Source organism: Dysidea avara, chromosome 7 (assembly GCF_963678975.1).
Source record: "Dysidea avara chromosome 7, odDysAvar1.4, whole genome shotgun sequence".
In the NCBI taxonomy this organism is placed as follows: domain Eukaryota; kingdom Metazoa; phylum Porifera; class Demospongiae; order Dictyoceratida; family Dysideidae; genus Dysidea; species Dysidea avara.
This window is the reverse complement of record NC_089278.1, coordinates 26143634-26209510: the sequence shown is the minus strand read 5'-3', so window position 1 is coordinate 26209510 and position 65877 is coordinate 26143634. Positions and strand designations below refer to the sequence as shown.

General features: G+C 38.3%; 6 protein-coding genes across 6 annotated transcripts in view; 2 read left to right on the top strand and 4 right to left on the bottom strand.

Annotated features, from left to right (window-relative positions):
• Positions 1-9268: 9268 nt before the first annotated feature.
• On the bottom strand, positions 9269-28041 carry LOC136261517 (uncharacterized). Its single transcript, XM_066055526.1, has 2 exons — positions 26898-28041; positions 9269-10626 (listed from the first exon to the last, which is right to left on the bottom strand). Exons 1-2 carry the CDS (start codon positions 27954-27956, stop codon positions 9526-9528), a joined length of 2160 nt encoding a protein of 719 aa, XP_065911598.1. The 5' UTR covers positions 27957-28041; the 3' UTR covers positions 9269-9525.
• Positions 28042-28132: 91 nt separating this feature from the next.
• Positions 28133-32148, top strand: LOC136261516 (uncharacterized). The gene is made up of 2 exons (XM_066055525.1): positions 28133-29310; positions 30595-32148. Exons 1-2 carry the CDS (start codon positions 28198-28200, stop codon positions 31726-31728), a joined length of 2247 nt encoding a protein of 748 aa, XP_065911597.1. The 5' UTR covers positions 28133-28197; the 3' UTR covers positions 31729-32148.
• A 2242-nt stretch (positions 32149-34390) lies between these two features.
• On the bottom strand, positions 34391-46540 carry LOC136261925 (uncharacterized). Its single transcript, XM_066056018.1, has 2 exons — positions 45488-46540; positions 34391-35794 (listed from the first exon to the last, which is right to left on the bottom strand). Exons 1-2 carry the CDS (start codon positions 46391-46393, stop codon positions 34694-34696), a joined length of 2007 nt encoding a protein of 668 aa, XP_065912090.1. The 5' UTR covers positions 46394-46540; the 3' UTR covers positions 34391-34693.
• A 2014-nt stretch (positions 46541-48554) lies between these two features.
• Positions 48555-53687, bottom strand: LOC136261127 (uncharacterized). The gene is made up of 4 exons (XM_066055097.1): positions 53282-53687; positions 52742-53238; positions 52292-52350; positions 48555-49801 (listed from the first exon to the last, which is right to left on the bottom strand). Exons 1-4 carry the CDS (start codon positions 53685-53687, stop codon positions 49564-49566), a joined length of 1200 nt encoding a protein of 399 aa, XP_065911169.1. The 3' UTR covers positions 48555-49563.
• Positions 53688-56061: 2374 nt separating this feature from the next.
• On the bottom strand, positions 56062-58276 carry LOC136260807 (troponin I-like). The gene is made up of 2 exons (XM_066054677.1): positions 57373-58276; positions 56062-56400 (listed from the first exon to the last, which is right to left on the bottom strand). Exons 1-2 carry the CDS (start codon positions 57844-57846, stop codon positions 56323-56325), a joined length of 552 nt encoding a protein of 183 aa, XP_065910749.1. The 5' UTR covers positions 57847-58276; the 3' UTR covers positions 56062-56322.
• A 7514-nt stretch (positions 58277-65790) lies between these two features.
• Positions 65791-65877, top strand: part of LOC136262017 (52 kDa repressor of the inhibitor of the protein kinase-like) — a 3707-nt gene continuing 3620 nt past the window's right edge. Inside the window, exon 1 of the mRNA XM_066056146.1 lies at positions 65791-65877. This exon is cut by the window's right edge and continues 3620 nt beyond it. The gene's annotated coding sequence lies outside the window, so the exon portion shown is untranslated.

Genomic DNA, 65877 nt, shown 5'->3' with positions numbered 1-65877 from the left:
CAATAGAAGTCTACTCCTATTAAAAGTGAAATTGCAAACTCACTGTCTGAACTGAGGGGATGAGCCAGCTGTAGGCCTTGAAGGTGAGGAAGTTCTGAAAAATCAAGGCTGGTGCAGTTCTGAAGTGGCGTTGCAATGAATGGCACTACAAGGACAGACAATTCTAATTCTTCTCCACTTCTAGTGAGCAATGTGACCCTGCTAACATTAAGATGGCGACTCACTGGGTGCTTGGTCCCAAATGATGAAATAGTGAGGAGTTCCTTAGAGTAAGGTTGGAGATCTAGAGTGCTAGCTAGTTCTTCAGTGACGAATGACCTTTGAGACCCTTCGTCCAGCAAAATGTAGGCTTCTACACATCTGTTTCAACTTGTAACTCTCGCTACAGCCGTCTTGAGTAGGCAAGCATTGCTATGCTGGGGAGGGAGGGTCACAGATTATGTTCCAGTAGGTTGAGCAGTTGGCTGAAGCTGAGTAGTGAGTAGTAGGTTGGAGCTGAGAAACCGGTTGATGTTGAGCAGAGCTTGTAGGACGTACACCAGGGGACTGAGATGGAGTAGAAGTCACAGAATGTACACCAGCAGGTTGAAGTTGAACAGGCTGAGTTGTACTGTTGTTCTGCTGCTGTACAGTGTTGATTGGAGTGCTAGGTGAATTAACTGTGTAGTTACTCTGGTCTCCAGAGAGCAAAGGCTCGTATGATGTTTACGGTGACAGTGGTGACAACGGTGTTTCGAGTTACAACTGGAGATCTTATGGTGTCCTAAACAGTTGAAACACAATCTGTCCTGGCGTATGACTGACTAGGAGTGGGAAGATTAATGAGAGCTTGCATATGTGCATCAATCTGCTTGTATGATTGGCCAAAGCGTTCTTGTAATAGAGCTACTGATGAGTGTAGTTAGCTTTGGTAAGTTGAAAACTGGCAATAACTTTGGATGCGTCCCCCTTGAGTTGAGCCCAAAGGTAACTCAGTTTCTGGACTCCAGTCAGAGCTGTGTTGCTGTGTACGGCAGCCTCAAAGCTGTCACAAAACGCTTGCCAGAAGAGTGGGTTACCTGAAAAGTGGGGCAAGTCCAATTTAGGGAGACGGGTGAGTGAGACAGGTTCTCTAATGGGGCGTTCTGGAGGAGCAGGAGGGGAGTGGGTTGCTGGAAGTGTCTCTTCATGTCAAGCTGCTGCTGCTTCTGCACTAGTGGGAGTAAAGCAGTGTGTAATCTTGGCCTTAGCAGTGGATATCAGTGACGTAATCTCTTCTGTTTGTACTATTTCAGCCTCTATTTCTTCATCATTTTCCAGAGCTTCAAGAATCTTCGTATCCAGTGCAGCTATGAGACTGTCCTTACAGCTAAGTTGCTCGTGCAGGTCCCTCAGAGTCGCTATTTGATCTGTGGTGAGGGCGACGTAATAGTAGAAAGACACTCTCCTACACTCTGCAAAAGTTTCTTCAAGTGTGTGCGATACCCTCTTCGAGAACTTATGGCTCGCTTGACTTCTGCCATGATTCGTTAGTTGAAGTCCACAGCACCAAAAATGTAGCGGCGGTTGTGTTATAGCGTTCAGCGTACCTGTGGGTCACAGCACCAAAAATGATGTGTGACTAAATGTAGAAACGTCAGGTTCTCCTCAGGATCAGCGAGCAGTAGAGGGATTCAAGTCGAGCACACGCACATGTACAACCCACAATAGAATCTCTAATGGCACGTGATCATACGTACAGTATTATTACTAAATGAGTTAATTAGCTACATAGTTCAATGTTCCGGCATCACGACACTACCCTTTTGAAAAGAAAATAAATAAAAACACAATCAGGCTTAATGCACTTACAGCTGTAAGTAATTAGAAGATGAGGTTGAACAACTCCGTGAAAAAAGAACAAAACTATCCACATATGGTCGCTACCAAATTCTTTAAAGGAAGCAGCTACCATTGAAGGAAATTAACACTGCAGATGTCGTACACTGACAACCTGGAAAACTAAGAGATCTGAAAAGAAACTGTACATCTGAAGAGATAATATACAAAATCATAAGAGCACATATCAAAACATATGTATGGGATTTGTCAAATCAAGCATTTTCAGGTGGTCAACATTAAAAGTTTTCAAACACTGGGTTAAACCTTTACAAATTAAGAATTATGCATTAAATAAATCTAATATCTGTTTAATATCCTTTTTGAAACCTCAACTTGGTAAAACAGGCTGATCATAAAATCTCATCATTCCTTGTCATTTTTTGTCCAATACAAATACATGTATTTTATACTACACGCAAAAACACTAATTTACAACCTTTAACTCACAAAATTTCTACAGCACACCATACAATAAAAGAAAGCCCTTGAATGTCTCTATCCAATTCCGACCGTACAAATGGGAAAATGTTGCCATAGCGACAGTTATTTACTGCTGATGATGACATAATACACGCTCCATACATTAACCTATTGGAAAATTAAATTATCTCGCCAGGAAAATCCCAATTTACAAGTTGTTATCCTCAACCAAATTCGCTAAATTTGGTATCATTCTACGCAGCGAAGGGTGCTTAATAAGACTCCGACCGTACAAATTGTTAAACAGATTAGGTTATAGAAATATGTTTAAAAACAAGTGTTTTTACGGGAATTCTGAAAACGTAAATTTTGCGGTACAAGGTTCCTTTCTAGCTTCCCCTTCGTTACTACACAAAGAACTTACACATGAATCGAATCGCCTTTCAACAAGGAATCTAATAAACCAAACTTCGTGTCCATCAACCAAAGTACGCGGAAGTTATGGCGCCTTGTTTAGAGGACGGTGTTATTTTATATGAAACGGGCGTAACCCATTCGGAAATCCGGAATATCTTACACAAGTTTTGATATTAGACCATGCATAGTCTTACCATTGATGGCTGATGAACTGTGTCCACTCGTCTTTCACCATAAGCTGAGATAACAGGTTATAAAACATGTAATACGTACACGGCAACACCCGAAAGTCGAATCATTTGCAGCTAGGCCATTGTCATACAATACACAATATACGGCTAAAACTATCGTACAAGCTATCATTTTAGTCTAATACTTACTCATCTAGAGATGTTTTTGATCACTGCCATCATAGGAATTGTCCACCATGCCGCCACTTCACCCAGCAGGGATGTACAGTTGTGGTCCATAACTATCACCGTGCGGAGCATGGCTCATTGGACGATGGCGCTGATCGCGCACACTCTCCGCGAGATACACCGTCATTATCACTCATATTTACAACTTCTGATACAACAATAGCAACAAAGATGGCGACTTAATTGCATCTGATACGCATGAGCACACCACTGACCAATTCAATTTTAAAACAAGCATTACTACGAACTTTTGCAGGTGTGTTAACTGTGCAAGAAAATCTGGATTTGTATGACTCTTAGAAAGAATTGATTGAATAATTAATTTTCTGGTATTATATGCTTTACCATATGAAAATGTGTGTGCATGGAATTATCACAACAAAGCTAGCTAGCTATATCAAGACACACGATAGTGTGTCGTGCGGCCCAAGAAGCCGGCGCGCCACACCGTGAGTATATTAACAGGAAGAAAGAAAACGTCATTTTCACACTTTTGTATCTCGGTGATGGCTTATCCGATTAAAACCAAATTTGCTGCAGAGTTGCCCGCCAGCTAGAGGAGTCTACACTCCAAATTTGAAGGAAATCACTCAAGCCATTTCCGAGATATGAGCGGCCAAAGTTTCGTTTTTTTCTTCGTTTTTTTCTTCTTCGTCTTTTCGCACACTTGCAAAAATTGCTATAAAACGCAACCTCATGCTCCGATCGCCTTGAAATTTGGCACACAGAAAGGGAGTCCAAAGGCGCATCCTAGCATCAAATTTAGTGCAAATCCGATGAATGGTTCAGGCGTTATGACCGATTATTCGCGTAAAACAAGATCAATTTGTTGTCACACCTACAGGGTAAACCGCTTCATGGAATGAGCTGAAAATTGCTATGTAGATGGAGTAACCATCGTAGGAGTGCCTTTTGGTAGTTTGAAAGGAATCGAGATTAAGACCACGGAGATATGACACAAAATCCAACCTGTGTCACAATTACGCAATCGATTTTTAGTAATAAAAAAGTATTAGTTTTTACGCCTGCTAGGCAAACCGCTAAGAGCAATGAGCTGCAAATCGGTGTATAGCTGGAATAATCTTCATAGAAAGTCCTTGCAGTAGTATAGAAGAATTGGATTACAAACCACTGAGTTATGATTCGAAAGCCAACTCTGTGTAGCAAATGCGAGATCGAGATACTCTAATAGAACAGTCACCCTAATAGAGCATTCAGCTAATTTATTTACTCCATTATAGAATTCTATTACATTACAAGTTATTCTGTAGGGACTTCAGCTGCAAACAGTTAATCTTATAGACAGTTAAGCAAGAAGCAATTCACCCTGTGGAGAATTAAGCTACAATTATATCACTGTAGAGATTCAGAACATTACAAGTCACACTAAAGAGAGTTCAGCTATAAACAAGTCATGCACTCTGTAGAGAGTTCACCTACAATTAAATCACTCTCTAGAGAATTCAGCTACACACAAATCACTGTGCAGAGAGTTCAGCTACAAACAAATTATCCTGTAGAGAAATCAGCTACAAACAAAATACTTTGCAGAGAGTTCAGCTACAAACAAATCAATCTTTAGAGTGATCAGCAACAAACAAATCAACTTGTAGAGAGATCAGCTAGAAACAAATCAACCTGCAGAGAGATCAGCTACAAACAAATCAGCTTGTAGAGAGATCAGTTACACACAAATCAACCTGTAGAGAGATAAGCTAGAAAAAAATCACCCTGTAGAGAGTTCAGCTAAAACAAACCAACCTGCAGAGAGATCAGCTACAAACAAATCACCTTATAGACAGTTCAGCTACAAACAAATTACCCTGTAGAGAGATCGACTACAAACAAATCAACTTGTAGAGAGATCAGCTAGAAACAAATCACCTTGTAGAGAGTTCAGCTACAAACAAATCAATGTGCAGAGAGATCAACTACAAACAAATCACCCTGTAGAGAGATCATCTAGGAACTAGACACAATGTAAGGAGTTCAGCTACAAGCAAATCACCCTTTAGAGAGTTCAGCTACAAACAAATCAACCTGCAGAGAGATCAAATCACCTTATAGAGAGTTCAGCTACAAACAAATTGCCCTGTAGAGAGATCAGTTACAAACAAATCAACCTGCAGAGAGATCAGCTACACACAAATCAACTTGTAGAGAGATCAGCTACAAACAAATCACACTGTGGAGATCAGCTAGAAACTAGACACAATGTAAGAAGTTCAGCTACAAGCAAATCACCCTGTAGAGATTTCAGCTGCAAACAAATCACCCTGTAGAGAGATCAGGTAGAAACTAGACACCATGTAAAGAGTTCAGCTATAGAAGAGGTCACCTTATAGAGAGTTCAGCTGCAAAGAAACCATCATGTAGAGAGTTCAGCTGCAAACAAATTACTCTGTATATAGTTCAGCTAGAAAAAGTCACCTTGTAGAGAGTTCAGCTACAAAGAAACTGCCATGTAGAGAGTTCAGCCTCAAACAAATTACCGTGTAGAGAATTCAACAACAAGCAAATTGCCCTGTAGAGGGATCAGCTAGAAGAAGTTACCTTGTAGAGAGTTCAGCTACAAAGAAACCATCATGTAGAGAGTTCAGCTACAAAGAAAGCACCATGTAGAGAGTTTAGCTGCAAACAAATCACGCTATAGAGAGATCAGCTAGAAGAGGTCACCTTGGAGAGAGTTCAGCTACAAAGAAATCACCACCTAAAGAGTTCAGCTACAAAGAAATCACCCTGTAGAGAGTTTAGCTGCAAACAAATCACCTGTAGAGAGTTCAGCTAGAAACAAATCACCCTGTAGAGAGATCAGTTAGAAGAGGTCACCTTGTAGAGAGTTCAGCTACAAAGAAATCACCACCTAAAGAGTTCAGCTGCAAACAAATCACCCTGTAGGGATCAGCTAAAAGAAGTCACCTTGTAGAGAGTTCAGCTACAAAGAAACCGTTATGTAGAGAGTTCAGCTACAAAGAAAGCACCATGTACAGAGTTTAGCTGCAAACAAATCACCTGTAGAGAGTTCAGCTAGAAGAAGTCACCTTGTAGAGAGTTCAGCTACAAAGAAACCGTCATGTAGAGAGTTCAGCTACAAAGAAAGCACCATGTAGAGAGTTTAGCTGCAAACAAATCACCTGTAGAGAGTTCAGCTAGAAACAAATCACCCTGTAGAGAGATCAGCTAGAAGAGGTCACCTTGTAGAGAGTTCAGCTACAAAGAAACCATCAGGTGGAGAGTTCAGCTACAAAGAAATCACCCTGTAGAGAGTTCAGCTAGAAGAAGTCACCTTGTAGAGAGTTCAGCTACAAAGAAACCATCATGTAGAGAGTTCAGCTACAAAGAAACCACCATGGATGTAGAAAGTTTAGCTGCAAACAAATTACCTGTAGAGAGTTCAGCTAGAAACAAATCACCCTGTAGAGAAGTCAGCTAGAAGAATTTATCTTGTAGAGAGTTCAGCTACAAAGAAACCATCCTGTATATAGTTCAGCTATATTTTAAGTCACCCAGTAGAGAGATCAGCTGCTAAAAAATATACTGTGGGGAATAATGGGCATGTAATAAATATATGTATATAATTTGTATAATTACTAATAAAATCAAAAATAATTGAAGTATTAAAAATCTTCTATAAGTTCTTATCTTCTTCCTGTGGTAAATAAAAAAACACATGGGTTAAAAAAGCCCCAAAGCCAGCCATAGGCTGGCTTTGCAGTATACAAATACAAAAAGAAGTGATATCCAATCAAAAACAGCCAAGCTGTAAAAAAAGGTGCGGCCCCTAAAAAGGCCATGGTGAAAAAGATGTGAAATCCAAGGTGGTGGCCAAGAAATGGCTGTGATGGTAGGTTAATGGTAAAAAAATTAATAACGACAATTCAGGTGAATTTTGTGCCACTTGGTCTTGGCATCAAATTCACCTGAATTGTCGTTATTAAAATTTTTACCATTAAACTACCATCACAGCCATTTCTTGGCCGCCACCTTGGATTTCACATCTTTTTTCACCATGGCCTTTTTGGGGGCCGCACCTTTTTTTACAGCTTGGCTGTTTTTGATTAGATAGTGATTAACAGGAGTGCACTTATTGTAAAATCATCATGACTTTGTTTGATATAGTAAAAAAAATCTTAAGGCCATATGCTGTCTGTAAACAAAAGTATAAGATAGTTAGTATAATGCAAGACTATACTGACATTATTTGTATAGTTAAAGCCATTAGATATACCATCTCTTTTTTCACAGTGAGAGGCTACCACAGTTGCCAACAAGCTTGTTGATGAAGTGTTCATGCGATTCTCCATTCCAGACCAGCTCCATTCAGACCAGGGGCGGCAGTTTGAATCACAATTAATGTTTGAAGTCTGTAAATTACTGAGCATCAATAAAAGCCGAACTACCCCATACCACCCACATGCAGTGTGATGGTATGGCGGAGCGGTTTAACAGAACACTGTTGAGTATGCTAGCCGCTCACTGTAAAGAACACCCCTGAGATTGGGAGCATTTACGTAAAGTTTGTATTGCATACAATATAAGTGTTCATGCATCCACTGATTTTTCACCATCATATTTAATGTACGGTCACCAGGCTAGACTACCAGTAGATGCTATGTATGGTACTACCAGACCTGTTGCCCACCAGTCAGCAGTCACCCAATGAGTATGCTGCTAGTTTGCACAAACAGTTGAAATCTGCCTTTGAACTACCCCATAAAACTGCTGGGGTACAATGCAAATGTCAGAAACATCAGAAAGTTCACGGCAATTCATATAATCCAGGTGATCTCATGTGGTTGTTAAATCCAACAGTACCAAAGAACAGCAGTAAAAAGCTTTTCCACCCTTGGACTGGAGGTACTGAAACAATTGTCTGAATGCACATACAGAGTGCAGAAACTGGAGGGGAAGAGACGTAGACAAGTGGTCCATTTTAATCATTTAAAGCCACGTCCAAAAGATATTAGATTGAACAGTGATGGTCAACCTGTACAGACGATGTCTCCTGAGAAGCGTGCTACAGAGGAGATCATGAATATGGGACATATTCTTAAGAGGGGGAGTAGTGTAACAGAGGTTATTATATTATTATTTTGTAATAGCTACAGATTATCATATTTTTATAATTGTCACACTTAGGTAGATAATTAACATATGCCAATTTTCATCCCCACACATTGGTGTTTATGGCAGATTTTGCAAAGTGTGTGAAATAAAGAAGAAATAATGCTACTTCTAAAAACCTAAAAGGTGTAGCAGTCCAAAACCAGTAAAATTCTTAAAAGTTGTAAATAAAAGAGTACATCTATATTGTAGGGTTGTTTTGTAAAGTGAGCCAGAGTTAGTGGACTTGGAAAAGAAGATAGTTTGTTGTTTTACTGAATGAAGGTCACAGGTTAGTTTATATTGTGATTGACTCTAGTCACATGGCGCGATGTCCACATAATCATATACAATATTATATAGAACCTTGCATGGGGGATCAACCAAACAATGGTTCTATAAAAGCCATACAGAAAGCAAACTGTTTTGTACTGTACAGTTATGGAACACTTTGATAGACCTATACAGTTCTACATCAGGTAATTATAGCATGCTAGGTCTATTTGCAGGCTAATAGCCTGCTTTGAGTGATTATATATATTATCACTCATTCTGGCCAGTACAACCAATCAACCAAGCCAAATAGCCTGTACTGCCTGGCTGACCAGTCAACCCAATCAGTAAGGACAGAACCACTGGATGTAATTTATAGACATACTTGAAGATTTTGATGATAATTGCTATACGGACAAGTCCTAGAGAATATGCTTATTAAGTACCACAATCAAAAACTTTTAGTTGATGAGAAGATGGACTAGATGGATCCTCACATTCATTCTAGTCTAATGCAGGTGAGGCACAGGCACAGTGTCTATTCTACCAATGATAAGACTACTCTGTGAGTTTCTAATTGTTTCATGTGTCTTGTGTACCTCAAGTTGACAGTTCTCTATACCAGTTAAAACACTGCATAGGCTTGTGCTATACGTCAAATATAGCACTCATAGTGTGGTTTCAAGACGAAATATAGCACTCAGCTTTTCCTCATGCTATATTTGTCTCTTGCCCACTCTTTTACATGTTCTATTTGATCAAGAGTTCCTCTCAATTATTAACTCTTGATTTGATGTATAGCACTCACAGCAGTGTACATACGTATATAAAAGTAATCCATTCAATGAACAGTACATAGTTTTTACATAAAAGTATGTATCAGATAATGTCAATGTAAAAGATGCCATTGCACAAATACACAGCCTGTACTTACCTAAATTATAACCTATAGCATTTAAGTACACAAAATTTACTCCTGTAATACAACATCTATATCACATGTACATACGTACATGCTACATACACCTTGCAATCACATGTTTGAATATGCCATATTTATTTTCTGCACACAACAGCTATCGATTGTTTCATCATGAAATATAACCAAAATGACGTTTGGAGTATTTTGAATAAGTGAAGCTGATATCACTTTTATGGTAGATGAAAATTGATATTGATAAATTGGAAAGGAATTTGGATAATGCATCACCTCCATAACTGTTTGACTAGTAGGTAAATTTTTAAAAGTAACTACAACCACCATTTCATTTTGTACAGAAAGGAAACAGTTGTTCAATAAAGGATCTTCAAGAAACCAACATTTTTCAGATAAAATATTCTGTTCAACTTTATTAATTTTCTCAGCATCTTCATTCAGTGGAATCCAACTGATTTTATCTAGATTAATAGTGTGAACAAATGCTCCTCTTTTTTCCAGTACACTGCTGCAGTAAATTTGATTTGAAACAATTACACATGATTGAATCTGGTACTTAATACTGATAAGTTTTTGTTCTTGAGGCCACTTTAGTTTTATCCACCTCCAATATCTTCCATGTAATTTTGAGGGCGAAAACAAATATATCACAATGGAACATGTTGGCATCTTTATGACAGCCTGGTTTAAAATACTGACAAGTATTACCTCCTCATTTTCTTTTACAACAGCCACTGAATTTTTGAGATGCAAAAAAGCAGCATCAAATTTTGATGCTGACAGTGTAAATAATTCCCATAAATAAGCTTCCATTTTATTACTACTAGCTGTTATTTGGTGCTTTTTATCTGTTGTTAATTGGTACAAGCCCAACTTAAATGCTTTAGTGGCTCTATCAAACTGTCCACCAAGTATTGTGATTTTCTTTGAATAAACAAACATTGTAGGGCATACATCTTCTTTTTGGTTAAGAATGCATCGTACACTTTCTTCTTGCCCTTTCAGTAAATTATAACACTTAATAGTATACTCTGGCTGTTTATCAGCCAGTTTACTTCTAGCGTGATCATTTCTTGGCATACAATGTATGTGCAATTTACCTCCCTGAACAAAAGGTAAAAAGTATGAACGTTGGCAAGAACAATGAATTTTAAATGCATCATCAATTGACTGTGAGCTTCCATTCCTGGAAAAATTCTAAAAGAGCATTCAAGAGTATACAGTATTTAGACTACAAAGCTTCATAAGAGTATAAGTAATACTAGCCGAACTGCAAAAAAGTGCAACTGTCTAGAGTAATGACAAAAAAATGAATGTAATTGACATTGGTTAGTAGCTACCCTTTGATACCATATTCGTTCCTACTTTCTGTTGGTCACATCTTCACAGTTTGGCTCTTGTAGACTAGTTACACATACATGTATTGTAAACCACACCACATATGCAATATGATTCCCTTGGCATTGAAATTCTTGGTAACAGGGGCGGAGGAAGTAGTTGATATAAGGGGGGGCTGGGCTGACCCAGACTTAGTCTCTGGTTTGGTATGGTGAGACCAAAAAAAAGAAAGGTTGCAACCAGCTGACAATAGCTGCCCACCTCACCAGCTACGCATTCATAGCTGATAAACAACATAAAAATCCTTACATAGCTCGCTAAACACTGCTCTAATACTATGACTGCCTTATTAGAGTGACTGCTCTATTAAAGTATCTCGATCTTTATCACAGTTTTCAGCCCCACCAAGAAGGATAACTTCAGCATGGTAGGGGGGCTAAGCCCCCTAGTCCCCCCCCCCCCCCTTCCACTACCTATGCTTGGTAATAATATATACTGAAAATATTAAAAGTAGGGATCCAAGTGATAAAGCTATTGAAACAGGAGATATGGATGATGGTATTACAACATAGCCCTGTTGCAAGCATCACCATGTAACTTTTTTTTCATTGTTCATCAGGGCTTTGTTGTAATACCATCATCATTCATACTGTATATCTTTTTCAATAGTTATTATTGCTTGAATCCTCATTTTAAAATCAACTAAACATATGCCAACAGCATTGTGGGGTGAGCCTGAGAAATTACAGAGATAATTCATTGGTATGTGAATGGATTACCATGTGCAATGTTGTATATATTTGAGTATTTCTATTATTTCTATAGTCTGTAGTTCATTGACCAGGTGGTCTCTTCTGTGGTGTGCATAGCCTCAATCCTGATGTACCTCTCTTCACTGGTTTCTATGGCCATTTGTTGCTTTGTACAGATATGCATAGTCTCTGATCTGACCTCATGCTACTGATCCATTCCTTGTTCTAACCAACAACAAGCATGCCTAGCTCTGTCTCTTCATTTCCTCAACTTCTCTTCTCCTTGTTCAGGTGTTGTACTGTTTGCATACTTGAAAGGCAAATCCATGTCATTTTATCGTTTACAGCTGTGACACTTACGGACACATACATACACACACATTAGCTGCACCGTACTTATCATCTATGTGGGGCTCATTCAGACTTGCCCCAATATTTAAATACATTAGTTTGTTTAGTGTTTTTGTTATAGCATATAGCTATGATACACATGTGTAACTGTTTTATTAGAATATGAGCATAGCTATTGTCTTCAGATGACTGCTTTATTAAAGTATTTCGAGTGGGCCTCAGATGACTGACCATACCCCTAGTAGCACGAATAATGATTGAGTACCATGACACATCCCTCAATCATCTAACCATACCTGTTGTGATTAGTCATATTGACCATGCCTCTTGCTGTTAACAAAATGAAAAGAAGGTATGGAAAGAAAATATTGCATAGGATTGCGGCCCAAGAAGCCGGCTCGCAACACCCGTGAGTATAATGACAGGAAGAATGAAAATGCAATTTTCGCACCTCCGTAGCTCTGTGCTTCCTTGATGAAATGACGATTTTTGCTGTGGACATGCCCTCCAACTTCAGCACTCCACATTCCAAATTTGAGCGAAATCACTTCCAGCGTTTCCAAGATATGTGACTTCAAAAATTGGCTTAGTTTCTTCATTTTTCTTCTTATTTTTCTTCCTCTTTTCGCACACTTACAAAACCTGCTATAAAACGTGAATGCCATATCTGATTGCCTTGAAATTTGGCACACAGAAGGGGGTATAAAGGTGCATCTCGGTACCAACTTTGTCTGGAATACGATAAACAGACAAAGAGTTATGAGCGATTATTCACGAAAAATAACGCCAATATGTTGTCACGCCTACAGGGTAAACCGCGTATGGGAAGAAGCTGAAAATCGGTGGGTGAATAGGTTAACTATTGAACCTCAAACCTTTTGTGGTTTGAAAGAAATCGAGCTAAAAACCAGGAAGATACAATGAAAAAATCAACAGTGTGTAACAATTACAGGGGTGGATCCAGGGGGGGAAAGCCCCCCCCCTTCACTTTTAGGCTTTACTTGATCAATATGCTGAGTATTATATTGAAATTTTGTCTTAGCATAATTATATGATCACTAATAATACAAATATTCATAAAACCACCTTATAAGCATCTTTTCAAGGTATTATCAGTGGATTTATGCTAAAGTTTATGCAACAAGGACCCGGATCAGCATTGGAGGTGTACAAGATCAAGATACTCTAATAGAGCAGTCAGCTAACTACTCTAATAGAACATTCACTGGAAGCATATAGTTGGTCCTGTTATGGAATTTTTCCAAATCCTCCTGCACCTATACATACAATGAAGAGCATTGGTCTGTTTAAAGGGCTTCATTCGTCTACTTATGTAGTTAATATGTATGGCAATGCTTAATTCAGGTACACAATTTTCATTGAAAATGCTCTCAGATTCAATCTTGTATTGTTCAAATTTCAAAATTTTCCACTTTCAACATTATTGTTCTAACATGCACCTATTCAGTGTTGTGCAATTGTGAGAGGGTGCATCATGTACTTGGTTGTCAGTATCTACCCAAACTTTTCCATTAACAAAATGCTTCAGAGAGTCATACATATAATCTAAAGGCAGTATATAAAATATTTACAGGCAGAAAATATTATGAATTTTATGTGGAAATGTCTTCAAATTGCAGTATTTTAGCATCTATTTTTCAAAAATTTCCTGGGGGGGGGCATGCCCCCAGACCCCCCTAGTTCCAGCATGCTTTGCATGCTGGGAAGTGTGCTTTGCACATCTCTACCCAAGAGATTAGTACCTTGAGTTAGCCCCCCCCCCTCTTATAAATCCTAGATCCGCCCCTGAATTACGCAATCGAGATTAGCAAATAAAAAACGACTGCTTGCCACGCCTACCAGATAACCCGCTTGAGGTAATGCTTTGAAAATCTTTGTACAGATGGAGTAATCATCTTAGAAAGGCTCATCAATGGTGTAGAAGAATCAGACTTAAAGCCACAGAGTTATAACACAAAATCCAACTTGGTGCAGCGAGATCGAGATACTCTAATAGAGCAGTCATCCTTATATAGCAGTCACCCTGAAGAGAATTCAAGAGATCAGCTAGAAACAAGTAACCTGTATAGAGATCAGCTACAAACAAGTCACCCTGTAGAGAGATCAGCTACAAACAATTCACCCTGTAGAGAGATCAGCTACAAACAATTCACCCTGTAGAGAGATCAGCTAGAAGAAGTTACCTTGTAGGGAGTTCATGCAACTATGGAAAGAGATAGTTCAGCTAGAAGAAATCACCTTGTAGAGTTCAGCTACAAAGAAACCACCATGTAGAGAGTTCAGCTACAAACAAATCGCCCTGTAGAGAGATCAATAGAAGAAGTTACCTTGCAGAGAGTTCAGCTACAAAGAAACCATCATGTAGAGAGTTCAGCTACAAACAAATCTCCCTGTAGAGAGATCAGCTAGAAGAAGTTACCTTGCAGCGAGTTCAGCTGCAAACAAATCACCTGTAGAGAGTTCAGCTACACACAAATCTTCCTGTAGAGAGATCAGCTTGAAGAAGTTTCCTTGCAGAGAGTTCAGTTACGAGGAAACCACCATGTAGAGAGCTCAGCTACAAACTAGTGACCTTGTAGAGACATCAGCTAGAAGAAGTTACCTTGTAGAGAGTTCACCTACAAAGAAACCATTCTGTAAAGAGCTCAGCTGCAAACAAATCACCTGTACAGAATTCAGCTACAAACAAATCACCCTGTAGAAAGATCAGCTAGAAGAAGTTACCTTGTAGAGAGTTCAGCTACAAAGAAACCACCATGTAGAGAATTCAGCTACAAACTATATAGTGACCCTGTAGAGACATCAGCTAGAAGAAGTTACCTAGTAGAGAGTTCAGCTACAAACAAATCACCTGTAGAGAGTTCAGCTACAAACAAATCTCCCTGTAGAGAGATCAGCTAGAAGAAGTTATCTTGTAGATAGTTCAGCTACAAAGAAACCACCATGTAGAGAGTTCAGCTGCAAAGAAATCACCTGTAGAAAATTCAGCCACAAACAAATTGCCCTGTAGAAAGATCAGTTAGAAGAAGTTACCTTGTAGAGAGTTCAGCTACAAAGAAACCATTCTGTAAAGAGCTCAGCTGCAAACAAATCACCTGTACAGAATTCAGCTACAAACAAATCATCCTGTAGAGAGATCAGCTAGAAGAAGTTACCTTGTAGATCGTTCAGCTACAAACAATTCACCCTGTAGAGAGAGCATCTAGAAGAAGTCACCTTGTAGAGTGTTCAGTTAAAAAGAAACCACCATGGAGATTTCTGTAATAAATATATGTATTATATATATATAACTTGTGCATTTACTGATGAAATATTTAAAGTACATCTACTTCATCTCTTCTTCTTCCTGTGGTAAAGAAAAAAAAATAGGTTAATAAAGTCCCAAAGCCGGCCATAGGGTATACAAATGCAAAAAGAAATGAAATCTAATCCAAGCTGTAAAAAAAGTGTGCGGCCCTCAAAAAGGCTATGGTGAAATAAAGATGTGAAATCCAAGGTGGCGGCCAAGAAATGGCTGTGATGGTAGGTTAATGGTAAAAATTTTAATAACGACAATCCAGGTGAATTTTTGTGCCACTTGGTCTTGGCACAAAATTCACTTGAATTGTCATTATTAAAATTTTTACCATTAACCTACCATCACAGCCATTTCTTGGCCGCCACCTTGGATTTCACATCTTTTTTTCACCATAGCCTTTTTGAGGGCTGCACACTTTTTACAGCTTGGCTGTTTTGGATTAGATAGTCTTATCATGTAGCTACAATTACCATATAGTAGAAAAACAATGGGTACATAATATTATCTATGTGAGTATGGTGTCCATGCAGCAGCCCGAGCACTTTAATTTCGTGGCATCTAAATGTATACAGAAAATCAACACCTCAATATGGTTCATGAAGGAGACAACCAGCATGGTTGAAGATAAAAGGGATGCAGAGGACAAACACTCATTGGAACCCCAAGAGCCACTGGAAAGTTTGTTATTGTGGCATGATGTAGTGGTCATATGATGCATCGTTTAGTCTCTAGCTTTGTGACTGTGGTCAGGCAGGCAGACTAAATTCAACCGGTTTGGGTGGTTTATTTTTAAATTCAGTATTAAATTTTTGTTCTTTTCTAAGGCTAAATCTGGCAATAGTAACACTAAGACTATAGTATGTTCACGTTGAGCTGAATCCTGAAAAACAGCTAATAATTTTAAGTGGATTTTTTCTCAACAGAGGTAACATTTCAGCCAACCAGATGAACAGCAAAGGTGTCAACAACAGACATGTACGGTTTGGCTCCACTACAAGTTCAAGAAAGGGCTGTAAATTACACTGTACTTATATTGCTTTCCCATAGGAAATGTATTGTGAAAATTTTGATTGGCCGTAAATATTATGTCAAACATTTGAACAAAAAGATTTTGAAATACTTTTAGCGGGTCAAGCAGTACTACAAATAAGCCAAATTTCAAGATCGTGTGTAATTGCATCCATGAGTTATCAAATGTTTTTGAGGATCCAACTCAACGTGAACATACTATATTCTGTAAAAATGCTTTTCGTCATGTAAGATATTTCTATAATGCCATTGGCAATTTGGAGAGTGTGCATCACTTTGGAGAGGATCCCTACTATGCAGTTTTCCATACTGTATGATATCATCACATACATACAACACTTATTGCTGCAAAGATTTCATACTGAGTGTCACTGGTACCAATTCCTCAGATTCCACAGGTAATTTGGAAGGCATCGTAAAATACCAGAGTGGGTTATTTTCTGGGATAATTTCAAAGTACAAGAGACAAAATCTAATTTTTAATGTTTTAAACTCTTTGATGAGTGCATATTTCAATATCCTGGTGAATATTTAATTAATGGTTATTAAAAAAATTTGACTTACTGATGGAATGTTCACTTCTTATCATTTCGCAGTAATTGTACATTACACACTACTTCAGTCCGGCTTGTTTTGGTGCCTTTATTAGGGTGTTACATCGTCTCTGCTCTAACTAATACTTAGTTATGCATAAAGTTTTTGGTACATTCATGACCAAAAAGTGCATGACCCTTGCATATAAGGGATTTTCCCACCGAGTTACGATAATTCATCTCCTGTTTTGCTACTTTTTATTGCTTGGATCCCTACTTCATAATATTTAAATTAATAATTTCTAATATACTAGTTTGTTTGGTGGTTTTGTTATAGCATACAGCTACACACGTGTAACTGTAGGAGCTTATGAGCTGCCGAGACGGCGAAGGAGCAGGAAACTGAGTTCCATGACAATTCATATTACATAACAGCGTTGGAAATGAACTACTTACGTCACGTGCAAACGGTTACATAATTGACATGTGTGATTCAATGTGTAACAATGGATGCTCCAGCTGCACTAAATTCACTGCCATAACAAAAGAGAAGGACCTCAAGGAAGACTCAGCCAACTTAACCACCATCATGCGTCACCGCCAGCTACCTTCCTTGGCTTCTTCTATGACACCTTGGGGTCTCTTCATTGTCTAACCACACATGATTTGGCACTGGTCCGTTCAATGTACATCTCCTTGTACACCATACAAAGCTCGAAACTTAAGTGGGAACACTGCCATCACCTTGTAATGTCATCACACACCATTCCATATATAGCTTCAAATAACAAGATTGTGCTATCTTTATATGGAAAATGATCAGCGATTGATTTGGATTGTGATGGCACCCGGCAGGCAGTGTAAGTTTCATACTCCTTCGCCTCCTTTGGCAGCTCATAAGCTCCTGGTAACTGTTATATTAACTTAGAGTATCTCGAGTGAAATCACCTACCAGGGGTATGTCACTATTTCATGCTTTTATTGTGCTAGCATTCTTGAGCCAACAATAATGGGGTGTGTCGTTGTGATAGATTCTTAAGAAGCAGTACTCAATTGTTATTAGTCAACCTAGATCGTGTTAATAGGCGTGGCATGAACCTATCATGAAGTTACAGGTATCTATGAGCGTAAGTGCTTAAATGTGACCATATTTTGGAAAACCATACATTTGGGCACATGCAAAATTTGTGGGAATCCTCAATTGAAAATTTCAGTGATTTATATTTAAATTAACTTTTTTGCATATTCTGATAAAGTAATTATTAACCCTTAAAGCCGCATAAAACTTTACAAAACGCATGCACGGCATCCACATAAGCCACTATAGTGGCTATTGATATTTATCAATCAATAACTCATATACGGAAGGTCACACAGATTTGGAATTAAGATTTTCGGAATGCTGACATCACAAAGAATAAAATGGTGTCCAAGATTTACTGATTCTGATGCTCCTTTGCCATGTTATGACAGTTTAAACACAGGAGTGTAAATTCACGTAATGTTTTAGAAAAGAAGATATTTTTGAGGTTTGTAAACACTGTGAACTCTAGTCGTGTGGAAGGTGTTTCTGTCGATCTACACGTTGATATGGTCCACTGTGGCACAGTTCAAGCAGCGTCGCTTTCAGCAAGTCCCTCAAGATTAGTCATCTTATTTTCAACTCCATGAGCGAAGTGTTCGAGTGAGCTGATGGCGATTATTGCCGATTAAGGACAGATTTTCAACTGAAACCACATGAAGAAGACCGTGAAACACAAGGAGAAATAGTGCTAACTGTTTTATTATTGATATCTGTAAGTATATAACACTTTCTGTTATGAAGCAGTTGTTGGTTAACCATCATGCGTTTTCCGTGCATTTTTTTATATTGCCACTATAGTGGCTTATGCGCCTTTAAGGGTTAAGCCTTCTTGCTGTGAAATTTCACACCCATAGCTTCTTTATTCTAGGAGATATACTCAATTACATCAAGCCATGTAGTAGTTTCACAATGCATGGGACAGCAATTATCATACAAATTGGGTAATTTGTTCATTCCCAAAACCAAACATTGTCTTGTCTTTAGACAATTATACAAGTGATTTAATTGAGGAAAAGCACAAAGAACACATGATTAAACTCTAAAGGATCTCTCTTTATCCATTTTAGATTGTGAGAAAGGGGATCTTTGTCAACAAAGTGATTTGTCATCAATTTGTCACACCTGATCACTATACACTTCTATAAACTGACAAGTACACAGGAAAATTTCCTAGAGTAGGGACCATAGCACATCGATAAAAAGTACTGAAACAAGTTGGAGTAGCGCATGATATTAACTCACAGTAAAACAATAAGAAGTGTTATATCCCTACTGTACTCATGATACCATAATGGAAATGCACAGTAGGGATATAACACTTCTTATTGTTTTACTGTGATTTAATATCGTGCACTACTCCAGTACTTTTTATCGATGTGCTATGGTCCCTATTCTAGTTGAAATTTTCAAATTTTTCTGTGTACTTGTTTGTTAACTTTTTTGTAAATAATTATATGGACTGGTGAACCCACACATCTGAAATGGCACCATGTGCCCCAATTATCATCTGAAAAGTGAAGTATCCATTATGCTTCGTTGTCAGCTTTGTTCAACCAGTTACGCAGCATTTCGAATCAAGAACTGTTCGAAAAGCACTTCTGCAATCCACACATACCAAAAGAAATGGTACCACACACCCCAGTTATATCAATTATCATCTGAAAAGTGAAGTATCCATTATGCTTCGTTGTCAGCTTTGTTCAACCAGTTACGCAGCATTTCGAATCAAGAACTGTTCGAAAAGCACCTCTGCAATCCACACATACCAAAAGAAATGGTACCACACACCCCAGTTATATCAATTATCATCTGAAAAGTGAAGTATCCATTACACTTCGTTTTCAGCTATGTTCAACCCGTTACACAGCAGTACGAATCAATCACGTGCTATCGCCAAATTGACATTTTTCACTGTCAGTAAAGATGAATGGGACACAAAGGAGGACACTGGTAAGTCCATGAAGAATGCATTGTACGCACTGCAGTATGCCAAAAGGCACCTGTCGGGCTGAAGCGATGTCAAACAGTGAAAAAATCAAGCCCGTAGCCTTAACCGTTATCAAGTTACACTTGTCTGAAGGCATCAGTCAGTCAGTTACTTACTTACTCAGTGAGTAGAAAATTCTGTTAAATAAATTATTATTAAAATTCCGTAACAACTTGTTGAAAGCGTTTCGGGTCAATCTGAAAGCTTGTTTGGGCTTATTTCTACCTAACCAATACTGCCTCATCTTCATCAGGGGAAATTGAGGCTGTTTTTTGGGTAATATTATTTTGTGGCCATGCCTACTCCTTTGTGGACTCTACTATACAGTTACTATGGGCAATTGGAAACAGTGAAAATGGAAACTGGAAACGGAAAGTGGAAATGGAAAACGGTCAAATTGTCATATAAATGTACCCAAAGTAAAACCCTTGTTTAGTGGCCACCTCTTAAAGACCACCTTTTTACAAGGACCACACAAAGACCACATTGCAATTACATCTCAAAATTGCTAAAATATACTTAATGACTAGACCACTTCATGGTCACCTTTTATAAAGACCACCCTCTGTACAAAGACCACCCCTTCACATTGTAATAATAGTTAAGTTCTAAACATCAATTTCATGACTTGATCAAAACAGCTAGGTCAGCTAAAAATACTAGACTCTTAAGGTCATCATCTCCTTATGAGACCTTATTTTTTACTTGCATGGATCGACTATATTTTTGTGTGACACATTCTGGTACAAACTAATTATAAGCAAAACAGATAGCCAGATCACTTGAGTGAAGTGTGTACCAAAGTATGGAAGATGACATTGACCCCTTTGTATGGGTCATGAAATACATGTTTGGAGCTTATCAATATCACCATTTGCAGAGGTGGTCTTTTAAATAGATGTTCCTTATAAAAGGTGACCATGAAGTGGTCTAATCAATTAGACCATCAAGTATGCCTTAGCTGTCTTTAGAACTTAATTATATGTGGTCTTTGTACAGAGATGGTCTTTGCAAAATGTGAAGAAGCTACCTCCAAGTGTGGGTTTTACTCTAGGATTCACATTTTGACAAAGCCATAGATGTTTGGAACTTAGTTATTATTACAATGTAAAGAAGTGGTCTTTGTAAAGAGGGTGGTCTTTATAAAAGGTGACCATGAAGTGGTCTGGTCATTAAGTATGTTTTAGCAATTTTGAGATGTAATTACACAATGTGGTCTTTGTATGGAGGTGGTCTTTGTAAAAAGGTGGCCACTAAATAAGGGTTTTACCGGCTCTGGGTACATTTATATGACGATTTGACCTTTCCATTTCCACTTTCCATTTCCACTGTTTCCAATCACCCAGTTACTATCGTACTGTATGATAATGAAAAGTTAGTTTGTTATGTATTAGATAGTAAATTAGCCATATCTTTGGAATGCTTAAAAGTATCATCATAAAATTTTCACACAATGTAGATAAGCACTCAGTGCTTCATTGCAGCTATAAAAAAGAAAATTGGTCCATGTGCCCAAATGTATGGTTTTCCAAAATAGTATCACAAATAAGTTTGCAGCATCTGAATATGCTGTGCTCAAGGAAAGTGTTGACAGAGAAAATTAATGCCTCAATATGGTTTCATTGTATCATACAGTATCATACAGTATGATAGTACTGTATAGTAGGGACCACAAAGGAGTAGGCATGGCCCACAACATAACATCAGCCAAAAACCAGCCTCAATTTTTCCTGACGACGATGAGGCAGTATTGGTTAGGCCCAAACAAGCTTTCAGATCGACCCGACACACTTTCAACAAGTTGCTATGGAATTTTTAAATATATATATATATTTAATGGAATTTTCTACTGACTGACTGCCTGACTGCCTTCAGACATGTGTAACTCGATAATGGCTAAGGCTACGAGCTTGACATGCACTATGCAAAGCAAGTTAAGATTTTACGTTCCATTTCATTGTTTGAATATTATATAACTTTTAATGCATTATTTCTCCTGCTCAATTTGTTGAATGCTCTAATTAGAGCTTATGACTGTCCTTTTAGGGTATGCACTTGCTATACACATACGCTTGACTTCATATTATAACTTACTCTCTGATCGTTCATTAGATTAAAATTCTGTTTTACTAGCTATAGGTACAGTAACTATTGGCTCCATTTCATCTTAGGATACTTTACAGCTGTTTTCTACTAGGGTTTCCTAGACTTGATAATCACCTCATACAGGCTCTATCTTCTGTTTAGACTACAGAAAGGTGAAATATTCAAATTTCATTGGCTACTCACAGGTATCTGTAGATCCCTTGTTTATATCTCAATAGATCCCTGGGGCAATACAAAACATGGCGTGCAATGCTTAGCAAGTTCAGTTACAAGTTACAGGGAGGTGTATTGGCCAGCTTGTTTCTACAATGATATCATGTCACAAGTGTGGAGGACTTGGACTGACCGTTTATAACATACCGTCATTTGATTATAATCACTTGTAATCTTATCATTGTAATCTATACCCACCCAAAACAGCTTATAGCTGTAAAAAAAGTGCGCGTCGAAGTAATAACTGCAACAAAAAGTAATGACACCATATGCAGCCATAGATATATGACTCCTAATAGGGAATGGAAATGGCATCACATGTCTGAAATAAGCTTGTTTTGAATGTTACAGGTGGTTTCCGTAATTTGTATCGTATACTAATTTAATTGGCCCGTAATGAAGTTTTAAAGGTTTTATAAGAGTGATATACTACTTAAGAGCAAAGTGTGCTACCATCCTACTAGCTTTATTCCACAACTTTGTAATTAGATTAAAGCTTGAAAGACAAACGGTTACACTAGACAGCAGCTGTGGAGAGTTAGGAGAACAAAAACTCGACGGTACAACAATACCTAGCCAAGTTGTAACCAAGGAAATACGCAGTGTTTAAAGTAGAGATGTGGCTTACAAACCATACTGTTCAATTCTAATGACCAATGGGGTTCTAAAAAGCCATGTATCGTCGATACCAGAAGGTGTACACAGCTGCTACAGGAACAGAAACGTACCTTGGTGTAGAAGCGATACCAAAATGGCATGATATTACAAAATTTTTTCTGTGGGAAAGGCCAGTCAGTGACTTCCACCAAAGCAACTTGTATTGCTCTACCTTAGAGAACTTTCATATTCTACTAAACCTACACTGATAGTCTACAGTAAAGAGAAATATTAGTCTTTTCATGCTCTTCAAAGCAGTAACAAGTGAAACGTGCCTCGTATCTAACCAGTGACGTCAATTGTACAGGTAGTATACTGGGCGTGTGACGCCATTTCCAATCCCTATTAAGAGTTGTATATCTATGGTGCAGCCATGTGCTATATCCATTGTCAAAATATGAAGACATTTTTGGGCTTGGTTATGCCTAACCAATACAGCCAAGTTGTCATGAAGGGAAATTGAGACTGGTTTTAGGGTGATATTTTTGGCTGGAAAAGCCCAGTTCTGCATGATCCCTAATAAACAGTACAACCATACTGTATGATAATTGGGCAAATACAGTACAGCTATGAAAGGCATTTTACAAAAGCAATCCTTGGAAAAATACAACACTCAGGGGTGTCTTGAAACTAATACAGCTTTCGGTTTGCCTCATGCTAACTAAATAACCTTTTGACGTATCCCACTGTGCTGTATTTTCTGCACACATGCATGGCAGAGCTTTTTAAGAGTAATAAATACTATCCTTGGCACCCTACAAGGACAACTATGTATTTGTTGAATGCCCTTAGACCACAGTAAGTTGATATACTTGAATTTCATTGGCTACTTACAGGTATCTAAATCCTGTAGATCCCTTCCTTATGTCTCAATAGATCTCTGTCTCTGGAGCAATACAAAACCCGGCAATTACTTTCCTGTAGCACAGCATTGGCAATGCATGGACATCACATTTCTTGTGGTACAAACAGCTGGGAAGGTACAACAAGCAGCCAGGAAGGTAGATGAACGAGCTGTAGTCTAAATTAGTCGTTGAAACACAGGGTTCTACAGAATTTAGAAACCCTCAGGCCCTGTAGTAGCACCCTCACTTCACTCGTGCACCACAACGCAGGGCCTTTCGGGTTTCTAAATTCCGTAGAATTGATGTCTAACTATTATATAAAAGTTGTTTGGGGAGCATTTTCAGAAATGTACAACACACATACTTCAAACTGCTACACAAAAATTTCCTCAAAGAAAAACTTCCATACCTAGCAGAACACAACTGCCTGCTTTATGCTCGCATGACTTTGACTAGCTGCAAGACATCATATCCCATAATTATTTACTTGGTTAGATACCATGGTATTTCCAGAAATCTATGTGATGACTATTCAAAATCAGCCATCATGCAATACTCAAAAAAAAAATTTAAGCCTTTATTCTCAAAATTGATTGCAAAGCATTCTGTGACTTGCATCATAAAGCCAACCAAATGCTTACTAAGTGTTAAAATTTCATTGCCATAGCATATTGGCATAAAAAGTTATGAGTCAAGGAAGTTTGAAAGAGAAGGCAAAATCATGTGCTCACCTGCCCTGTTTTTGGTTTTTGAAGGCCCAGTCACCCTTGTCATTATTTCATGTAGGTTATCCCTGATCAAAATAATATACACATGGCCTAATATAAGTTTTTGAAGAAAGCCTGCAGTTTCCCATGCTTGCATAATAGCAAGTGAGTCATCCAAGTGGAACATGAGTACTTTTGTTTGATATACACGCACTCGCAACAGTCGTCATGGTTGTACGTATACATCAGGCAAATCACTCATGCCCATGTTACAACTATTACTTAAATGTTTAGTGAGGGCTGCAATTGCATGGCCATAGCGTGATAGCATAAAAGTTGTGAGTGATGAAACATTAGAAAAAGCAGACAAATGACCATGCTCTATTATTGTAGGGGCTGGTTACAATACTACTTTTGGCACTGTAGCCTATGAACAGAAAGCAGAGCCAGTGTGAAGTGGAATATGAGGAGTACAGCAATAAAACAGACTGAAACAAAACTAGATGTAGTACGTAGCTCATTAATAGTACCATTTCATAAGGCCTCAAAATGAGTTGGTAATGAGTATTATATAATTATCTGTTTGGGACCTATATATGCTATATGGACAAGTCACCATAAAATCTTCTGATGATTTCATTCTATTGTTTACATAGAACCAAGCCCAAAAGTGCTGACCTATAATACTTTCAGAAGTTCCCACAATAATTAAATTGTTTGGTATTTAGAACTGATCACCTTATTAATTGATGTATACTTATTTTTAGATTGAAATATGTGGGCTTCTATATATAATACAGTACAAATTCTGAGTTACAAGATGGCTTATCAAACAGTACAGCATAGTACTTACTGTATATAAGAGATTATAAGTACCTATAATCTCTAATCAGTAAGCACCGTGATGGAAATAGAGCAGTTTGGCCACATGAGACTGGAGTATATACCTATGCTGTACAAAGAATTGCATGGGATAACGCCCTTAAATGATCAGAACACACCCTCAATGAATAGACCTCGGTGACGACACCCCTTAATAATTTAGTTACAATCAACTGCAGGTTTTCTATAGAAAACAAGACTTCACATTGAACCACACCCCTAGTCTGTTGTGTAGTTCAGCAGCTATACTCTAATGCAGTCATAGCCATACATATAATATAACATAACTATGCTATATAACAGTTAATAGACAAGTGCAATTAAAAATTATCAATTGAAAATGAAGTAGGGTTCCAGTGATAAACAGTAGTGAAACAAGAAGTATGGCAGCTACGTTGAAAAAAATTATGGAAAACAAGCTAGAAGAAAAACATAAAAATGGGTTTTACTTACAGAAAAGACCCCTAAAAGAATCTACAGAAGCCCAGGGAATGTCAGCGAACTGGTAGATGCCCCCTGCAACAGCGAGATCTATTGCCAGGGGCACACATTGAAAAATGTATTTTTCAATATAGTTACCACCTTGAGTATCATCTCTTGTTTTACTACTTTTTAACCAAAAGTTTTTTTTTCGTGGACAAAACAAAATAACTGACAGTCATCCATCTACACGAGTATCAAGCAACTAGTTATGTGTTAGGGTTGGTATGCCCCCAGTATTTGACTTTAGGGTAGTGTTGCACCTATAATTGGCTCAATAATCGGTATTGGGCCGATATTGGTTACTACCTGACTAATCAGTTTTGATTAAATCAAAGCAGATGTTAATCTCCACTGCTCTGTGCAATATAGTGATGTGGGGGAGGTTAGACATAAGGTATTTGGCATTATATTTAAGTTATGTGTTGATGGTTTAGCAGTGACTACAAGCAATAATAAACTGTCAGGTTTTAGGCCATTCCCAACAGTAAACCGAGGCTTTACATTTCTATGTAGTACTAGCCACTTGTCTCAGCTGTATAGCAGTAGTAAAATGTACTTAAAACCTGTATACCATGAATAACTTTAGTTGTGGTACACATCTAACTAGCCTAGAATGAACTGTGTATCAGTGGTTATGTCACTAATATGAGTCATTTAATAATGATGAGGATGAGTGTTAGTAGTTGTCCTGATTATTCAACTATAGGGCACATGTCAGTTTTACTGTCGGTTCATAGCGGGTATGGCTTATTGAACCGACTTTCAGTTCAGTATCTACTGCCTTAATAAAATTATGACCTCTATCCGAAATAACATCACAAATGCAAAATGGCATCCAACAGTGGGGAGTATTGCTGGAACCCTACTTCATTTTAAAATTTTAATTCAGTACACTAGTGTGTTAATTACTGCTGGTCATTTCTAGGTTGCATTAATGTTCTTTGATAATCTAGATCAACAATCCTGGCCTGGTTTCAACCTTTACATGTACAGTATGTAGAGCTTTGTGGCTATGGCGATTATGTTGTTTAATAGATATCATGGTGGTTCAGTGAACTATTTGCATTACACATTATCATATGTATTGGTCTCTACATCAGTAGTTACAGGAAGATCATGGTAAGCATTAATTGCAACATTTAATTATGTACAACTTACTATACTTATACATTCGTAGCTTACCTTAGGTATTAAGGGTGGCAAAGATGGGCTGTCGTGTTGGCATTTTTGTGTATTTGCTTTTGGTTTAGCCAATTTTTCTTCAATTTTAGGTAAAGTTGTAACAAATGGATTGCTAGTTTTATAATTGGCATCATCATCACTCCACATCAAAAGGCGTCTTGTAGCTTTCCGTACAGGTAAATTATCACAATGGTGTGGACTACCTGAAGATGATCGAGATTCAAAACCATCTTCCTTATGGAGCACAGCACTTGTGTCTGAAACATGACTAAGCGAAGAGTCAGTGGATGCATAGCTTACATTGCCTATGAAACTATTCTGCTCTGAATTATTACTAGAATTTCCTATGGATAATGTACGCCGCCATGGTGACCACCCTTTCCCTCTGTGTATAAATGATGAGCAAAGTTCACTTTGTTCATCTACTTTGCTTTCCAAAACTTCTAGTCGTTTATCGATTTCAGCTTTGAACTCAGAAAATTGCTGTGATATAGTAGTCATAAGTGACTCCAAGTGATGGTTTAAGACTACAGTCATTTGGGAAATTCCTGAGTGTTGGCTAGCTATAACAGTTTGAGCAGATGAGCCAGTGGAATGTGACTCTGAAGGATCACTGACGCTGGGATCGCTGTGAGTGCTTTCACAATCCTCAATAAACATTTCAGCCTCAAAAGTGCGACGTTTTTGTTGCATATACACTCTGGGCTTTAAACTAACTGGTTCACGATTGCATTTAGTTCCGCTGACTGCCATAGTGCTGTGCTGCATAGCGTCAGCTTGACTCAATTTGGTCCATAACGATCGATGTCCTTTATGGTGTTTTTCCTCTTCGAGTGCTTCCAGAAATAAGGCAAACGCTCTACACCCCTTCGTTTTTAGTATGTGATAAAATTCACAGTTTTTCTCGATGCTTGATTTGTTGCTGTTTTGCAGTTGATCAGTCTCATTCAAAGTGAGTAACTTTCTCCTCGAAAGGCAAGGGAGAAGATATGAAAGATTTATGCTTTTCTTTATTCCCTCGTAATTATCACTGAGTATGTTTTCGTGATAATAATCCATGACGGATGCCGGAGTAAGTCACCGCGAGACAACACAGAACTTGCGCAGTATATGATCCTAATACGCCCACCATGCACCGGTCTAGTCTGGCGCCACGGCCCAGGCGCGTGACTCATTGCTGTGCATCATACGCCGTGTTGGAAGCCACAAAACAAAATCACGTGATGAATGTCGAGCTACACCCATGTTGCGGTTCCACGATTTATCATAGGTCGGCCATAGTTCGATGTTTGCCGGCTAAATGGAGAGTCGTCATGACAAAATTCTTACTGATTTATCTGACAAAATCATCAAAACGCTTAATCTTTTTTGTCTGTTACCGCATCTTAAAGGTAAAAAATTAGTAACTGACAAGGAAGAAGAGCAGCTGAGTAACTCTGTGAAAACCGACAAAGAGAAAAACACAGAATGTCTACGGATACTTAGGGCAAAAGGGAGCAGAGCTTTTGCACTATTCGTAGAGGCACTTAAAAGTGAAGACCAGCACTTGGGTCACGAAGACTTAGTCCGTATCCTAACTGAAGCTGACGAAGCGTCTGAAACAGGTATCACGCATCTCCCGCCGCTTTCCACAACCGGTGGCCATTTTCCCCGCGCAATCAAGTTTATTCCCGAGACTGATGGCACAACTGCTGGCCGAACATTTGAAGCAGCGGATCACTCACCGAGAGACCGTCTCATGTCTCGCATGCCGAGTTTACAACGACCAAAACGGATGATGCAAGGCAACGAGAGTACTTTAGGAAATTTAAGTCCGGTACAAAATGATTCAGCGTCGGCTCGTTCTTCATCCATCACCGGATCCATGGGAACGTCTATCGTGGGACATTCAGCACATGTTGGAGCTGCTTCAGCTGGGCAACATGGACAGTTATTGCCAGAGTCTGCAAATATACTTATACCTGCCATGTTGAAAGAACAGTTACAGCAGATTACCAATCATATTACTAAAGAGTTTCGTATATTCCAAGGCGAAGTAAATCAACGGATTCAAAGTTTGGAACAGAAGGTGGAAAGTCATATAAATTACTGTACACCTCATATGTTAAGAAACTGGAGTGCAGACAATGCACTGTACATGTTGTCACAACCAGCGATAACACACTCCAGACCTAGCACTGCTACATCTCTGTCTCTCAGTAGTCACAGCTCAGAGCGAGGTAGTTTTCATGAAAATTACGAAGATAACCTTGAAAGTCCGAGAGGCTATTATGCTTCACCACGAAAAAGAAGTTCAAGACCTACACTTAGTAGTGTTAGTGATCAAGAAGAAAGCAGTAATCAAACCACTGCCAACATTAGTTACCAAAAATTGAAGTCATCAGGTCTTCCACAAAAGCTTCCTTTGAGAAAGGTACATGTGTTATGTATTGTAGACCATGCATGTGTGATCTAAGGCGTGGCACTCTATAAAATCACATGCACAATAAAATGGCTTTTTTGATGGTAAAAAGAACATATTTACTTTATAAGGAATTATTATATACTATATTGGATAGAATATATATTATTAAATACATAACTTGTGACAAATCATACATACTTCTGCTGTGGGCTTCATGGTGAGTTATTCTGCTTATAGGGAAGGTTTACACAATGGAATGCTTGATACTGATCGCACATGGTCTACATAGTATCTTTATAATTATGTGCAAAAATCATTCATAACTTCTGTACATGGTGACTGAATTCATCGCAGAGGCACTTCTTGTACTTTTAAAATTCTTTGTAGCTGAAAACAAAGCAGAATAGCTTCTTTGTTTTCCAGTAATTGAGGGGGCAGACACATTCAGTTGCACAATCAATTCTTGTAATGTATCTGGTGCGCGCCATTCTTTTCCTTGGTAGAGATCACAGAAATAAAGCAAGGGAAGTCATCTACACCTGCAGCTATATTAGTGCACATTTAATCCATTAGCTGTTTTAGTCATGGCTGTATATGACTGAAGTACATGGGAATTTAGTGTCCATTGTATTAGGGATGGATGATAGTGAATTTTTCAATGTCCAAACAACGGTAAGACACTGTTAACGATAGATGATAACATAACGATAGTGAAAATCTACTTATTACCTCACAGAGATATGCAAGGAGGGATATATGTATGGATATTTTTTTGACTAAGAGACTAAACAGCCTTTTTTAGGCTGATTTTTGTTTCCAAATATTATTTTTACAAGTGTTTTGCATGAATATTTGCATATTTTAACATTTTAATTACTGTCCGATAGTAATTTTTCAAATGACAGACGATACACGATAGCGATGCTATCCCAATATTCCGATATGTTCATACTATCCCCCAGCCCTACATTGTATAGCTGCTGGTATATAGATTACCGTAATTTGCTTTTTTTGTATGAAAATTTTTATGAAAGATCAAACTACTCTAATAGAACAGTTATTCACGTAAATCATACAAAAATATTTTACAACAAAATGTTTTATCACAAAACTTTTTTGCACAAAAATAAAGCAAATTACGGTACATCCTTTGATTCATTGTTTTCTATTTCTATGATTCCTACTCAAATGTAATATTTTCATAAAATATAACATGTCCTTACACCAATCAATATAAATTATATACATATAGGCAGATAATATTATATGTCTAACATGTTATTGTTTCTATAGCCTAAAAAGCCTTCCACAAGGCTCTTGGAATCAGATTCTGCTATAGACTATAGTCACTCTCCTTTTGAAATGGAAATTGCATCTACATGTAATTTACAGCTGATTCCTGCAGTGGAAACATCAGTTCCATGTGTATGTAAGGAATCACAAATACCTCCTGTTGTTTTTGATTTTCATGTCCATTTTGTCTTTTGGGAAGACAGTGGACAGAAAACTAGAATCAGAACTTCTATCAATTCAGTTCGAGAAAGCATTAATGTATACAACATGCATAATGGGAATATAGAGAAAAAGAAAATTATCGCAATGTATAGTTCACAGGAATTGGTTTGTGGTTTGGTACATTTTGAAGACAAGATTACTTTACTTGGTGGATCAAAAAAGCAGAAACAATTTAATCTTCAACTTTTTCAACTGAAGGAAACTCAGGAGTCTATGACATGGCAATCCCTACATATGCCTCGATTATCTACAAAAGAAATAGATCCTGATAACTGTATTTGTACTGAATACAATAATGGACTAATCGCTGCATCAATACAACAACTTCATGCATATGCATCCTGTGTCACTCAAGACTCTGTACGAATACACTTCCACATCTACTTACCAATTAACAGAAAATGGATTTCAGCATATTTACCCTTTTCACAACTACGTCCACCTAAAAATCATGCATTTAAGATCCAATCATGTGCAGCAAACTTAAGGTCTCTTTACTACAGTGTGTTCGAAAGTAGCCAAGTACATATCTATCGTCTCGATTTGCAGCTATTGTTAAGCAGTGAAAACCATGAATCCAGCACTAATGATATTCAACCATTACCAAAGTCTGCAAGCACCCTTATTAAAAGTTTAAGTAGTCATGTCAAACAATGCTTCATTTCATTTCTCAATATAACACCTATTACTGTTGCAATAAAGGACAATGATGACAGAAGTATTATGGAAGTAGAACCATTATCACCAGCATCATCTGTCAAAATTTATTACTACCACCAGTTTACTTCAATTGTCAAAATGGTCATGGTTAGAGTAGTTCCCAAGAGCAAAGACAGCATTTGCATAGTGTTTCATGATTCAAAATCCAACAAGTGTTATTTGAAAACACTAAATATACTATCTAATATGTAAACGTGATATACGTATATACATATCTCAGTCACTATAGTCATGTGGACTGATCACAATGTACATAATACAACACATGCAGTGATCATTGTTTTTACCACACTAAACCACAACCTATAGAGGCTAAAATAATTTGTGGTATCATGCACAGGCTTGCATGCATATAAAATTCATAATCATTGTGATATACAAGTTTGTGGTTTACATACATAGGGGAATTTTTTTATTGGATACTTTTAGTTTTGTTCATACATATAGCCTATGTACTGTTTTGACTGTATTTGCTGCAGTGTACCATCATAAAGCATTTAATTTTGGTTCTATTATTGCTAATGCATAAAAAGTTATCATGTATGAAAGTCATTGTAAAAATTGCTAGAAATGGATGAATTATGATCAAAAGTTAACAGAAAGAGTGATAGCTAACAGATATACCAGCATTGTTTCTGCAGTTATAACAATTAACGTCATAACAGGTGCATTATGCTTGTATTTATTATTCTTGACCAGCTCTATATATATACAGTGTACTATAATAACATACAGTATGATAGTACCATATAGTAGGGATCACAAAGGAGTAGGTGTGGCCCACAAAATAATATCACCCAAAAAAACAGCCTCAATTTTCCCTGATGACCATGAGGCAGTATTGGTTAGGTAAAACTAAGCCTAAACAAGCTCTCAGATCAACCAGAAATGCTTTCAACAAGTTGCTCCAGAATTTTTGAAAAAAATTATTTAATGGAATTTTCTAGTGATTGACTAAGTAACTGACTAATGCCTTCAGACAAGCATAACTCAATAATGGCTAAGGCTATGGGCTTGATCTTTTCACTGTTCGATGTCGCTTTGGCTCGAGAGGTGCCTTTTGACATACCACAGTACGCACTATGCATACTTCATGGACGTACTAGTGTCCTCCTTTGTGTCCCATTCATCTTTGCTGACAGCGAAAAGTGTCAATTTGGTGGTAGCACGTGATGGCTTCCTTCGTAATGGAAATCGTCCATATTTTTCATAGTGGCTATTTTGTTAGCAGAGGTGCTTCTCAAACAGTTCTTGATTCGTATTGTTGTGTAATGGGTAGAACATAGCCAACAACAAAGTGTAATGGATACTTCACTTTCCGACGATAATTGATATAACTGGGGCGCTTGGCACCATTTCTTTCTTTCGGTATGCGTGGATTGCAGAGGTACTTCTCGAACAGTTCTTGATTCAAAATGCTGTGTAACAGGTTGAACATAGATGACAACAAAGCATAATGGATACTTCACTTTTCAGATGATAATTGGGATGTGTGGATTCACCAGTTATAATAATTATTCACAAAGAAAAGTTAACAAGTACACAGAAAAATTTGAAATTTTCAACTATATAGAATAGGGACCATAGCACATTGATAAAAACTACTGAAACAAGTGCACGATATTAAATCACAGTAAAATAATAAAAAGTGTTATATCTCTACTGTGCATTTCCATTATGGTATCTTCAGCACAGTAAGAATATTACACTTCTTATTGTTTTACTGTGATTTAATATCGTGCACTACTCCAGCTTGTTTCAGTACTTTTTATCTATGTACTATGGTCCCTACTCTAGTTGAAAGTTTCAAATTTTTCTGTGTACTTGTTATATGTACATACAGATCTAGACTGTCAAATTCTAACATATTGAAATGCAGAAAGCATGCATATATGTAGCTACAAACGTGATTTAGTATGCACAAAAATGCACCTGCACATATTTTGGTTTGTACATGGCTACATTTAATTTTTTATTTTTTAACAAAGCAATTGTTGTTTGTCATGATAATTATTACAAAATTCTATTGGTCAGAAAAAAACTGATGCTTTTACACTGTTCGAACACAGTTTCGAATTAAAGACCTTGCTGAAAGAAACAGCATGGTTTTTATTTGAAGGCAATGGGTAATATCATTCCAAAGTTAATAACGGGCTTTTATTAATCCGCACAGAATTCAATTTGTCAGCCCTTCAGGTGTAGATTACCAATGGGCAAGTAACTTTATAGAATTTCATGGATAATATCAATGATCATAATTATAGCTTAGTAAGGAATGGATGATTTTTTTTCAGATTACCTGGCCTATATACGTACGTAGCTGATATTGTAAACTGCATGCACTTTATATTATCACAAGCCCAGTAAATTTTTAATTTCCAGCTGGTGTGTCAAGCCAATAAGTTGCTTGGAACTTCAATGTAGCTATAGCTAGCCTATAATTTCATTTAAGTTTTAATTTATTAATTTAATGTACTTGGCATCTACATGACGTCCTAATTTACTTTACCTTTATTTTTACTTCCAGATCCACACATGCACACAGAACCAATTACAAATCAAACAATAGGCTGCAGTAAAAGTTGCTGTTAGACCTCATGCTGGTCACTGTAAAGCTCTAATAATAAAAACAACATATAACATAATGAAGGTCTGCTAGGTGCATCTAGCCGATAGCAATTGTCTACAATTTGGATTACAATTGAGTGCCCACAGCTATATACAGTCATTAAACTATGCATTACCAAACCATGCATGCATTGTAAAGCTGAAATGTCTCTTTCGGTTATCAGCAATAGTAGCAGCAAAAGAAAAACACTTTGTACAGAAAATGGCATTGATTATGAACCCTTGAACATTTAGTTGCACCAACAACAAAAAAGCAGCAGCAATGCAGCCCTATATACTTTAGTATTATTACAGCATACATGTATCAGAAAATTACAAGTATTTAGCATAATAATATTATGTTTTTAGCTTATGGCACTGAAGCAGCATATAACTAACATTTATTTGTGTGTGATTATACATAACTACATATTTCCAGGCATAAATTATGCTACTGTATACATCAAGTATCAAGCAGTGTAGGATAGCCGAGCATGCATGCATGTACAGAAAGTATGTGTGCATGTATATGGGGCACAATGTCATATGATCAGTCCCCATACTCAATGTTCACAATTTTGAGATTGCAACTGCCAGCTTTGGGATCATGATACACAATGGCAACACTGTTATTTGTGTCTGGAACAACTGTAGCTGTGACCACTTCAACAGTAGATTGAAAATGATAAGTATAAGGAAGTAGAGGTGAAGATTTCAATGGCTTAATTTCTATGTAGCTCCTATTGTCAGTTGATTTAACACTAATAACAATAATTTCCATGTCCACTACTGAGAGAAAACACTTCACAGCAGTGGAGTCAGTTTTTAAATTAATAGACGGTGGAAGATTACACTGACTGCTAGAACTACTACAAAGTGGTGCAAGGTTAACTTCATAAATATGTGCTACATTATCATATTGTAGAACATAATAAGCAATTCCTGATACTATGACACATGATTGAATGTGACATGTAAGGTTAGATGGTGATATTGACAAAAATGATGATTTCCAATAGATCTCATCATCACTCCCTGGAGAGTACATGTGAAATAATATTCTAGAAGAAAGGGTTTGCTTGCTACGCTTTATTACAACAGTCACGACCACTACCTTGTTTTCATACTGTACACAGATGCAGTTATTTGGGTCCAAGTTCAACAATGTCCACTTAGAATTTGATATGATCTTCCAAGAAAAAGAGTATGTTGAATCATCTGGTAATTGATATAAGCCAACTTTGAAAGTTCCAGCATGAAAGTCTCCACCAAAAAGTGTTATCCTCTTAGAATATGGAAATACACAACAAACACACTGTTTTATGCCTGTAATTCTCTTCTTCTTCAACCACTGGCATTTAGTCAGGTCATAGCTCTGTATGTATTCCTGAACAGAACTACTAGAGTGGCTTATTCTTTGGTGCTCCTTTGCTTCCCAGTAGATGAAATTTACATGGCCATCAAAGATGACTGGAGGAAAATAAGATTCTTGACAAGTACAGGGCACAATGATGTGTATTGGATTAAGCTGCAAAGTATGGGAATCAGAAGCCTTGTTGTCTAGCATCACATGTGGAGGCATCAATAACTTTTCTGAGTGAAATGAAGGATGTGAGCCCGACTTGAGTGGCAAAGGTGCTGAATATGAAGCCTATATACAACATGCAATCAAAGTACATACAGTAATAGTATTACAGTATTATACATTCAGCATTAATAGAAAATAATGTAACACCCAGCATATCAGGTCTATATACTGTATACCGTAAATGACGAAAGTTAAGTGAGACTTAAATTTGGTAAATCAGCATGTGAAGCAGGTTGGCAGACAAAATTTTGGCAAATTTACCATGTTGCTAATATATGGAACTATATACTGAATAGTTGATTGGCAAATACAGATTGGCAAATTTCCTCGATTTGCTAAATTTTCCAAATTTTAATCATTCCAAACTTTCATCCATAATCAGTATGGATATCAGAATAGGCCTGAGCCTAATATGCTCAAAATTTTACCTATTATTCTTTCCAACATTTCCCAAAAATTTTCTCCCATTATTCTCTTTTTATTCTTGTATATAGCCTATTATTCCATAATAATGCTCATTTAGTTTCTGTTGCTATAGTCGCTTACTTCTCAAGATGCTTATATAAGAAGTAGTTTTACCAGAATTAATTAATAGCTAGCCATAAACAAAGCATTCAACTTTACACATAATTGTTATAGCTATCACAACAGGCTTAAAATGGCTATTGGGAGTAACAATCAAAGAGTTTTCAATTATCAGTGTATTAAAGCTAGAGCTATAACTACATGCTATAAGTTTAGTGGATAACGATATCAATATGTTTGTTGAAAGACTTAAAGAAATACACTGGTATAAGATGTAAAAGTATGAGAATTGCAGATAATCCTACAGTTAAATCCCTGATTCTGTCTGCAGATTGTTAACATGAAACAATCTGACTGCTCTATTAGTAGTGTTGTTTCAGTTAACTGTAACTTAAACTAAAAGTACTTTTAGTAAGGTGAATATGTTTAAGTTAACTAAAACTATAACTAAAAACAAATGTATATAATCACTAAAACTATAACTATAACTAAAAACAAACGTATATAATCACTGAAACTATAACTAAAATCAAATCTATATTATTACTAAAACTAAAACTGCTTACAATATAGCAAGTTGATCTTATTACTGAAACTGTAACTGCTTGTTAAATGTATTTGATACTACTACTACTAAAACTATATACAACTAAAATATCTATATCATATAATTACGAACATACTATTAAATCTATAACTAATAAAAACTGTTTGACCAAAATTCACGAACTCAGTAATGTAGGTACTAGGTAGTAGTGATGGCCTATAGTATGCTAACCATTTTTGTTAATGGTCACTGTAATTTAATGCTTTTAGCTAATGGCTACATTTATGCATACCTGCATGCTTCAACAGCCCCTATTGAAAGAGTATTTGTCTACAAGTGGGGAATCGACATCTGGCAAACGCAACAGACTTACTAATAGTAACTTGGAAAGGGAAGTTCTGCTAAGAAAGAATAAGGAATACCTGTGACAGAGATTGCGTCAAATGCACTATATTAAGTGTTGTATTAATCTATATTATAAAAAAAATTGACAGGTCTTGTAATACAAAGATTTTGTATTACTAAGCTGGAAAAATGGTACTGAAATTATAACAAGAATTTCATTCACATAAAATATAGCTTACTATTAAAGCTAAACAAGGTTTTCTTATGCACAACTAAAACTATAACTAAAAGGTTTTCAGATACATAACTAAAACTGTGCCTAAAACTAAAAGGTTTTCAAGTTTTCAACTAGAACTAGAACTAGAACTAAAACATTTTCATGTACATAACTATAACTGTAACTAAAACTAAAAGGTTTTCGTGTTTTTAACTATAACTATAACTAAAACTAAAAGGTTTTCATGTTTCTAACTATAACTAGAACTAGAACTAAAAGATTTCGATGTACATAACTAAAACTGTAACTAAAACTAAAAGGTTTTCATGTTTTTAACTATAACTATTACTAAAACTAAAAAATCAAAGAGTGAATAACCATAACTAAATCAATAACTAAAAAGAATTAAGAAAGATTACTATAACTAAAACTAAAACTAAAATTATTGATGAAACTAGCTACAACTATAACTAAAACTAAAACAACACTATCTATTAGAGTATTTGAGCGTTTTATTAGAGTATATTGATCTTTTAGAGGCTCTTCAGCCCTTTTCAGCCAACACTCGTACCATAACGCCAGCTATCTATCATTCTTAGTAGCTTAGTTCATTCTTCTAACTAATTAAGAAGAGGCACACCCCTTAATTCCACTGATTGTTCCCGTGGACGTCCGATAATTCTAAAATATTCCTGTAACCATCCTATTATTCCAGAATTATTCTCACAAAATTGGTGACCTATTATTCTCAAAATTACGCCGGCATATTAGGTGCAGGCCTACATCAGAAGTATTGTAACAATCTACCAGCAAGGGTATTATGTCACATTCTTGGCAAGAATTAGGGTTCAACTCATTTTTTTATTTATAATGGAGTCATTCAACAGTTTACAACATGCAGGTAACTATATGTGAGATTATGAACAATAAACAGACCACCTAAGTAATTACTACTACGTATGTACAACCAAGCACAAAAATGAATCTGAAATGCTTACAAAACTGAAATTTTACAGAATTTTCTGACTAACTAACTTACATGTACTTAATGCCTTCAGACAAGCATGACCTAGTAACAGTGAACACTACGGGCTCACAACTTTCTGCAGATAGGCATTGCTTGGGCACTGCATGCTGGAGATACAATATGTGCATCATAGATTATACACCTTGTCCTTTGTGTCCAATTTATTTTCTCATCTAGTGCAATGGTGCAGGTTGAACGTCAGTGGCTTTGGTATGTTTGGTATCATGTACAATAAAATCATAAGACAAGGAATTTGTTTGACTAGGGTTGCCTAAACCTGCAGACATACTACTATAAACATTTAATTCCTATACTTCAGACTACAGACATGACCAATTAAATAAAAGCTAGTATACCTGAAAGTGTAGGTGACCTGCATGCTTTCTAGTGTTTGAACACAGTAGAAAATAAGCTCCCACATGATATGGTAGTAGTGTCACATGATGCATGGTATAAATAATGTCGTGTGGTGTGTATTATTCATTCTAGGCCATGTGTTTAAGCAGGTTGGCTATGTGTAGTTTTTGAGAGATGGAGAGCAACAAGTTTGAATCACTTACAAATGAACTACACCAATCTCGGGGTGAGATAAATGGGACGTTCACCTCCTTCAAGCATGAGGTTGCGGTGGCACAGAAGAGGACCGCCAAAGAATTTTCTCACAAGATAAACAGATTATCCTTCCAATTCCAAAAGAAAAGATATATACATTTAATTCAGGAGTGGAGGAATCTATTTCATCAGCCATGAGAGAACTAGAAAGAATGACAGGTACATCGCTGGGCATCGACACTATGCAAAGCAAAGAGGAAGGTGTGTCCGGACTGAAAACATACCAAAAGCATCTGATCACTCAGGGAGCAGTTCACCACTATCAGAATGACCCACTAGCAGATGAACAGTTTTGGAAAGCCGACAAAGATACTAAATAAGAGTTTGAGAAGTTGGATAGTTGATACAACAGAAGATCTAGGGTGGAGGAAGCCACTGAAATAACAGAAGGGGCATTGCTACCGACCCCACAATAGGGCTCGCTACCAGGATCACTGGGACATCTCTGGATCCAGTAGAAGGAGAGGGTCCCCACCACCACCACCCCCAAGGCCTCTTATGTCAAGGCAAACCAGTAGTAGTTTGTGCTTTCATTGTGGTGGGTTTGGCTACTTTCTTCCCCAGTGGAATGTTATATGGAACAGATGGATTTCTATTTAGACCAATTCAAAACACAATAAAAGGTGATGGGCTTACGCAATCTGGCAAGATCAGCTAATCTGCTTGAGGGACCTGTTCAATAAGAAGTTAACCAGCTTAGGTTTCCAACGACATAGTTTGAACTCCACAGTTCAAGAGCTGGAAGAGTTACTATGGCAGCCAATGCAAGAGTGCCAGATAGACTGCATAAGAGGCATGGAAAGTGGAAGTCAGAAAATGTGAAAGACAGATATGTTAAGGACAGTATAGACAGCAGGCTACAGGTTTCAAGGAAATTGGGACTGTGTATCTAAAGTGGTGGAACAAACCCAATGTGTTAATTGATAGCAAAGTGTAAATTGGTAGCAAAGTAAACATAGTAGTATGGTATGGGAGGTGAGGTGAGCTTTCTAGTGTGTGAATTAGCAAGAAAATAAGTTCCCGTGTGAATTTGAAAGTAATAGTGTCATGTGATGCATGTGATATTAATTTTGTTGTGCAGTGTGTCATGCATGTAGGCAGGTTGGATCCCCCATGCTCCCATTGAAGTTCCTTTCAGAGAATTATCTGCAGGTACCAGTATCAGCTGTGGAACAATTTTACTTAACATGAGCAGCTTTGTTTTTTTTTCCTGAGTGGTCAAAAAATGGAAAGCCACCAGGTTTTTCCAAGAGTTGTCTTGGTGCTGGACACTCTGCATTTTTATGTTAAGTTTATTTTAATATTAGCTAGCCCCCACTCTGGTCTTTGTAATGTAGGAATAATTAATGATGTGCATGCGTGTTGAAGTTGTGTAAGTTGTTTTTTTGCTAAGTTGTGTCATCATACAGTACAATAGTAACTGTATAGTAGGGACCACAAAAGAGTAGGCATGGTCCACGAAATAACATCACCCAAAAACCAGCCTCAATTTTCTCCGACAACCATAAGGCACTATTGGTAAGGTAAGACTAAGCCCAAACAAGCTTTCAGATCGACCCGAAATGCTTTCAACAAATTGCTACGGAATTTTTTTTTTAAATTTATTTAACGGAATTTTCTAGTGACTGACTGACTGATGCTTTCAGACAAGCATAACTCAATAACAGCTAAGGCTACAGGCTTGATTTTTTCACTGTTCGACGTCGCTTCGGCCCAAGAGGTGCCTTTTGGTACATACAATACATTCTTCATGGACTTACCAGTCTCCTCCTTTGTGTGCCATTCATCTTTGCTGACAGCGAAAGGTGTCAATTTGGCAGTAGCATGTGATGGCTTTCCTTCAAAATGGAAATCATTCGTATTTTTCATAGTGGCTATTATGATTGCAGAGGTGCTTTTCAAACAGTTCTTGATTCGTACTGCTGTATTGGGGTGCGCGGAGCTATTTCTTTCTTTTGGAATGCATGGATTGTAGAGGTGCTTTCGAACAGTTCTTGATTCGAAATGCTATGTAACGGGTTGAATATAGATGACAACGAAGCGTAATGGATACTTCACTTTTCAGAGAATTATAGCTGGGGCACGCAGCGCCATTGCGTGTAGTCATAATAAAATTATTTACAAAAAAGTCAACAAACAAGTACATAATAAATGCATAGATGGTGAGGTGGGCAGCTATTGCGTGGCCTTTTTTTGGTCTCACCTTACTAAACCAGACAATGTAGTGCCTCAGTTCATTTTGACCCCCCCTTTCCATAAGTCTGCACCCACCCCTGGTTGAAACCCAGGACAAAATTGCTGAGCCCAGATAGCAATCCATGTCAGACCCAGACAGCTATCCTTGTCAGACCTGGATTTGACCCGGATGAGACCTGGATCATTTAAAAATCAAGGCACACAGCAAGAGCTACATTTTGGGTGCTCGACTAGTGACATGGGTAGCTACCTATATGGAGGTATATATAAAGTTTTATAATTGATTGGTTAGTTGGCGTGGTTCCACATAAATTTAGGTTTCCTGTAAATGGATGTGGCACTTCAACACACTACACTGATATAGTAGCACGGTGCCTACAAACAGTATCACTCATTCCTGATATTAAGTGGGCATGGCTCATTAAAGAAGCTGGCCTACAGCAAGACTATACTTGTACAATAACAATTAATTAGTGGGTGTGGCTCTACTTAAGCTTGAAAACAACAATGGGCATGGATTTGTGCATACCTATAGACTGAAGTACAACCGATAAATGGGTGTAGCTGCACGTATGCCTACAGACAGTAAGTGGACATGGCTCACAAAAGAAGCAGGGCTGCAGACACTTCCACATTTCCAAACTAATTAATTCATTTTACAAAGAAAAGTATGTGAAGCATCTCTGCAAACTATTCAGGAAAATCCTGTTCTAACATGATAGCCAGCTATAGGGAAGCCATGCCAGGATACTGTGAATTGACACCTTGTACTGGCAGCGGTAAAAAAAATGGGAGCATGCATTGTAAATATTGCAGTATGCCAAAAAAGGCACCTGTCTGGCTGAAGTGACATCTACAATAACTGAAAAAATCAAACCAGTATACACTTTATATAATTAGCTGTTATTGAGTTATGCTGGTTAGTCAGAAAATCTTTCAGCAAAAAAATTCCACTGAATAAAAGGTTCACAGTAACATATGGGAAGTATTTTGGATTGAACTGAGGACACTGTTATATCTACCTGTCAAGACGTCATGGAGGTGTTGTGAAGTTGATTCCTAGTCAATATTTTTTTGTAAGAAAGTGCATGATCCTTGAACAGCACTACTATACTGTTGTAACACTGATCTATAATTTTGAGTGAGTTTAAACACACATGCACATGTTTGCATACTTTTTTCATGTTAGTCACTATCCCACTAGGGACCCACAAGAAGGTTACTGAATGCGTAGCATATGCAATGTTTTGCAATAGGCAAAAAAAGAGTTTAAAACTATTCAAAATAGCTAGTTTACAAACGGACAAGGATCAAAACCTGGTCAGTTTTGGGGCTTGCTGCAAATAGAAAATTGAAAAACCCCAAGGAATTCAGCCTTAAAAGGAGGCATTGTGTAAAGGGATAGAAAACACAAATTAATGTGGCAACTTTGAAACATCCTAAGAATGATAACTTATAAGTTATGCAAGCATGCATCAAGGTTTTTATGCAACATAGAACTCCTCAGACGATGCTATCCATGCACCGGTTGATTATATACCAAGCCACAAGCCTAGGTAATTAATTGTGGATAGCCAAAACCACATTGCTTGATGGGCTCTCAACTGTGCATACTTCACAACACTTCATTGATTAGTTCAATCATTGTTGGTCCTACATTGTTGTAGATGACTTTCCTTGTTTCAGTGTTTTATTTCTTTGATCCCTACTTAAACAGTATGTACTGTAGGAAATGAGGTAAGTGTCAATGCATCTTTGTAAATGAGAAGCCACACAATTTGCTACCATGTGGGACTTAACTTTGTTTATTAGGCATACATTTTGTCAAATTTAACTCCCACCAAATGCAAATTATTAACCAAACACCAAATATTCTGTTCGTCAAAATTTCTGCTTATACAGTATTCCACTACCACCATTATATGAATTTCCTGATTTAAAAGCTGACTATATCAACAAAGATGCAAACTACTGTAATTCCAGAGATGATGATAACAGGGCTGTCAAGTTGAGCAATCCAGAATGAGTGAGATACTTCCAAGCCATGACCATGATGGAGCTGCATCATGCAACCAACTACCAAATTTATAACCAGTAGCTTAGGATTCCATGTCATTATATCAGCATAGTTTTCCTGTGCTGGTTAAAGCAAAATTATTAACCAATACATATACACTGTACTGTGGCTAGCCATTCTATAATTAGCTACAGCTAAGTGTGGGTATACACAGAATAATACATTGTGGGCGTGGTATCTGAACTAGCTAATCTAACTGTACTTTATGGCTGATCTCACATGCACTAGCATAATCTGAGAACTCCATACAATCCTTGTACATATATATATATATATATATATATATGTGTGTGTGTGTGTGACTGAATTTTGGAAGAATGATCCAAATTGCACATTAGAAGTTTCGAGATACTGTTTTAAAGAATTCAAGTCAGCATAACTTGCCAAGGATAGCAAGCACGCGTATGAAATTTACACAAAAGATGCATCAATCTATTAACTTTCAGACCACTTCCAGTACCTGTAGCTGCTTGTAGAGTTTCCCACCAAATAAGATAGAAAATCTGAGCAGTTGGACAAGCAAAGTAGTATCACGAGTGCTCACAAAGGGGTGGAGGGTGGAGGGTGGGGGGTGGCAGGGTGGGCAAGAGATAGATTTCAAAATGGAGGAAGACCATGATTGGAGTCCAGACACAAGATTACAGGGCTGTGCTGACTCCTTAGTGGCTGATATGTAGCAAAACCAGCCGAGAAAATGTCTGGCCAACATTATCAGGCTGTATAGCAGTAAACCACTGATTCTTGTCAAGCCAGGTCCTTCACAAGCCTGGAAACCGCCATTCGAGCACTACACACCACCCAGAATAGATGTCTGCTAAAACCAGCCTCGAGTAGTTTGAGTAGTACGATAGTGTAGCTATCCACTGGTGGTGTTAGTTTGATTTTGCCTGATATGCGATTTGGATCGGTTTTGTAAAATCTGGTCACATATAATAATCTATGGACATCTTTCAATGCATGGACACCTTTCAATGCAGATTCAATTCTGTCTGCAATCTTATGCATTGCCATCCCATGCTGCCAGATCACATGTAGCCCATCTCGACTTCAGTGAACTATCAGAAAACTGCTGGTATAAAGTAATGACATCTTGAAGTCACCCAAAACTATGAAGTCTCCTGTTTGGTTCTGTTCCTGCTCATTACTTCATGCTACATGATGATAACATTCACATTTGAATCTACATGGTGGATCTAATCTCCTGTCAACATGGTGGCTTGACTTTCATCCGCCATAACGAAGTGTGAGATTAAACAGCAGAATATGTGTTACTGTTGAGCCTACTAATTACACCATCTTCAGCTAACTGTAGTAATACTGCAAGAGCTGACATCCATGCAAGGGGCTTCTGGGGCAGGCAACAAGGTGCATTGTTTGATGTTAGGGTTTTCCGTCCCAATGCACCTAGTTATTGTCAGAACCAAGTTGCTTCCCTTTTTCATCGACATGAGCTCAAGAAGAATCGTGAATATGGGGAATGTATACATAGCATGGATTGTGAATCTTTCACCCACTTGATTTTTCTAATTTTGGTTGTTTGGGCAAGGAGGCTGACATTTTTTACAACTATCTGGCAGATCTTTTATCACAGAAACACAATACATCTTACAACCACATACTTTCCTGGGTGCATTGTGCTCTGTCATTTTCACTACTATGTTCCACTGTACTGGCCGTTCATGGGAGTGCAGTCAACAGAGCTCCCTGCTGTCTCCACTGCACTGCGTTTAGTGGAGAGTGTTGATTAGAACAATTGTAATTTTGTTTGTTCATTTGTTTTGTTTCATTTGACAGGCCTGTGACGATTGCAGTTCAATTGCTTCATGTCAAAAGTACTCCTTAGCAAAATATTTACATATCATAAAGCATACATTAAAGTTAATAAATGTGGAACTTCAATTTCAAAGGTTTAACACAAACTATAGGCACCTAGAAGTTCACATCTATTTGGTTTGTTTAAAATTGGAGAGCCAGTTGTCATTATAGGCTTATCAGTCAAGTACGAAGACTTTTACTAGTTGTATTAAAAGCAGATGTTTAATTAACATGCACCAATAAAATATCTAAAAGTTTAAAGCACAACATCAAATTAAATAGCTATTACACATGCATGCACATAAGCATGTATAATTGCGTACTCCATCATTATACAATACATGTACCAACAACATCAAGGCAATGCTAAAAATGTCATAATTTAATACGCTTACTTTGTAACTTGGAGTGGCAGGTAAAATTGGTGGCAGTGTCCAAGTCATTTCACTTGTCGTATCGTTTATACCTGTAGCTGAGGTCTCTTCATATGCAGAATGAACAGATTCAAGTTCACTTTGACTGTCAACGGTAGACATTGTAGGCTTTTTCTTTGTCCAAGGCTTTCGACGAGAACGTGATGTTTGCATCAAGGAAGTTTCACTACCACCTGATTCACAGTCTGCTTCTGCTCCACTGCTACCTGTTATTGAGTCTCTGGAATCAGGCCGTACATTGCGAGCTGATACCGTGGTAAGCAAACGTTGGTAAGTATTGTTTAAACGATCTAACTCAAAGCGATTATCATTCACAGCTTTCTCTAATTGTACAAGTCGTTGTGTAATACTTTCAAGACATTTTTCGATTGCTGTGCTTTGTGTACCAAGTTCACTTGTTGAAGAGATTCTACGGTAGCTTTTGGTTTTACCATGTGACCGTGATTTAGTCTTGGGGGAATGTGAAGGGCTTACCTCTTTTGACTCATGCCTTGTACCAGGTTCACTAGCTGAATGACGTATTCCATCTGGTGGTTGTTGGGAAGCAACAAGCATGTTAAACGTTTCTTGATCATTACAATCTGCAGCAGACAATTTCTTAAACAAATCATCATGACCCATGTGCTCATCTTCATCTCTTAGTGTTTCTAGAAATAAGCTAAACGCTCGGGACCCTTTTGTTTTCAGTATATCCAGAAATTCACTGTTAGCATCATGGGCGGTTTTAGTCTGATTCTTCAATTCCTGTTCCTCTTTTGATGTAAGCAGTTTTCTTCTGACGAGATGAGGAAGAAGACACGAAAGGTTAATGGTACGCTTTAAATCTGATTTGAAGTCGTCCAATATCTTTTCGTGGCTTTTTTCCATACTTGGGACACTGAGAAGGTGTGCCTTGAATAGTTTCCTCGCACTTTTCCGTATTTAATCGGTGTCTATTTGGTATGCTGTACACGCCCCTCTTCGACGATCATAGCCTCGTACCCACTGCGGCTCGCACTGCGGTAGGTTATATGCCGGTGCACCGACTATGTCTACCTTTAATATGTCCTACCTGGGTTATGTTACCCTAGCTACCTAGGTTACGTCTATAATCTATGGTTACGTCCACCTAGCGGGCGCGCCCGCAACAGACTTGCTTGAAATAGCGGCCAGCTTTAAAATTTAGGCAGTGGATATCCGGCAGTCACGTGAATAAAAAACTTAGACAAAAAAAGGGTCTTCAAACGAAAAAAAAACAAAAAGAAAGAAAACAAAGTTAGGGTTTCCAACTCAAAATACGAAGGTGCTTCCTTTTGTTGTTTCTGGTGGTTTTCGGCGCAGACTGACCTGTAAGATAAAGCAAATTTTTTTTTTTTTTTTTACCCGGGCTTGATGGACTGCCCTTGCCTACCACCCCCAGCACATAAATGGCCTGTGCTGGACAAACCGGGACTTTCTTAGTCCACGGCAAACTGAGACTCTGCCCGAATCAGCTCCACAATTGGGGGAGTCTTAACATAGTGACCGATGGATGAGCGGGCTCCGCGGATGCATTGTATGGAGGACCGCAAGAGAGAAAAAGATAGACAGCACCTTAACCACCCCATGACAACAGAGTAATCATCGCCCCACTTGTTTGAAAGTTGATGAGCCAAGCGTTGATAAAAAACAGAAGCCTCATGAGCCAGACCACCAGAGGCAGACATTACCAGGGGGGTAAAAGAGGCATGCTCCTCCTCACGAATTCTCTGAGCATACGCACGTTTCTTAATGTTCTCGTGCCTCCGATAACAGGAGGCCATTGATGAGGACGCATTAGAAGCAGCCAGAGGGTTGAACACCCGCACATCCACAAAACATCTTTCACTTCTTCCAAGTGCTAAGATAAAGCAAATAAGTGCTAATTTATTATTGGATTGCTTGTAACATTGAGTATTAGCATAAGTTTAATGCACAAAAACATACAAAAAGTGGTCACGTGACCAAAAATATAATAGTTAAATTGGGTAGCTTATTAGAAAATCATTGCATTGTAGGGTTACCGAAGTCACAATTAATGTATTTTCTTACTTTATAATGAAGACTTATATCTTGTAGTGTTATAGCACATCCTCTATAGCTGTAACGAGATTGTTGGCCACGTGACCACTTTACAGTTAAAACTGCACTGATATCGAAAGTAATAGACAATTTAATTTAGCACTTGTTTTATCTTAAGGTCAGCCTACATGAAAATCATCAGAAACAATGAAAATCCTGAGGCATCATCTTATTTTGTAGTGGAAATCCAAGGGCATAGGCAGGGGGGGTTTGGATGGTTCGGACGAATCCCCTTTCAGAGGCAGGATTTTTATAAATTAAAAATCACACCAAATCTTACAGCCCTGGAGCTCTCCGGTAGCTACTTGCCCACTACTACTCTTGAGGGTCACATCTAATCATATCTGTTGCATCACGTGATCAATTGCGCACGTGATGCATGGTTGAAATGGCGCAATGTTCAATCAACAGTCAGGAAAGACTGATATGCTGTAATAAAACAGCCAACTTTACAGCATAATCTTGATTTTGAAAGCATAATTTTGAGCATAATAGGCTGGATTTTTTAGCACTACTCAAAAGCATAATAGGTTATTTTTAAAGCATAAGCCTAATCTCAACACATCATGAAATAATTATATGAACTAACCAGGCTAGCATGCACATGCTACCACTGACATGGTTTGATATACAGATGTAGTGGATCCATTTGTTTAAAAGTACACGATTAGATGATACATGTTTACAAGTGACCCATATAGGACAAATGATTAGAATTCATCACCTGGTGTTAGCGGACTGACTTACAAAATTATTACCACCAATAATTTTAATTTGAAATAGTCAACCCAAATGATCATGATGGTTGATTAACTATGGCTACATTAAGATTTGTGGCCAGTGACCAATTACATCACTTGGACTTTTATGCACTGGAACTATTCATCAATGATGTTTGAATCACCAAGTCATTTCTATAGTACATGCCAGTTCAATGATAATGCACCCAAATAAACTTGTCATATAAAGTATGCAGTATATACATAACACATGTGCTACAAAATAAATGCAATTCTGTTATGTAGGTAAAACCACACAAACCATGCTTGACAGTTATTATGTAATCCGCAATATTTTCAAATAGCAACTGTTCATCTTTTGATCATGGTATACAGTAGCAAGGTTGTGTATTGTGTCAGGTACGATAGCAGCTGAAGTTACTTCAACATCAGTTGAAAAATGGTAAAAACATGTTTGCTGCAATGAAGGATTGATGAATCTAACTTCTAAGAGGGTTTTGCTATCAATGCATTTCACACTGATACAAATAATCTTGTCATTAAACACTGAAAGAAAACACTTAGAGATAGTTGGATCATGAATAGGCCACATGTTGGATGGTAGAAGGTGTAAAACATGTTGCTGGCTATCAGTATTATCAAACAGTGTTGCAAGATCAGATTGGTACATGCATATCATATTGTTACTGAATTTCACAGAATAGTAAACTTTGTCAGACAGCATTACACAGGACTGAAGGTCACATGAAAAATTCTTTAGTTTTTGTGGATGATGTATCTGTAAGAATGCTGACTTCCAATATATTTCATCAATTGCCTCTGGAAAATATACGTGAAAATATATGTAGATTTTATTAGAATATTTATTGCTTGTTACAATTGTAGCTACAATCACTCTATCTCTGTATTGCAGGCAGATGCAATTGTTGGGGTTTAAGTTTACAAGTGTTTTCCTGGAATATGTTGGTATGGTTTGCCAAGAAACTGAGTCTGTTGTGTCATCTGATAGCTGGTACAAAGCAACTTTATAAGTTTTGTTTTGAAATTCACCTCCAAAAAGAGTAATCCGGTTTGAGTACACAAACACTGAACAAATGCATCGTTGTATATTTTTAATCTTTGGGATTGTCCGTACACAACATTCCTTCAACAAACTATAGTCTTGGATATATTCTTCAACAAAACTAATAGAGTGGTTTGTTCTCTGATGCTCTTTGGCTACCCAGCACAGAAAATATGCATGATTGTGAAGATATACCGGAGGAAATTTTGAACGCTCACAGGTACAAGGAACAGCAATGTCTGATACTTGTTGAAGTGAAGAAATAGAACTGGCTTTACTGGTGACCACACTTGAGGAAGACAAGACTGGCAACTTCTGTGAGTGATAACGCCATCCAATTTCTGAATGGGACCGTGACTTTGCTCCTTGAAGTAGTAGTACTGGATTAGAACCCTGATAACAAACAAGACAGCTATTATTTTTTCAACTTTTATGTGTAAACATTTAAAGAGTACTCTTTCTTTTTCTAACCTCAGGCCCTACGTGCTTGAAAAGTGTTGCTCAGGCCCATAAAATAGATTTGCCTAATTTTGATATCATAAAGCTAAAATTTGAGGCTTCTCGTAGGTGTAAACCCCTTAGAAAGAGCATACTATAGTTACAAATGCTATTTTGACACCAGCATTGAAACAGACACTACTGCTGACCTGGATAGCAATCTGGGTCAGACCTGGATTTGACCTAGATTAAGGTGGCGCTGAACCGATTAAGGGCAACCGCACAAAGTTAATTGTACAGCATGTCTGTGGTAATGCACGAACAAACGTTGGAAATTCATAGGCCACAGCGAAGTGTCTCAGTTGACTAAAAGAACAAGCTCTGTCAGACCACCCAGCTACTTTTGTTGATACAACTAACGTTATTCACGCTTTTATTAGCTTGTCACAACTCTGGTTAATTCACTGGCGAACGGCACCAGCTGCCATCGCGTGATTATGCACTTGTCAATTTCATGCCCAACCCCCCCACCCCCGGGGGTGTCCCCACACCCCAGGTGGGGATTTGACATTACTTCTTGTCCCCACCCCTGGGACAATTGACAGTTGTCCAATTCTCTGACCGATTTTCGGTAGTTGCATTTCTAAACAATAAAATCGCACTTGCTATAATTTTACTAGCTACAGGGCAGGTACATTACTAGTTGCATGCATGAAATATATGCGCTTGAGGTGCTGTCAAATCCTCTACTATAGGGGTGGGGACATAGTGGGGATTTGACAGCCGATTTTGCCCCAGTAGTGGGGAATTTGACACCACGATTTGTCAAATTCCCTGTATTCCCCCACCCCCACCCCCTCCACCCCGTGGGGCATGAAATTGACAAGTGCATTACTGTTATACGGACTGCGCCCTGATTAGCCACACCGTCTCCTTTCTCACTAAATAACTTCAAAATTATGCACCACATATGTACAGACCATCAAAATTTGGTATAGGCATTGGGTAAACGATACTCTACAATAGTACGCTTCGAATTTTCGCGATTCGGGTTGATGGAGTTGTTAGCCAATGTTGTAGCCCACGGGTGTGTGTTTTCACTACTTTCCATGTTGTTATTAGTGAAAAGGAAAGCGTAGAATTGTGGTTCTACAAGGTGAGAAATGGTTGGAACTGAAGTGGCTTAGCGCTAGGTTGTTCAATGGCCAAGTTATTTTTAAAATCGGGTTAAAACTTCAGAGTTTTGTAGTTGAAAAATGAAGGCGTGTTATTTCATGAAACTTTGTATGCTAAACTAAAGCATCACAGGCTATCACAACAGTTTTTAAGGCGTAGATTAAGTTGTACACTAACGAAGTTTTGGGCCACACTAAAATAGCTCATTAAGCGTGTGGGTTGAAACAAATTTGATTTTGCACATATCTAACACACCATAATTACAAACAGTGCCTGATATAAAGTGAGCACAGTTCACGAAAAAAAGCTGGCTTATACAGTATCTCATACAACAATCAATTAGTGGGTGTGGCTCCACATAAGCCTGTAGGCAACTGTGAGTATGGATTTGTGCATACCTACATATATATATATATATATATATACTTTAATATCACTGAAAATGGGTATGGCTGCAAACAGTAGTCCGATAAGTGGGTGTGGCTTACAAAAGAAGCTGAGTTGCATCAGGACTTGACTATAACATGTGACTACACTTTCGTACCATCCAACTAATAAATTGGTTCACACGTGATCCAATCCGGGTCAGACCTGGATAATTTTAAAACTGGTCAGACGTGGATGACCTGGACAAAACATGACCAGGTTGATCCGGCCCAGTTTCAACGCTGTTTGACACCCATCTAGGTCAGTGCCCCACTAATCTATGCTATGCCAAATCTTCAGTCTTTATATATAGCATGCTGTGAGTGTAGCTACTATATGTTGATATTCCTCTATAACTTGTGTTTAACATGCACACAGACAGTGTGGTATAATTTTTCTTGTAACAAGATCCTTTTCAAACTCATCCCCCCTTCTGTATGTGCCATCAAGAACAATAGTGTGTTTACATAGTCAACCAGTAACCAAAATGCACTTTGAACCTTTTCATACACAAATAAATATTAGGGAGTATTTTCTGTGATGTGCACGTATTTACAAATTCTTCAAGTGCTATGTGCTCTTTATTGTTCACTAATATGCATATGTGTAGAGTGATAAACGTTTTATTTTATAATGCCTTGAAAATTAAATACATACGTACGTGTATGTATAGCGTCATTAATACATAGATCACTTGAAGAATTTGTAAATGCACACAAATCATAGAAACTACTCATCCTTTCTATATAATGATGATTCACAGGAGCACATTCCGATTACTAGCATACTCTTTCATCTCCTTAAACATGTAATCAATACTCATTAAAGCATACATGATCTCACCCATTCTGCTTAGCATACTCTTTGTACAGTTGCATAAAGGCTGAAAATAACGGATGATCCTAAAAGAAATGGTCCCTAATATTTATTTGTGTAACAAAAGGTTTAAAGTGCAGTATGGTTACTGGTTACCTGTATAAACACACTATAAAACTGGTATATACCTGCCCTACATACAGGACTTTATGATTTAATACTCTTACAAAATGTATGATACAAATTAATAATAAATACCTATCATGTAGACTATTGGCACAGTACAGTATCTAATTTACCATTGCATTGGGTATATAGTATGGTATCCCACAGCATATAGGGCATCATGCACACACATACACATACACACCCACCACTTATAGGACCTTTTTCATAAAGTGCCTAAGTTCCAGCACAAGCACAAAATTAATTTTTAAAAGCACTTAAAGATAACACAACTAACAAGCTCATACTTACTATGTTAATTTGCTGTGATGTAGTGTTAATTGGTGGTAACTGTTGAGTATTTGATAAAAGTATTTTATCAGAGGTTCCAGTCACTTCTGATTTAGTTTCTTGTTCTTCCTCAGTAGAAGGAATTGACACATCACTGTGGATAGCAGGAAAAGGTTCTCTTCTTGATAAATTTTGTCGTAACAGTAAATGCCTTTGGGATGAAGGTACTTCATGACCTGGAGTGCCAGCTGATGAGTCATCTCCATCTCCACTCCCTGAGCTTGGTCTGTGTACAATCTTCCTTGCAACATTATTGTGGGAGGACACTTTCGATTCTTTATGAACAATGTTACGTTTTGCTAACTCTGCATTGATAATACCAATTGCCCTCTCTATTTGGATGAGATGTTGTTTAATGTCATGATATTCCCGTTGTGTATCTGTCGATGTCGACAAACTAGAATGATAACCAGAACTTTCAGAAGACTGAGACGCATAGCTACCTTGATAAAAAGTCACTTGGAAAACTTACTTGCTGAGAATAATCTACTCTCTTTTCACCTCCTACTGATTCAAATACTGAAGAACTAGAACGGGACCGTGACCTCGTTTGGGATTCTTGTCTCGATCTTTTGTCGGCCTGCGACAATTTCTCATATAAATCAGTGTGACCTAAATGTTCCTTTTCATCGTTTAGTGTCTCTAAAAACAGACCAAATGCTTTAGAGCCTTTTGTTTTGAGTATACTCAAAAACTTGACGTTTGCTTTTCGTTGCTCTAGATCTCCAGATTGATTATCCTCTTCCGCGTGAGCTTCCGCGCCTTCCAACAATTCCCGTAGCTGTTGCTGTTCTTCGCTAGTCAGCAGCTGTTTGTCCCAGAGATGTGGGAAAAGGCAACGTAGGTTGAGCGTAGTCGTCAGCTCACGAGAAAAGTTGTCCAGTAAATATGAGTGCACTGGATCCATTGCTGTATACGAGGGATTGGGTGTGTCACAAGGTCAAATGCATCACGTGATCACTAACCAAGAGCACATATTTATCGAATCACGTATTGTGGTTGTTGGTGGTATTAAGTATTCATCGAATTACATTTAGTAGATGCTGGTGGTATCACCATTAACTTTTTTTTTTGGCAGGTGGTCAGGTTGTTTAATCACGTGATCCCCTCTCAACGCAGGTGGGTGACAAGCACGTAGCTGCTATTGCGTTTTCGAGCCTTTGTTGTAATCTGTATAGGATTATTGGCCCCTGCAGCTAACTCGAGCCTATCTGGACGAGAGTTCCATAGCCCAAAGAAAGCCCATAATGGGGTAGCAGGGGGTTCTAAGTGGCTAGTTGGAGTAGTTATTATCTATGTTTAAACCTTGTCAAAAATGATCATCTAGTTTGAGCTTAATTGGTTTTCCTATCGCCCAGATGAGTTCTTGTCACCTTTGATAGGCACTGTTAAGCGTTAGCACCATATGGTTAGCACGTGTGTCTGCCTATTCATGGCTACCTCTATGTAAACCATGCCGGCAGCGCAGTTTAGGAACTGCAAATTGCTATTGGTTGTTGATACTGGCCGGTATAGAAAGGAATATATTTCAAAACGTTAAGTGAGTGATGTTGTATCAGTGCCATGCCCTGGTCTGGCGAGCAATCAGCTGTCAGACTACCCCAGTTTCATCGATACTTAGCTGCGTGACACTACAGCCCATAGGCGGCGGAAAGGGGGGGGGGGGGGGGGGCTAGGGGGCTAAAGCCCTCCCTCAGAATGATATCACAACGAAATTATCTTTCTTGGAGTGGGGCTGAAAACCGTGATAAAGATCGAGATGTTCTATACCATATGCGTATTTTGTACCATACGCGTATGGTACATACCATATGCGTATACGCGTACGGTACAACCATACGCGTATGGTACGGAAAATCGTACCATCTGAGTATAGCTAACCTGGTATGCGTACAATATCAAGCAGAAGGTTTTTGCACTGCCGTACCTATTGACTACGTCTGATGGCACTCTGCTTTCATTTCTGTTCGGGGAAGAGGGAGGGGGGAGGAGCTAGTCTTTCTGTTCAGTGAAGATCGAGATACTCTAATAGAGCAATCATATATTTTATTATTATATAATTGCAAGACCTCGCACAGCGAGTATAAATGCAATATACAAATCAAAATATGTAGCTACAGCTAACTAATTACAATTTTACAGTTCATTTATAAGGTTGTTAAACACGGTGATAGATGAAGCTTCAAAAGTCTCTGGTTGCAAGTTGTTCCATATAGCAGTGGAAGGAAAAAAGCTGAATTTATATGTGTCAAGTCTAGTGAATGGCAGGGTAAGTTGATCTGATTATAGCTATTCTATTCTCTAGAGCTAAGATCAATTTAGCTTTACTGCGATTAAGATATAATTTACTTTACTGCATGATGCAAACCTTTTAAAAGTAAAGCATTCCTTAAAATAAAAGAATAACATGATATCTCGCATGACTATATATAAGTGATGAAACTGACATCTTGATTTAGGACAATATATGATAAAAACAATCATGAATTCATCACACTGTTGGCAGATCCAATCTTGAATTGTGTTAAGTCCTGCTGATCTGGTAGGATCTGATGAAATTCTACATTGTCAAAACTAATAAAGGTCAATCATCTGGGTTGGAAGCTTTACGAAAAACATGATAACACCTAGCTGCAATGGATCATGAATGGATCATGAATCCTCTTATTGGATTCATGATCCATTGTTGATAAAATGAAAATTCAAAAACTAGGCCATTATTACAAATGCTAATCCTCCTTCATATCTATAATAGAGTTAATGATGTTATGTAATGCTGTGACATGATGTAATATAATGTAATTTATGCATACCTGTAACATTAATATTGTGTACTGTAGTTGTAAGAGTTAGTTGTTATTGTGTACTTTCAGTTATTGATTAACTAGCTGTAGTACCTGCCCTATCGTGCAGGGCAGTATGTACAATGACATGGAAATTAAATGAAATTACAGTTGGTAATATACTATTATAGATACTTTATAAAAAACTAAGGAAACAATGTGGTGTAAGGATTGCATGAATGTAATAATTGTGGAGAAGTGCACTCTTATTGGAATATTTTGTGACTTAAGTTGCTCAAATTCTACCATCAACCAAACATACCATGAATTACAGTAATCTGCACTACAACGATTCTGTTATGACAAAATATAACGGCTTTATAAAATATAACAGCATGGGCATAGAGTGGGGGCTAGCAAGAAATAATGATAAATGAAAACAAAAAAATTTGAGTTATCCAGCCCAAGACAGCTCATGGAAAAAACCTAAAAACCGAAAAATGCTCCACTCTGCTTTGTATGCATGTGTAGAAAGAGTTCAAATCATTGCTGCAAAGTCTATAAATAGCTCCCATTTTCACAACGTGCCCCACGTTGTGAAGAACAGTCTGCCACGGGACCGTGTCATTTCACTGTGTAGCTGCAGTCATCCCTCCTCCGAGCAAACCATCCAGGATATGCATAAAGACAAAAGAATAGAAAAGATAAATAGTTTCACACATGCATAAATATACAAAGCAACCATCTGATACATTTTTTTTACCATAATACCTTCCTTACAAACATCCACAGGTGCTGATCCACAATATCACAAAGCAGCAGTAGCAGCAGACAAACCTAACTAAAGTGCATGTGTTTGCCTATCTGATGGATTTGATGGACACGCAAAGCTCGACATTACAGTGACAGTTTAAAGAACGAAGCAGAAGCTTGTTGTAAGGCACAATCCACCTGTTGTCAATCTCTTGAGTAACGCGAGACCCCATCACCCTCATATTAATGGTAGCCGCTTGTGCCATAAGAAAAGAGTAAAGGATACTGTAAAGGATCATACCCCCTATGAAGTTCAGAAATGCGCTGCAAAGACCCATCCCTATAGTGCAAAACTATGTCCCTATTATTTACATTATCATTAGGCATTAGCACTCCTACCTCGTCACACATCGGGCTATTGTACCTCCTAGCATGCTCTCCTACAGGCCGTTTGTTCTCATTAATCACTACCCTAATATTTGCTGGCTCATCATGCTGCTCAAATATTTCTTTAGCTACCTTAATAAGTTGAACATAGTGATGATCGTCATGCAAAAGCTCAGTAATACCCCTAACTATGTCAAGCCTTAACCCATCAACTATCCCACATCTTGTAGCTACTTCAGTTTGCTGGTTGTCGATAAAATAAATTTGGGAAAATTTAGGAGACTCACCTGTTGATGGAACTAAACTACCTATACGATGATAGACTTGACCCTGTACTCTAAAAGAAGGATTGAAGCCAGCCATAGTTATCTCGTTACAGCAAAAGCTTGTCATTTGAAATGCACTATTATACTTACGTATGCTAGCTAGAAAATGTTTACCTGCTGTGTTTGTACCTTCACACAGGTGCCTCAAGAATGACTGGGGCTGTGGAAATGCCTCTAACTGGACATTACCCTTCAAGCAACAAAGGGATTCGGTCTCCTGGGGAAATTTTAATGCGCCGCAGTGTGTGCATTCTACACTAAGTGTGCCTACATCTGCAGTGTTGAAGAAGTTGTGTGGCTGATAGTTAAGCCCCCTAAAGCTTGGGTGTGTGCTTGCACGTACCTGTTGTCTGCGTGCTGTGTTAGCCTGCTGCTCCAGAGCTCTGTAGAGTGGATCAGCTCGAGCTTGTTGATGGGAAGCTGTATCTTGTTGTTGCTCCTCCCTCCTTGTTACTGGGTCTTCACGCGCAAGTCGACGGGCAGCTGTGTCACGCTGCTGTTCTTCTTCTCTGGTGGCCGGGTCCTCACGCGCAAGTCGACGGGCAGCTGCATCGTGGATCCTTTCCTGTGATCTTCTTTCTTCGTCCTGGCGGGCCACACGATGGGCTTCTGCGTCACGTTGTCGTCGTCTCTGTTGTGAGTCGAGTTCACACCTAGCACTGGATGAGGTGGTAGCTCCAGTTGAAGCCTCCTGGCGGCGCAGTATTTGTCGTTCTGCTTCTTCCCGTCTCTTCTCTGGATCCAATCTTTGGTTCTGCTTGCGTCTCTTTGCTTGAAACGCACAAAAAGTAGACGATCGTTTTCGCTTAGGCGGCATGCTCGGGCATGCTTACACAGCACATCAAATGAATTTGAATTAGAAATATCACGTGTGTACAGTTGGCAAAAACACATGCAGTACAGTGCGAAAAAAGGTGTAATGAAAAGGTGCCCAAAACGAAAAAAAAAATTAACACCAGCTGGACTCGAACCCACAACCTCCCGCACGTAAGACAGGCACCTAAACCATTAACCTATTTACTTCACCACATTGTTACAGCAATATTTTTGTCTTATAAAGACTTGTACAAATGGACTGAGATAGGTGTTTACTTGCGGTTTGCATGCGGTTTATAGAAAGAATTCAAGCGAATTTTAGTCTACACACCTGCCTTCAACGGCCCGTAGACGACTAACGATAGCTCGCACGAACTTTTCGAAAGCGTCATTGTTGAGCTCAATAATCAGCGCTTCCGTGACGCCAAAGACGCTTCGAAACGCGCAGCCGTTCGAGAGTACAATGCGTGACATCAAATGGAATGCAGACAGACAGACGGCTTTTCACTCTTATAATATAGATAATATTATATACAGTAGTCTGTTTTACCTATAAATGGTCTGCCTACACTTCCCTATTAGAACAATACCCACACATAATATTTATGTGTTTACAAATACTCCTGAAGATAGTCAAAGATTATAGTACAATAATTAAAAGCTATATAGAGCGATATTACCCAAAACTCTACTAGGGGTTTCTCTATACTTGTATATATGAACTTTGTAAAAATGTGTTTGGGTTTAAAGGTGCCCAATTATCCCTTCAACATAAAACAAGAGCAGTATGCTCCTTGTCTTACTCAGAAACTGAAATTGAAATTTGAAGCATAATTTAGGGCAAAAGACATTGATTTCTTTTAGGCTGTAGAATTGTGCCAGCATATTGATATTCACGATTTTTCAATGAATATAACTGGAATGCATAGTGATATAAACGCTAAGCCAGTAGAGGTACCATTGTAGCTAAATATAAACATAAGATTTTGATATAATTATCCATATACTACATTCTGATTGGTTACAACATAGCAACCATATTAAATAATTTGCATCCATTGGCAAATGGAGCCAATTTTTTCAGGCATATATATATTATTTTATTAAATATTTTATTCTATTGTTGCTACATAATTATAATCTATTGTTTACCTTTAATTTGTTAGTACACTAGCTTCCACTTAAAAATGGATATTTATGCCTGGTGGCACTAAAGGTGTGTCTCACAGTTGAGCAGACAATTTTAATCAGATGAGCTCGAGAAGTACAATGTATAATGATTGCTCAAACAGAGGAAGACCTGGAGAATGCTGATACAATAACATTGAGGGAGGTAGCAAAGAGATATAACTGTAGAGAAAGTAATGTTTTTAGTTTGCAAATCTGCATGGCTGTAGCTTATAGCAATATTAGACATGCTATACTATAAGACTGATGTGCATAGTAATTAATTGTGCAATAAATTTTTTTAAACTGTAGTTCTGTTTGCTGAATCTTTGCTATTGAATGAGGCATGTGCATGCATTGCCTGCTGAGATGAAGTAGGAAAACATAACATGACAGAGATTTTATGGTGAGTTAATGAGTTCTAATGTATAGTTCAGTAATGAATGTATATTAAGTAGCATTGTTTTATTATTGTTAAGTGCGTTGTATATAGCTACTCGCTACTTACTGTCATGCTTGTGGATGGGAAGACAATGTGTTTAGCTACTCTTATCTGAATTTACTCTTTAAAGTTAACAACATCCACATTAATTTGTGCTGTAGGTCCAGTGTGATGAGTATACTATTTACAGTATGTATAAACAAGAAAAGTAAGTAAACAAGAAATTGGATCCTCAAAAGAAGAAGAGTGTACATATAGTATATAAAAATGCAAATACAGTGTCGAGAGGAGCCATGTTGCACAACTGATGACACTTACGAAGTTCATTTTTCCAGTTATTAGCTTTGCACAAGCAGTATAATTATGTATAATTCAGTTAGAACTTACTAGCTACCTACCATGCATGTTGTAATTGCTCTCCTTGCTTATTTACCCAATTCTGTTGTAAATTGTCAGTTATCCACACTTATAATTGAGTATATTATATAAGACCATCTGCATGCTTCTGATAGCTAATGTATAAAGTAGTATACATGCACAGTACCATTTATGTAAAGTTCTGCAGACAGAGTGAGATCATGTACATAAGATTTAGGTACATTAATATAGAACTATAGTGGGTATTGCATGGGCATGGCAAGCTAGGATAAAATGCATGTGTGCATGTGCTGATGAATAAATTTATAGTTACAGCTCAGTAGTAAGCAGATTATTGTGTTGTGTTCTAAGTTTGCTCAGCTAGAAATACTTGTAAAGACAGCCCATTGTAGCTAGGTGATGGCAAAGCTAGAAGATACTGAGAAAAAGCATAATACGCATATGGTACGTACCATACGCGTATGGTACGGAAAATCGTACCGTACGCGTACGGTACAAAATACGCATAATATGGTATAGAACAGAGATACTCTAATAGAGCAGTCACTCTAATAAAGTAGTCAGTGTGTAGCGAGCTATGTAAGGATTTTTATGTAGTTTATCAGCTAGAAATGGTAGCTGATGAGGTGGAAAGCTCTTGTCAGTTGGTTGTGACCTTTTTTTTTTTTTTGGTCTCACCTTACCAAACTATAGAAATAAGTCTGGGTTAGCCCAGCCCCCCCTCATATCAACTACTTCCTCCGCCGCTGCTACAGCCTTTGTTTGATTGGAGTTTTATGGTCATAGTTATGACTTATGCTAAAACTGCTTGCTATAGGTGTGTCACAAAGTTGGCAGTGTCAGTAGCCGTAGCTATAGCTTGTTATTAATCTATAATGTACATGTGTATGCAAGTGCGTTTTAGTAGCTGCATGGCCTGTTGGATTTTAGCACTGTAGTCATGTGATGACCTAGCTGATGTGCAGTTGCGCTCTGTCCCCAGCTCACAGTGCAGTCATAGTGAGTAATATTGGCTCACCTATTTGTGCACTCTTGACACAATCATAATTGACATGTTCCCCGTATCCGGAGAATTGAGGCACAGCCCAGTCTGATGCGTCTATGTGTCACTAATCTGATACTGCTTAGGGAAATCTCACTTCTCTATTTATAGTGTAGGTATGTGTGTTAAACATGCCTGCATGGTGTGATTTCAGTAAACTAGTGCATGATACCGCTGGCATGTGGTAATGATCAAGTACCTTAGTACAACTTTGTCTTGTTGCCTGAAGTAGTGCTACTAGATCTACACTCACTCGGTTGCTTTGTTCGGTGGTCACCATAGCTGTTATAGTGTGCTGCTTATCTGTCACATCCTGACTAGCTGGATATAGAATATTCTAGTCTGTTTTTTTTTGTTGTTTTTTTTATTGCTAGGAGTTCTAGTCAAGGTGTTCCCAGCAAGTGAGCTGTACTAGTCGCCGCTGGTCATCTTGATTATTGGTTATTGATTTAGCTGATATGTGTGTACTGTACATGTGCTATTGAACATCGCTGCCACATCTAGCTACAGCATATAATGTAGTCTGGTGCTAACACTCAAGTTGATGACTGACTACACTGTGCTGGTAACTTAGCAGGTATAGTCATATGCTCTCGGTGTAGCTGAAGTGTGCTTAAACTGTGGCCACAGCTGCTGCAAGTCCTGCCATTTAGTGGTAGTGATTAGCTGATGTGTCACTGTACCATGCTACAAATGTAGCTGTCCTGTCATTCAGTTAAGTGCAGTAACTGATATGCTACTGTATAAGCAACTGAGTAGCCATTTTGTTTACTGCCATCGATGTTGTCATGTATAGCTGATACATATCTGTAGTGAACTGTGCTATACCACTGTATAACTGTCAAATATACTGCAAATGACACTGTCAGGTGCTACCGTTACAGCTGATGCAGGAACTAGGCCTTTATGATCAGTGTGGGTGAAGAGGAGTCTTTAGAGCACATGGTTGGACATGCTAAGTATGTAAGATTTTGCAGAGACCGAAGCCCAACCTCATGCGATTGCTATGGCCACTGTACTGCATTACTGACATAGTTGTCTCACCCACTGTGACTGATACTGAGTGATAGTGATGCAGTCGGGTGAGAAAGCTCATAGCTGCCCTGTGCTGTTACTATCTGTAAGATCTGTCAATGGTGCAGGTACAAATAACGCAACTAATGTGTAGCCACAATCGTGATGTGGTCAGGATTATCTATCCTGGCATGGCTGTTACGTCTGCAACTAATGCGTCAGGTGTTTTCAGTATGCAGTTGAAATTCCTGACACTTCTGCTGTACATTATTTGTAGCAATCTATCTGATGTGTGGATGTAGGATCATGACAATGTCAGATGTCACATCTACTACAATTGATGCAGTCAGATATAACAATATACCTGATATATGTGACTGCACAGTGCTACTGATGTAGCTGTCATGTCTACTGAAGCTGCAATTGATGTAGTGAGGGTGTGTGGCTATGCTGGTGATGTTTCTGCTACCTCCATTGTAATTGATATAGTCTGATGCTAACAGTATAGACTGTACAGTGCTACTGGTGTAGCTGTCCTGATCATGATGCAGTCAGGTGATGATATAGCTGATGTGTAGCTGCCCTGCTGAAGTTTCTACCACCTCCGCTGTGACATGTTCCTATGTAACAATATAGCTGATGTGTGGCTGTTGCTACAGTGCATGGTAATAATGTATAGCAGTACTGTGGCTGTCCCATTTTTCGTTTTATTTTTTACCACTGATGTAGTCAGAAGCTAACAATATAATGACTGTACAGTGTTGTTGACGTAGCGACTACAGCTGATGCATGCAGTATAGCTGTCGTGTAAATGTGCGATGACAAGAGGTCACGTTCCCTGTGATTGATAGTCAGGTAGTTGATGTATGATTGTACTGTGATACCAACATAGTTATCACATTAATTTTACTACAATTGATGTTGCATCATTCATGTTTGAGAGCTACCAATGTAGCCCATGTTTGAGTACTATGGATGCAGCCCACGTTTACTGATGTAGCTCATGGTTGAGTGCTATCGACATAGCTCATGTGTGAGTATTACTGGCGTAGCTCATGTGTGATTGCTACTGACATCACTCATGTTTGAGAGCTGCCAACTTACCTCATCTGAGTGCTACTGACATAGCTCATGTATGGCTGCAACTAATGTAGTCCATGTCTGGTGTAGCTCGTGTTTGAGTGCTACCAGCTTACCTCTTTTGAGTGCTACCAGCTTACCTCTTTTGAGTGCTACAGACTTACATAGCTCATGTCTGGGAGCTCCTGTCTAGGTACTATCAATATAGCTCATGTCTGAGTAGTTTATGTTTGAGCATCAGCGATGTAGCTCATGTAAGCATGTTTGAGTACTACCAACATGGTTCATGATCATGTCCACATAATGCTAATGATATAGCTCATGTTTGAGTGTTACTGACATAGCCCATGTTTGAGTGTTACATGGACGTAGATCATGTTTGAGTGCTACCAACACAGCTCATGCCTGAGTGCTACTGATGTAGCTCATGTTACCAGCTTACCTCTTTTGAGTGCTATGTACCAAGTAGCTCATGTCTGAGTGCTACTAATATAGCTCATGTTTGAGTGCTACCACACATGGCTCATGTCTGAAATTGAGTGCTACTGATGTTCGTAGCTCATGTTTGCATGCTACTGATGTAGCTCATGTTTGAGTAGTACTGATGTAGCTCATGTTTGAGTTTGAGTGCTACCAACATAGCTCATGTCTGAGTGTAGTAGCCCGTGTTACCGACTTGTATAATTACCTCTTTTGAGTGCTACTGACATAGCTCCTGTCTGAGTGCTATTGATATAGCTAATGTTTGAGTGCTACTGACTGCTCATGTTTATGTGCTACCAAGATAGCTCATGTCTGATACTGAGTGCTACTGATGTTTGTAGCTCATGTTTGCTTGCTACTGACATAGCTCGTGTTTGAATGCTACCAGCTTACCTCTTTTGAGTGCTACTGATGTAGCTCATGTTTGAGTGCTACTCACTCTTGAGTGTTTGCAATGTAGCTCATGTTTTGAGTACTACTGATGTAGTTCATGCTTGAGTGCTACCAATATGTTTATGGTGGAGTTCTACTTTTGTAACTCATGTTTGAGTGCTACCGACATAGCTCATGTGTGAAAGCTTTTAACTTACCACATTAATTATGGGTGCTACCGATGTAGCTCGTGTATGGGTGCTACCGATGTAGCTCATGTCTGGGCACTACCAATGTAGCTCATGCCTGAGTGCTACCGACGTATAGTAGTTCATGTTTACATGCTACCGACATAGCTTGTATTGTGAGATGTAGACTCGTGTTTGAGTACCAACTTACCTCATTTGGGTGCTAGCAACATAGCTCATTTCTGGGTGCTATAGCTGCTCATGTCTGGCTACTAGTGATGTAGCTCATGTCTGAGTGCAACTGACAGCTCATTTTGGGTGTTACCAACATATTGAGTGCTACCGATGTAACTCAGATTTGGGTAACCAATGTAGCTCATGATCATGTTTGAAAACTGCTGACATAGCTCGTTTGAGTGCTATACCGTCTTAACTCATGTTTCAGTGCTGCTGACATAGCTCATGTGTGAGTGCTACCAATCTAGCTCATGTTTGAGTGCTACCGGCATAGATTATGCTGTGTGAGTGCTACCGACATGGCTCACGTTGTGAGATGTAGCTCATGTTTGAGTACCAACTTGAGCGCTACCAACATAGCTCATGTCTGGCTACAACTACTGATGTAGCTCATGTCTGGGTGCCACTGACAGCTCATGTCTGGGTGTTACTGACATAATTATTGAGTGCTACTGATGTCACTCAGGTTATTACCAACATACCTCATGTTTGAGTGCTACCGATGTAGTTCATATTTGACTGCTACCAATGTATTTTTCTACAGTTGTGACTCATGTTTGAGTGCTACTGACATAGCTCATGTGTAAATGCTTTTAACTTACCACATTTGAGTGCTACCGATGTACCGACGTAGCTCATGTCTGGGTATTACCAATGTAGCTTATGTCTGAGTGCTACTGATGTATAGTAGTTCAGTTTGAGTGCTACTGACATAGCACATGTTTAAGTGCTACTGACATAGCTCATGTTTCAGTACCAACTTACCTCATTAGAGTGCTACCAACATAGCTCATCTCTGGGTGCTATACGTGTCTGGCTACTAGTGATGTAGTTCATGTCTGGGTGTTACTGACATATTGAGTGCTACTGATGTAACTCAGGTTTGGGTACTACTGACGTAGCTCATGTTTGCAACATAGCTAGTGTTTGACTGAGTGCTACCAATGTAGCTCAAGTTTGAGTGCTACCATTGTAGCTCATGTGTGAGTGCTACCCAACATGGCTCACATTGTGAGATGTAGCTGATGTTTGAGTACCAACTTACCTCATTTGAGCGCTACCAACATAGTTCATGTCTTAGTGCTACTAACAGATCGTGTCTGGGTGTTAATAACAAATTGAATGCTACTGACAGCTTAAGTCTAGGTGTTAATGACATGTTGAGTGCTACTGATGTAGCTCAGGTTTGAGTACTACTGATGTAGCTCATGTTCGAGTACTATTGACATAGCTCATGTGTGAGTCCTACCGATGTAGCTCATGTGTGAGTGCTGCCAATGTAGCTGATGTTTGAGTGCTACTACCGATGTAGCTGGTGTTTGAGTGCTACCGACATAGCTGGTGTTTGAGTGCTGCCAACGTAGCTGATGTTTGAGTGCTACTGAAGTAGCTGATGTTTGAGTGCTACCAACATAGCTGATGCGAGTGCTACTGACGTAGCTGATGTTTGAGTGCTACCGATGTAGCTGGTGTTTGAGTGCTACCGACGTAGCTGATGTTTGAGTGCTACCGACGTAGCTGATGTTTGAGTGCAGGCCCGTAGCCAAGGGGGGTTCGGTAGGTTCGGACGAACCGCCCTCTTGGGAAAAAGGTCCACAATTTCAGTAAAAAGGTCCACAATTCCAAGTC

Coding starts and splice junctions, on each gene's coding strand:
- LOC136261517 (XM_066055526.1), bottom strand. CDS start 27,956: ATGGATTATTATCACGAAAACATACTCAGTGATAATTACGAGGGAATA. Junction 10,627..26,897: donor TGCCACCCTTAATACCTAAG/GTAAGCTACGAA, acceptor ATGCTCTTTTAG/AATTTTTCCAGGAATGGAAG.
- LOC136261516 (XM_066055525.1), top strand. CDS start 28,198: ATGGAGAGTCGTCATGACAAAATTCTTACTGATTTATCTGACAAAATC. Junction 29,311..30,594: donor AAAAGCTTCCTTTGAGAAAG/GTACATGTGTTA, acceptor TTGTTTCTATAG/CCTAAAAAGCCTTCCACAAG.
- LOC136261925 (XM_066056018.1), bottom strand. CDS start 46,393: ATGGAAAAAAGCCACGAAAAGATATTGGACGACTTCAAATCAGATTTA. Junction 35,795..45,487: donor CTGCCACTCCAAGTTACAAA/GTAAGCGTATTA, acceptor TGTTGTATATAG/GCTTCATATTCAGCACCTTT.
- LOC136261127 (XM_066055097.1), bottom strand. CDS start 53,687: ATGGATCCAGTGCACTCATATTTACTGGACAACTTTTCTCGTGAGCTG. Junction 53,239..53,281: donor AGTATTTGAATCAGTAGGAG/GTGAAAAGAGAG, acceptor AAGTTTTCCAAG/TGACTTTTTATCAAGGTAGC. Junction 52,351..52,741: donor CATCACAGCAAATTAACATA/GTAAGTATGAGC, acceptor CATTTCTTTTAG/GATCATCCGTTATTTTCAGC.
- LOC136260807 (XM_066054677.1), bottom strand. CDS start 57,846: ATGCCGCCTAAGCGAAAACGATCGTCTACTTTTTGTGCGTTTCAAGCA. Junction 56,401..57,372: donor ACACAGCACGCAGACAACAG/GTACGTGCAAGC, acceptor CACTTTAGTTAG/GTTTGTCTGCTGCTACTGCT.